This window comes from Lepisma saccharinum, chromosome 11 (assembly GCF_977018435.1).
Source record: "Lepisma saccharinum chromosome 11, izLepSacc3.1, whole genome shotgun sequence".
Classification (NCBI taxonomy): Eukaryota; Metazoa; Arthropoda; class Insecta; order Zygentoma; family Lepismatidae; genus Lepisma; species Lepisma saccharinum.
Genome location: NC_139239.1, coordinates 22,137,436 through 22,209,524, shown reverse-complemented (window position 1 = coordinate 22,209,524; position 72,089 = coordinate 22,137,436).

The following is a 72,089-nucleotide window of genomic DNA, read 5'->3' as shown; positions in this document are numbered from 1 at the left end:
CAGGTTTACAGACTTCAGCCATGTGGCTGTACTAGTGTGCATATAACACTCGAAAATTTCACATCCCATACGATACATTGTGCGCTGTCGTGGCGTGGCCACTATCTTTATCTACCATGAACGCTAGCGCAACGCATCTGAAGTCTGTAAACCTGCACTCACTCCAAACTTACATCCTTTCTGCATATATTACAACAAACTGCTCAGAGATACGTACATTAAGTACACAACGGTTTACTTTTCTGACATCTCAAACGGATCACGCGATATTATGGTAACACACTGCTGTATGTTTCTTTTTCCCCAAGTAAAGATGTTCTTCAGACACTAAGATATAGTTGACATATTTTTAAACGTGCTATACTTTTTTAAAAAAAAATTAGAAATGCAAATTACGAATCTTTAATATAACATTTTTTAATGAGGTTTTCTTTTGTTTCCTCATTTCAAAATTTGTAGCATATCACAAATCATGGCAAAAGAAGAAAATAATGAAGGACGCGCATAAAATGTCGGTGCTTGGTAGTGCTGGAGACACCAAACCACAATCCTGTCTGCGGCGCCAAAATATCTAGCTAAGGCGCTGATTGGATGTATTGACTTAGAATAGAATAGAATAGAATTTATTTCAAGTATGAGCCTTTACAGCTGTTCTGCATTACATATACGAGGATAAAAAAATTTAGTGCAATTTTCCTACACCCTGCCTCCTCTCAGTCTACTTCCACATTCATACTGCTTGGGGGTTCACAACACCGTCTTTCATTTCCATTCTTCCACTATAGTTGCACTTGTTGCATGGATTCGAGGAGGGGAAGGTAGAGGGCAGTAGTGTGTCTAGGATTCTTGAAAGGGAAGGGTTACGTATACTTTTTTTGGTGGTTAGTTAGGGCTACTATATTTTGAAATGCTAAAAAGAGGACATTTTCTTCGAAAGCCACACACACCATCAATTTATTCTAGCTGTTGTGATGCTTAACAGTATGAAACGCGAAAGAACCTTCTGCAGCAATTGCTTTATCTTCATGTTCACTGCCAGGTTTCGTGAAAAACTGAGTCAGTTTTGTAGATGAAGCTTCACCTCTGACTGTTCTTTTCTGCTTCTCGCACTCCACGTGTGCTTGCAAGTCTAGCCCTTCTTTCTTTGCCACAGACACATATGTACCGGGTTTACAAACCATACACTCGCCTTCAAAATCATCTCTACCACGTCTAAAACATGAATTCTTTTCTGGTAACTCATTAGTAAACTTGCACTTTCTTTTAGGCATATTACACTGATGAACAAATTTAAACTTTTTTTTGCTCCTTTGAACGAAAATAGGTGATTATTTATAATTCGACCCCGCTGAATCCAAATCTGAAAGTAGAAATGCTGTATCACCTATAGTTTTCCCTGGATTTTCATATTTTGTTTTTAATAAAAATTTAATTCCCTTTGTAATGATACATCGAAATTTGAAATTATTTTTGTTTGTTTCCTCATGAAATGAGATTATAATATTGAAGTGAATAACTATGAAATATAAAAAAATTAAAAAGTATATATAGGACCGATTTTGACTGTTCAATTAAGAAATTTCATGCAAAAAAAAAGGAAAAACACACATTTTTACTCACATTTTCAAAATTTCTTTCTTGAACTCTACCGTTTGTAACTGCTACCAGAAACCTCTTCCTTGAGGTTCCAACAGTAGTCTGCTAACATGTTCTGTACCGATTTTCCTGCATATCGTTTCTCCATGACAGAAATATCCTGGTGAAATCTCTGGCTGCATTCGTCACTAACCGCGCCCAAGTTAGGGGGGAAAAAGTCCAAATCCGAATGTAAAAAGTGAATTTTCAAGGACATATTGCACCCCATGCGCTGATAACACTTCAACAAGTTCTTAACAAGTTGCTTGTAGTTGTCAGATTTGACATTTCCAAGAAAATTACAGCATACTTGTCTGAAAGCTAACCACGCGCATTTCTCTTTTTCTGTTAGCAATTCCACAAAGTTGTCATCATGAATGATCTCACGGATTTGCGACCCAATAAATATGCCTTCTTTTAACTTACTATCACTGAGTTTAAGAAATGTTTTTCTCAAGTACCCAAAACCCTCACCGTGTTTATCCAAAGCCTTAACAAAAAATTTTCATCAGCCCTAACTTTATATGCAACGGTGGTAACAAAATCTTGTCTTTCTCAAGTAGAGGATGATTCCTAATACTCTTCTCTCCAGGAATTAAGTTTTTCCGTATGGGCCAATCCACAATGTTGTAATGTTTATATTTTGCCCGGCTGTCCCATTCGCAAAGAAAGCAACAAAATTTTGTAAACCCAGACTGCATGCTTAACAGTATACCAATCATTTTGAAGTCTCCGCATATCTGCCAACCATATTTTTCATAATTTATCACTTTTAATATTGTATCCATATTTTCATATGTTTCCTTCTTGGTGGAAGAACAGGCAAGGGGTACTGATGGGTATATATTCCCATTATGCAACAATACTACTTTTAAACTATTCTTAGATGAATCTAGAAATAGTCTCCACTCGTTTGGGTTGTGACTCCTTCCAAGTTCTTGAAGAAGGCCTTCTACATCATTGCAGTAAGTTAACTCATTACTAACAGAAAAAAAATGTGTCAGTGATTGTTGGCGTTTCCGATATGACACCTTAACACCATCTTGTAATAAATTCCACCCTCGGAGACGAGAACCTAATAATTCCGCTTGAACTTTAGAAAGGTTGAGGTCTCTGATTAGATCGTTTAGTTCGGATTGGGAAATAAAGTGAGGTATATTTGGATCAGGAAAATTTGGATCGGTGTTTGAATATGAGGGTCCAGGAGCGTCATCTGGAGAAGCACTGCTTGGTTCTGTTTCATCCATTTTCAATTCTTCAGGAGGCTTAGGAATTGGTATAAAATCATGACTCATAGATTTTTTGGCTGAAGGAACATCAGGATAAAATATAGAATGTTTTGATTTTGAACTATATCCCACTATGTTTGTTAAACAGAAGTAACAATCCGTAGTATGATCTTTCTGTTCTGTCCATATTACAGGTTTTCCGAAGGGGATTGATTTGTGAGTGCCATTAAGCCAACCACGTAAAGTTCGCAAACAATTACAACAAATTTTACCTGGTGCCCAGCTTTTTCCCTCGTCTACTTTACTTCCAAAATACAACTCGTGTGTTTTTTCACTATATGAGCGATAGTATTTCTCTGTGACTTCGGAGTAAATTCCCCGCAAACATAACAAAACAAGTTCGGGTTATTCACACATTTGCGTGACATGGCGAACTTATTAATTGAGTCATAATATATTTCTTTAAAAAAAACAATTATGAATGCTCTGATCGTTTTGTTAAAATACAACTTACACTTCACTTCACTATACACAATATTACATTCACAATTTCACGAACATACACAAACATAAAATACGGCTACTCGCGAAGTTATCGGAAAGGAAGTTAAGACTCGACTAACCCACAAAAGAACAATTTTTAACAGAGAAACAGGAAATTACTCTACTGCCAGATGTTTTCTGCACGAAATATTAAGTGCCAGTCATAAACACACAAGGTCGCTAAAAAGTTCTTATCCATTTGCTAGGAACCAAACGTTAAGCCGTATGCGGCGCAGGGTGCGGAGACCTGAAACCATAAAACTATAAAATGTGGGTTTTCTGCAAAAACTTTAGGTGATACAGGAAAACGGATGCGATATTCGTTATCAGCACATCTGAATAGATAAAGATCACTTTGTTTTATTTAAAGGAGTATTTCATTGTTTATCAGTGTTAGTAGCTTATACCGTGTTCGCAAACTCTAACTTCCACTTCGAAACACGAACAAACTAATGACGCGGAAATCACATCGACCGGAACTTGAAACTGTATCAACAAACGACTAACGCTTAGCGCATCGTCCAGTACTGCCAACATCAGACATTTAATGATTCGAAAAGTTGTAACTTCGTGATCTCTGACCTATGATTGGATAAAAGTAAAAACCCGGACATTTTAACAGAAAGTAAAAACCCGCCCGGACGCAAATTTCAGGGTCCGAAAAGAGGACATGTCCGGGATAACCAGGGCGTATGGTAGTCCTAGCTTAGTCCTCATTTTGCCTTCTATTACTGCCTTTGGCGTTCTCCTAAGAGACCCCTACCAACGCCCTCCCTTAGGCACTCCACTGGTAGCGGGCGACACAGAAGTTGAATACCGAATTGACAGGCAACAAAAGATAAAAAGAAAAAGGGCCCCTACAATCTGTAAAATAGTATTTACTATGCATGCACGACCAACTAACTAGCACAATGCACTCAGAGAAGTGAGGGAGATAGAGAGAGAAAACAGACGGAAAAAGAACTTCCTAGTCACACGAAAAGTTGGACTTATGTCTGAAGGTTTGTTTCCAAATGGCAAGTGTCAATTGTCACCTATTATTTCGGTTAGAAAGCTCCCTACACAGAGAAGAAAGTTTGTTCGGAATAAAGAAAAAGACAATTTTTGGTAATCAAGTGTTTATTTAAATGAGCGACAAGTCATTCATCAGTACAACATAATTTTAGTCATATCAACCATTTGTTTAAGTTATCGAAAAGTGGTCAAAATTTCCATATTTAGTAACGGCAACCAATTTTTTTTGTTTACGGTTACCGAAAACCTTAACCAAATTGTTATAATTCAAAATTTCTGTGTAATTGTTCGTAGATAGAGTTGGAGTGAACCGCATCAGCTTCAACCACCACCATGGTTCTTGAACTAACAATGAGGGGAGAAGGAGTGCATTGTGAAGGAATCGAACCGTCGCTCCTCCCCCTGCACGATAGACTCCTTATCCAGCGCATTTTACGAAATTGTCATTTCTTAAGGTTTAGGCACATACAAAGTCAAAAGTTTTATTTACGTATACTTTATGCTCAAATAGACCTAATCATGACTGGACCTACCACTGGCGAAAGCAAGGCGAGCTGATGGGGCTATAGCCCCCCAAAAGTTTGAAGATTTTTTTTTTTTTTTCAAATGAATGCAGTCGATAATTTAGGCAAAACAAAAGTGGTAGTGCAAATTCCCCTTAAAATGACACCTAATTACCAGTTCAATCTTCGAACAACTTTTAAAATTGTAAAACTGGTAATGACGAAATATTTACAGTGTTTCCCACCAGGGGTGCCCATTCCCACCAAGGCCTATGACGCACCCCCCCCCCCCCCCCAAAAAAAAGGTAGAATATTCGCCCATCCCCCTTTGAGCCGAATTATTTACTCAAATTATTATGGTCAGATAAAATTTGCGGAACAATATAATACCGACATGTATGTTTATTTTAGGCAATCTAGGCTTACTTTCATGTTTGTTAACATAAAACAAAACAGCTCAGGTTCACTGCCATTGTTAGTACTGAACCTTATTCTTAGCAGTTTGTCTGCTTGACTAACCTTGTATTAATGCGAACAGCACGCTCCCTCCCCCCCAACCAAACCGATTCTAAAGGCATAAGAGGTGGTGTTTCATTTCAACCCTATCGCCGCAAACACCCACAGGTAGGTAGAAAAACTGTACAAATAAGCATAACTAAAATTCAATAACAAGTCAATCAAACGAAACGATTCTCCCCCCATTTTTGCGTGAAGATATATAGAATTGGTATACAATTCCCCCTCCCCCCCCCAAAAAAACCCTGTGGGTACCCGAACTACCTACTTTGCAACGTGCGTCCATCTGAAATCTGCCTCAGATCGCCTGGACACCATCGATGAGGTCCGGTATGTTGAAAGTATCTTCATAAAGGTCCTTTACTGAGAAGGAGAAAATATTTGATGGCTCTTGGCCTTGCGTGAGATAAAAATTGCTTCCCTCTACCCACTGACCCGCATGACAACATAGCGACCTACGTCTCTTACAAAACGCGGTGATCTTCTTTGAAATATTACCAGGAAAAAATTCCAGTTCCGCGTGTTACCTGCCTGCATTTTTAGCCAAAGCAGGATTTTCAAGGACGACATCTGCAAACATCGCAAATAAACCGCATCTCGGTTGTGAATAATGAATACATTCCGGGATGTTTCTCTACTAATAAGATTCTTTCCCTGGTTATGTTGAAAAATTTGCATAAACGTGCTTCGTTAGCTTCCTTAGTCTTTCTCAGTAATTAATACTTTTTAAGTTACACATGGCGCGTCTGAATCATCGCACATATGGCTGATTTTCGATTTTTACTATCTATTGTTTCTTCTAGTACACGTGTTGATAAAGGATAATAGTAGTAACATTTACATATGATAATTATTACTAAAAATCAGTCACATGAGCCATATGTGCGATGATTCTGTATTTCCGGGATTACAGGGGTGCAAAATGGCAAGTTTGGCCATTTTTTCAACATCTTGTTAACTTTAAATTGCAATATTTAGACATCAGAGCACCTATAGAAGTGATTCAAACGGCATTGAAAAGGTCTTGAAGGGTCTTTCACACGAGATATTACAGCCTATGCTATGGTAAAGAAACAACTGAAGGTGGTGTAATGAAAATTTTGGTAGCCATTTTCTCAAAAACGATCTTTAATTTTTTTTCTTTCAAATAATATATGTGATACATACACTAGTACTGAATAACTGTACAAAATTTTAAAATGGGACGCCAATGGGATCCGGAGTTATGTTAGATTTAGGTTAGGTTAGGTTATGCATGATAACGTATGTTGATGGACAAATTACTGTAATTCAAATGTGAAAGTATAACAGAAATGAAAATTAAATGTAAACGCCATATTGATGCAATTAACGTTCATGAAACTGATATTTGCATTCCCATTTCTTAAGAGTCAAAAGTCCGTTCCCATAGGCAAATCCATCATTAGTCATATTGTGAAAAATGGAAAGAGGGAAAGTTGTTGGAAAAAGCTGAGTTTCAATGTAGTGTTTGAATTTTCAACTTAGCCTGCACCGTTCAGAATGTACACTGGTACGATACAAGCCTCATTGGTAGCCGAAAATGTCACTTACTAGCCACGGAATACTATTTAAAGTTAACAAGATGTAGAGATAATTGCCAAACTCGCATATTTTGCACCCATGTAATTCCGGAAATACAAAAGATATGGATCTGCAACTTTGCATATTTTCCTACCTCAGGTGGCCCTTTCAGTATGAAAGTAAACTGTCTTTGCCCTCCTAGTTTAGGAACCCAATCACCGCCACTGATAATATATATAAGAAGATCTTGAAAAATGCTGCAAAAACTTTTAGAAATGTGGTTATGGGAACAAATGGAGCGTGACAACTGGACCTGCAAAGTAAAAAATGAAACTGCGCTGGAAAGACTGTAACAGAACTGTAACTGGAAGTGATTGGTTGTGATATTGTTAAGAAGGAAATGCCTGGTGCAAGAACTCGGAGGAGAATTGAATTGTTGTTTTAAGTCCACTTTATGCACAGAAGGCTAATCGGGACTGGACCTACAGTTTAAAGTGGAATCGGAACCACTATGTGCCTCCACCGGGTATCGAACCTGGAACTCGGAGAAGAAGATATCAGTAATAGATTAGATTAAATTAAATCCTTCACCAGTACGAAATGAAAGGCAAAAGGTCGATTAACCTGGATGTTGCATGGAAAAATCTACCCATGAGCAGAGAACAACGAATGAATATACACGCGACACTTACATATGTGTGTGTGTGTGTGTGTGTGTGTGTGTGCATGCTTCCTTTTACACATAACTAACTAACTAACTAACTCTCTAACCTTCTTAACCCGAAGGTTCATGGCTGCAGCAACACAGGCCTTCCATCTGTCCCTATCTTGAGCAAGATCTATATACTCTTTTCCATCCCTACCGATTTCCTTTAGGTCTATCTCAACATTATCCCTCCATCTTCGTCTTGTCTTCCTACTGGTCTCTTGCCATCAGGTTTCCAAACAAGAATCCTGTAAACAACTCTTCTTTCCTCTCCCATTCGTGCCACATGGACTGCCCACCTAAGTCTTATTGATATAATCATTCTGATAATATCTGGACATGAATACAATTATGTACTTCTAAAGTATGCAACCTTTTCCACTCACCTGTCTCTTCATCCCTTTTAGGCCCAAATATTTTCCTAAGGATCTTATTTTCCAATAGTCTCTACATGCATCATGCCATTTATTAATCAACGTTAAAGGAATAACATGACAGGAAGAATTAACGCTAATGGTTTTTACAGTCAGTGGCAAGAAAGATGGGCACTTAGATCCCGGTATACTGGTTCCTCTGCAATGCGTTGTGTTGCCAAACTCTACGCCAATGACCCAACTTCAACACCAAGTTTTCAATTGCAAGTTCTGCTACAGCCGTAGAAATAGGCAACACGCATAACACATTGCAGTGGAGCCAGTATTTCAGGATCTAGATGTCTTATTTTTATTGATGGTGACTATACCGATTTTTGGTTCATATTTACTTTTGTTCCTTCGTTGTTTTTAACCTGCTTCTCGGTCATTCTGCCTCAAAATAACTATTCAGGCGTGATACATGAAACGTATGACAACCAGTGTGGTATTTGAAAGATTTCCAGTTGAAGATGGAGGTCATTCCAGAAACAGTTCTAGAAGCTTCGGGATAATATATAATCCCCTCCAAAGGACCAAAAATTAACAACCAGATGGAGGGATGCAAAACCCTTAGGCGGGTCATTCACTTCATCCCTCCTTTCAACTACCACCCTAATTATATAACCATATGACAGAGTAACATTTACTGAAACAATCCATCCGCCCTTTTCCTTGAATATGTTAATGTGTGCACAGTGTCATAAATTTCTTAAACTAATTACCAAATCTAATTTGCCTGCTTTACTGGTCGTTGTTTACCTCATCAAGGATGTATTCGGATTATCATAATCAGCGAGTAATATATCCTGGTTCCGGGATAGTGACCTTGGCCATCTCATTGCAAGAGCAAAAGTGATTTAAATGGGTTTCGTGAATCTCGTTGGGCAAGAAGGATAGGTTGAGAAGGAATTCACACGTAGGATGGAACCCACCAAGAGATTCGCTTTGTAAACCACAAACATAACTTGCTGCTTGACAAGAATAGCAACAACTTACATCACGAATGTGAATAGGGCTTTCTCAATGGTGTAGTGGTAAGGCTGTTGCCTTTGTAATGTAATATAGAGCGTTATTTTTATTCAGTGATGTGAGTCTACGCGTAAACAAAGTAGACTGTGTAATAAATGTAGAGAATGCAGATTATGCAAACGACATGGCGACGAGCGTAAGCTTAGCAAATTACGTTGCACAAAAGAAGTAGAATTATCCCGATTTCAATTGTTGAAGAAGTGTGAAAAGTACCTTGCAATCAATTTTACAATTGCAAACATGTTTTTACTAAATGCCAAACAGAATGTATATAATATTCTTGTGATTAACGAAAAATGTACTACTTTTGTCTCACGATTACATGTTTATTGATTGATTGATTGATTGATTTAGTTTATTTTACTTCGCGTTTTGTGCGTCTTGGCTAATTTGCGAAGATTGGGATGAGTGATGAAATGATGAAATTGATGAATGGAAAATCACAAATAACCAAGCCAGAGCGGGATTCGAACCCGGGACCTTTTGCGTCACAGCACGATGTCCTAACCACTCGGCCACAGGGTCCGGCTACATGTTTATTGTTTAAATTTTAATTTTTCCCAACAGATGATGCTTGAAAGAGAATGATAAGTGTTTTTGTTGCAAATAGGATTATTTTCATCTAGAACTAAAACAATGCGATTAAAAAAATAGTACTTTTTCAATGCAGTGTCATAAAATAATTTTAGTGTATTTTACAAAATACAAACTACAAGCCAACGTAGTCTACATGTAGAAAACGCATGTAGACGTACCTAGGTAGATAGTCTATGGTATATCATTGCTTTTATTGCGTATCTTTCAGTTCAAGGTAATAATTATGTAGATAGTCCAGATCTCCCAGAAAATTCCAAAATATCCGGTTTTACCGTATGTCGAAGGGGCAAGGGCCAAACATTCCTTGTATTCTATCCTATGTGTAAAAATGTTTGGTCCTTTCTTTGTACAGTCACGGACACTGCTGGGTTGTAATGATTCCATTGAAAGTCAATGCATTCGTTACAACCCAGAACTGTCCGTGACTGTACATTGATGACTTCCTTGGCTGAGAGGTTAGCACAGTGCGCTACGATGTCTGGGGTCCCGGGGGCCTGTACATGAGTATTCTTTGTGAATGCCCCTTCATCAATTTTATTACTTCACGATTAGCCAAAAGTGAAAAAAAGCGAAGGAAAATAAACCATCATTCTTTCCACATTGACTTTGTCCCTTCGATGATTCTTAACATACCGAGGAATGTTAAGACGAACTGATGAAATGGACGACGGGAAGAACGCGATAAATCTATGTCTTACCCAGGATTCGAACAAGCTTTGATTGACCAGTGGTTAATGACCACTCCGCCACCGGCAAAAAAAATAATGTAGTCTATGTAGGCCGTGTGGAAAACCTGTTAGTTCTTCGCATGACATTTGTAGGGATCTTGCGCGTATGAATATAGTGCATGTGATAAAGCCTACACAATGTCGCAAGGGCCTCCCCGATGGCGTAGTGGTAACGTCGTCGCCTTGTAATCAAGAGGTCCCGGGTTGGATACCCGATGGAGGCACATGGTACAGTGGTTCGGATCCCACTTTAAACTGTTGGCCCAGCCCCCATTAGTTTTTCTGTACATAAAGTGGACTTAAAACAACAATTCAATTATGTCTCAATGTCGCTGCTGTATTGACGTTGTGGGATCTTATGAACTGCACAGCTACGACCAATGTCGCTGCTGTATTGACGTTGTGCGATCTTATGAACTGCACAGCTACGACCAATGTCGCTGCTGTATTGACGTTGTGGGTCCTTATGAACTGCATAGCTACGACCAATGTTGCTGCTGTATTGACGTTGTGGGACCTTATGAACTGCATAGCTACGACCAATGTCGCTGCTGTATTGACGTTGTGGGACCTTATGAACTGCATAGCTACGACCAATGTTGCTGCTGTATTGACGTTGTGGGACCTTATGAACTGCATAGCTACGACCAATGTTGCTGCTGTATTGACGTTGTGGGACCTTATGAACTGCATAGCTACGACCAATGTTGCTGCTGTATTGACGTTGTGGGACCTTATGAACTGCACAGCTACGACCAATACATTCATTTTCAAGATATCACCCAGAGACAGGGTTGTTAAAGGTGCAGACACCCATAAATTCTAATGGATTCTACTGAGTTCCGCATCAGAACTGGAACCTTTTTGTCGCACAATTTAAATTTGGTGCAAAATGCGTAATGATTCATTTAAATACGGAACTTGGATCCTAATTAAATTGATCCGGAGAAAAGGTTCCTGGACCGTATTTAAATTTATCCGAAAAAAAAAGGTTCCTGTACCGTATTTAACTTGATCCTGAGAAAAAGATTCCTGGGAGTGGTTAGCACATCGCGCTGCGTCGCCAAGGGTCCCGGATTCGAATCCTGTTCGGGCTTGCTTGTTTGTTAATTTCCATTCATCAATTTCGTCCTCATCTTCGCAAATTAGCCAAGAGGCACAAAACGCGAAGTAAAATAAACTAAATCAATCAAATCAAATCAAAAAGGTTCATGGATCGTATTTAAATTCATCCGAAAAAAAGGTTCATCTACCGTATTTAAATTCATCAGCAACAGCGTTCCTGGATCGTATTTAAACTCATCAGCAAAAAAGGTTCTTAGACCGTATATAAATTCATCCAGAAAAAAGATTCCTGGACCGAATTGAAATACACATTATACATATAAAAAGGTTCTTTACTTTCTAGAACCCATTTACTCTTGCCGATTTTCTCACCGGAATTAAATTAATTTAAAACTCATGGACCTAACACACAAGAAGGATCCATCTTTCAGAAGTCACGTGGTTTTGTTTACATTAACATCGTTCTTGCAGTGGATGGAGAATATTTCTAAAGCCAGACGGACAATCCACGTGCTCATAAATAAGGGGACATTCCTTAGCATTGTGTATCAAGCAATATATTTCACCTCGGCAAGTATTACACCGTGTGTGTGCCTGCAGAAAGTCCTTGGAAAGCAATTAAGCCTCGCTTCCGGGTTTCTTCGGGTAGACGTACGTAGGCCTCATCGCAAACGGCCTCGCCAGCGTCTGCTCGTCAGCCACTCGATTCTTCAGAGAAAGTTAGAAAGCTCTCGACAGGTTGGCCGAGAGGCAGGGCGGGATAGGAAGGGGGGAGGGCTCCTAAAGAAGCGTACATATGTGTCGGACGTAAGTCATGAGCAAAAGTATGCGTGAAGTGGCCTTTCTCCTAGACTGCTCAAATAGAAATGCATTCCGTAATCGAAACTTGTAATACCTTCGCACAAGGGCGGGGAAAAGGTAGCAAAAAAAAAGTACAGAGAATGGTACAAGAAAAGCGATGTTAATAGTTTCTGCAAACATTATATGTAATACTTAAGAGCGTGTTAAACGATATGTAACAATGCATAATACCGTTATGAAATCTTTATTTTTTGTATTTAGCCTTGCTTTTTTGTCTCTTCTGTTCGTGAAGTACGTATGGAGATGACGTCACACCGCGTACTTATACCGGCGAAGGGTGGAAGGTCTTTTTTTGTTTTGTTTTTCGTACTTTTTCGTTACTTTTCATATTTTTTAGGCTAGTATCAACATTGAGGATAAATGATGACTGCAGAAACCGATGAAGGTACATACACACAGCACCCCCCCCCCCCCCCCCCGCATGCGACCGTGAATCCACGTCGTTTTGTCCAATTACTTATCAGCACAATATTACCAAATTTGCCACCTGTCTGCTATTTTGGGCGAAACAGAAATTCGTGCTCTGCCTAATCAAGTTCAAAGGGAAATATTTGCAATGACAGAAATTTGCTATTCCGTTCATATGTTCCGTATGTATGTGTGTGAATAGAGCTAATTCATTTATTAAAAATGAAATTTTATTTTATTTTATTGCAAAGCAGTGCTCGAAGTGAGGGGAATGTGGGGGATAGTATCCCCCAGCAAGCAAAGTTTTCGCAAAGCACCCCACCCCCCAGATGGCTCATCGTCATCATTTTAAACCATAGGAGAATCCCTCAGCTAACCCCAAGGCTCGTCCAAATATCCCACCAGCTAACATTTTCAACTTCAGGCGCTCCAACGATCCAACAGGTGCCAGTGCCAATACAGACTCACAATCGCTACTAAAGGATTGACTCCGTAATTGATGCAAACAAAACCAGTGACTTATCTATAAATAATCACGTAGATATCAGCTTGAGTGGCTGATGAATCCACAAAGTTGGTTTAGGTATTATTTTTCTCCGTTATCAAACCAAAGTCTCCAAGTAGACCGGGATTGTCGGACATAAAGACAATCTCTTGTCTCTATTCTACAGAGATCTGTCTTGTTATCGTGCTCGTCTAGACAAGTCTGATTTTGATTCAGTTGGAGTTTTAAGTCCACTTTATGCACAGTAAGGCTAATCGGGACTGGACCTACAATTTAAAGAGAGATCCGAACCACTATGTGCCTCAACCGAGTATCGAACCCGGGCCCCCTTGATTACGAGGCGATGATGTTACCACTGCGCCATCGGGGAGGCCACAAGTCTGATTTTGTTGGTCTTACAAGGTCCTCTTGCTCTGTCTCGTCTCGGTACCGTACATGGTTCGAGTCCTGTCTAATGTCTAATCATTATTCATCCACTTCGTCGCGATTAGCTGAAAGTGGCAGGAGAGCGAAGAATGGTTAAGCTACGTGACACAAACTAAATGTACAGTCACCGGTAATAAAATGGGACACCTAAATCCTGAAATTCTCGTCTAGATGGAGTAATGTGTGTTATTGCCATTGAAATATTGCCGTAGAGTTGGACAACATTCATGGCAGGATGAGAGTATTTAAGTATTTTTTGCTGGTGACTGTACGTACAGTCAGCGGCATTTAAAATCTGACACCTACATCCTGAAATACTCGCTTCCCTGTAAGGCGTTGTGCGTATTGCCTAACTCTACGGATATAAGTGGATTTCAATAGCAAATTTTCAATGACAACGTCTACCACCGCCGTAGAGTTAGGCAACACACATAACGGGATGCGAGTATTTCAAACCTAGGTGTCACATTTTTATTGCCCGTTACTGTACATTCAGAGATGAATGAAAATGATCTTAGAACCATGAAGAGAGACTGGATATTGTTTGAGTAAGATCGCATGACACCGTTGTACCATCTATCCTTGCACCACAAGTTCATGAGCAAAGATAAAAGGCAATGGACTTAACCTTCTTCAACATGTTTTGGCACACGCAACCCATTATTAAACCAACCCATTCTATCTTCTTCAATGTGCTGGTCACATCAACGCGGGGATTTTATTTCAGAACAAGTCTTACAGGGACCACTTCACGAGTGGTAAAAGGAGCGGGAAAAAAGTTGTCCCGCTACCGGAAGTAGAAATCTGCCTTTTCCGGTTCTTGGACGGTGTCATTTGACGAAAGCCTCTCGTGCGCTCCATCATTCATCTCGCTGGTTTTCCCAAGGAATGGCTCGCTCGGCATTTCTTTGTACTCGTTACTCTGCGCGTGTGAAGTTGAGAATCACGTAAACGGAAAAGTGACCACTGGGTATTGGCGAGCACAGCCTAAACGGTCCTCTAAAATGCAGGGAACATTTCACTGCTTTCACTGCATTTCTCCCGCTTGCGTTTTACTGCAATCTCCGCTGACTAGCCTCCACAGGAATGCCACCAAGTTCTCTTGATCTCCAGCCGACCTGCGTGACGGAGTTGTTAGCACAGCGCGCTAAGGATAAAAACACAGTGAAGCACAGGCCTCATCGCACATCGCCAGAAACTCACGGGGACAAGTTTCCGGTAATTCAAAACCATGGAGTTAAATGGGGGAAAACATAGTGGAGCCCCGCTCATCGCGAAAGGTTCCCAGGAACAAACACGGTTTGATCTTGGGTCCCTTGTTTCAAGTGGAAGGCTCTGTGATTGGTCCACTCAAGGTCACTTCTCCCTTTCCTGGAAGACACCCTCCTGTTTCCCCACTTTTTTTTGACAGAGTTGTCGTTTGCAAGCTTGTGCGATGGCGGTCAATGTGCCTGTCCGACAGCCAGTTCATTCATTATATCCTGACATTTTTATGACTTGACCGGACTCCGTGCAATGAGCAAGGGTCTCTGTGCCTCACCGTGATTTTACTCTTAGACGCCAAGAGTCCCGGATACGATCAATTCATCACTCATCCTCATCTTCGCCATTAACCAAAAGTGGTAGAACATTGAAGTTAAAGAAAACCAAATCAATCAATCAGTCCTAATCTCTATTTCGGTTATACCACGTCGATTTACTACCTCTTGGATTAATCGCGACGATGATATTAGACGATCAGCTGTTGAAATGGATGACGGAAAACACAACAATATGAAAATGTCTTCAGCAGGGTTCGATCCCGGTACTTCTCCATTCGCAATCAGTTACACTGACTAATTTTAATATATTCAAATTGTAGGTCTCATGTCGTTTTCATTCACGTTTCGTTTAGACGGAAAAGTTTCGATCTTACCTCGCTTGAGACCCGGGTTCGATTCCAAGGGTGGTAGATTTCAGGTGGGACCCTTCATGGAGCGGTTCTGGGGTTCATCCATCTAAGAGATGGGCACCTGAGGGCTAAAGGTAACGGAGCAAGGTGTTGATCACATCACCTCCACAAATGGCCGAGGTTGTGAATGTGTGGGATCCTACTTCCAACTGCATGTTGGGTTTTCGTAGCGAGATGGTCACCGTAATACCCTACGAAGCCAGAGCTTCTGCGTTCGAACCATGGAAAAAGCATAGCTCAATCATTGTGTTTGTCACATCATCGTCTATTTGAACCGTTTCTCATCGTAGCGATTAACGCAAGCGGTAAGAAAGCGACAGATAATAAGTGAAATAGAAAGAAATCAAACTAGAAGCATACGTTTCTGCACGAATGCAATATCCCACCTATAACTTATATGTACAAAGAGAAAGAAAAATGAATTTGAAGAGAGAAAGAGAAGAGGGAGGAAGAGTTGAAGATAAAACGAGTAGGAGAAAGGAAGATACAATGTTTTCGAAGGACATGATAAACATGAAAGGTTAAGCAAGAAAAAATATATTCAAAAACATGAGTAATGAAGGCGAATATATAGATGGAAGATCCAAGTAGAAGAAAAGAAAGAGTGGGAAAGGAACAAAAATAAAGTAAGAAATGTAAGAATAAGTAAAATATTATTCCTTATTCTAGAGGAGGATTAAGTATGTAATGGTCGGATTGACCATTACAGGTTTCTTTTATATTGTAATAATTAATTGCCAGCTACAAGGTGTAGGGTTAAGTAATATGTTTCCATGAGTGTACTTTTATGTTATTATTGCATGTAAGTGTGTGTGTGCTTATTGGATTGTGCTTTACTTGATATTAGATTCCCCTGTTTTTTATCTCCCCGGTTGGGGGAGCTAGCTGTCTTACCAAAGACCGTTGGAAGTGGAATTTTTCCAACGCTACGGGGTCCACGTCCACGGACGTTTACCCCGACTATAAAAAAGGCCAGTGGGCTTTAGCAACAAAACAGTGTTTCCCCATTGATCGACGGGGAGGAACGTCTCCTCAAGTTTAGTCCACTTATGGTGGCTAGACTGGATATAATAATGTAGCATTTGGTGTAAGCCAACCCCTGTTGCTGTCCCAAGTCCCCTTTTAGAAAAAAGCCTTGAATATTTGGATATTTCCGTGTTGAATATTTGATGCCCAAAAGAAAGAGTGAAGGCGTAAGGAAACGCATTTGTAATGAACGGAATATCATTTCAGCTGAGGGTAGGCCCGCAGAGATAGTTATGCTAACTCTGTGGTAAAGGAAATGCCGATGGTGTAAGCCATAGGTGCGCAATTATGTTGAATTAAGTAAATTGGTTGATTATGTAAATACATACATAGAAGCAGTATGTAAATATGTATATACATAACAACGTATAATAAACCAATATATCCTACTAGAAATGTTATGATTTCAAGAAATACGGTACTGTCCATTTTAAACCAGTTGTATATTCACTTGCTGTACATGTGTAAACGAACCAGGGACTAAAAAATATAAATTGTTATGTGAAACCCCCCTTTCGTAATTCCGGCGCAAATATAATCTGCTCGCTTGGCACCCAGGGTGAGGTGAGAGATTTGAAGGATTAAGGCAGGAAGTAATCCAGAGGGTCGGATGAAACAAGGGGCTGGGGGGCCGACACTTTCACAAGTAACTACAAAGTAACAGTAATCCATTTACTTTTTTAAGTTAACTTCTCAAAGACTGGAAAATAATTGAATGGTTCTGGTTTATTTTACTTCGCATTTATGTCACTTTTAGTTAATCGTGGATATTATATGAAATTGAACACAAAGAACACCCAGGCCGGGATTTGAACCAGGGGCTCCTGACATCGTACCGCGCTGTGCTACCCACTCCGTCACTGAAGCCGGCTCAACGCAGAAGGGGTGACCAACATGTACCTAATGATGTCAATTAATACTCCCCAATTTGGAGTGCCACTTCTCCGTAACTATTCATCCTCTCTGTCTCGTCGACAAGTGAAAGCAGATCCCCGTGAAGCTACCGTCTCCGTTTGACACAGGCGTGGAGCGTTCCTTTGTCCCCTCCTCGGCAAAGAACTTGATTGCGTCAAGAGCGGTTTCAAATTCAGTCCGGGCTCCACCGCTGGAAGGGAAAGTGACATTTTCACCGAGAATCTTAGCTAATTGTTGGGAGGAAACCTCGACCACTTGTGGGGCATACTTGTGTTCAACACTTAACGGTTCCTCTTTGCCCTTATACACGCCAGGAAAATAAGGCATTTATCAGCTCTATGCCAGATGATGCTGCACTGAAGATCAGTATAATAGGGGGAAAGTGCCACGAAAGATGACATCCAAGTTAAAGATATAATTTTATTTTTTTCTACTTGTTTTATTTTTGCAAATATTTATTATGTCGCCTTGTTTCATATGAAGGGTCATTTTTTTTTCGAAATTTTGGAATTTTGAGAGTTAGCCCCCTCCCCCCGCCACATATACGCTGAATTTGCATAAATTTCATATAGTTTAAATCTGGTTCATTCCGCGTACAACGGTATATCACTCATCTCTCTAGCGCAATTAGCCTCCTCTGCACGTACCATCCTCTCATTCTCAGTGTCTCTCAGTCCTTCTCTTGTTCTTCCCTGTTCTCTCTCTCTCTCTCTCTCTCTCTCTTTGTGTATATTTTTGCATATTTCTGGAGGGAACCGAACCAAGGCTCTCACATTTAATAATAATAATAATAATAATAATAATGAAGTTTATAATTAATAGATGCAAAGATTAATATGAGATGTCCATTAATAATGATATTACTAAATAGGTAAATAAAGGTAAAGTGCTCCCCTGTGCTTAGCACCACGCCATGAAGGCGTATAGGGGGTGTGGGGGTAACGCCCCACACTTTCTTGATCCGGTCGTGAGTGGGGTTGATGTGATCATTATCACGCCCCTGACCGCCTTTACTTCCCAGGGTTTCCCCCAGGTACCCATGTCATTCGACGCTGGGTGGGCGCCGGAGCCGCTTCCAACGTTAGAAAAGTTCCCGGACGGGGATAGAACCCGGGACCTTTAACATGGTAGTCAGACGCGTTACCGACTGAGCCACCGCGGCCACTATATATTATTAAATAGGTCAATTAATAATTATTATTATCGTTTTATTACATGAACAGGTAAAAATGTGATATAACCGCATGTATTCATTATCTAGCTTATATGTATATAAGGTCACTAAAATTTGTAAATACACAGTTGTCCAACTAAATAAATTAATGTCACTTTCTTATAAAAATGAATTTATTGAATATCAAAAACTTTATTAGGTCAAGCTGATAGAAAGTAAATTCCCTGATTATTATTTTATGCGTGTTATTATTAGCAGTGGTATGCATAAACTTTTACAATGCACTGTCAACGCAACGTTTTATAATCCTTATCTTTATGAAAGATCTGCGAAAGAAATCAACTTCATATCATACAACAGCAAACAAGTAATTTGCTTATTTAATTTTGGACTTGCGAAGTCTTGTGGGGGGGGGGGGGTGCGAGGGGTTCCCACTCCTTAATTCCATCTAATTCTCTTCCTCTTGCTCTGTTCCGTTGTCTCTCTTTCCGTCTGTGACTTATTCTTTCTCCTTTATTCCTCTGTGTCTTTTTCTATCTCTCTTACTGGCTCGCTGTTTAATATTTCGCTTTCTGTCTTTTTTATTTCCTCTCGTGAGTTCATCTATTTTTCTTTTTCTGACAGCCACTATTAATCCCCGCTCTCTCGGTTTCTTCATTTTCTTTTTCTCTCTAAGTTTGTCTGTCTCTTACTTTTCTTTCTGCCTGCCTCTTACTCTCTCTCTCTCTCTCTGTCTATTTTTAATTTCTCTCTCAGTTTTCTCTTTCTCTATTCCTCTCACTTTCGCTTCGTTCATTTCTCTCCCTCTCTCTTCTTCGTTTCTCTATTTCCTCTTCTTTTACGTCTTCTTTCACACTTTCCTTTCGTTCATTTTTCCTCCCCCACTCTGTTCCATTCATTTTCTCTCTTTCTCTCATTTTCGTTTTATTCATAACTCTTTCTTTCCTCTTTGTTTCTATATTTCTCTTATCTTGTTTCTTCTGTTTTTCTCTCTCTTGCTTCTTCTATGCTTTTCTCCCTTTCTCTTATTCTTCAATCTCCCTCATTCTACCTGATTTTCAATCTCTTTTTCTGTACACGAATCTGTGTTTATATCTGTGGGTGCGTGCGAGAGTGTCATGTTGTATGTTTTCACTACTTCCAAGCAGCTTATGTAGTTTCTTTTCTACCAGCTTCCTCTCTTCGCCTGCGTGCGTTTCCGCTTTCTGATGACACCACGAGGATTACGCACAAACAGAGCCACACCGTACGATGTTTCGCAGGTCCGTTGCGGAGTTACGTGCGAACGTTCCTCGTGGCCCATTTTCATACTGGGTCGACGGAAATTACTAGCATATTCTCCCAGGCATTTTCTCATGACTTTCATGAAGGTGGAAGGAAGAAGTGTTTTTTTTTCCTTCGTTCTGATGTAATTCTTGTTTTCTCATGCCGAGGGGACATATACGTTGTCGCGAGTGTCATACTGCAGTCGCGCTTCCTTCCTATTCTACTCTTACCGCATGCTCAGTCGAGGGAGGATCAGTAAGTTCGAGGACTGGATATAAAGTGAAGTAAGAAAAACTTCAGGGTTCGACAGAGGCGGTACCTCCAAGTGCTTGCCTACTCCAAGTTTTTGCAGGTCGCATCCCATTCAGCACCCCAAATTTCATTCCCAATAATAATAATAATAATAACCAAACAATGAGTAAAACACGAAGCAAGTTTATTGTGCTACACTTTGCAATGACGTTTTCTGCTTTTCAAGTGTGGTGTAAGTTCATCCTGAGAAGCGTCGATGTTACGACCTACGTGGCTGAGCTATTAGCACAGCACGCTACCATAGCAGGGGGCTATGAGTCGAAGACCGTCCTGGGCAAGGTTGTTCTTTGTAACCTTCATCAATATCATCCTCATCTATGCAGTTAGTCAAACGTGTCAGAAAGTAGAAATAAAGTAAACCAAAGTCAATCAATCAATTAGCGTCTTATTCGTAGGCAAGGCATTGCGACACATCACTGTCGCCAGTGCTAAAAGCCTTACATGGATTTCGGCCCCTGATACATCTTCAGATCACAAAAACGGATCACCGAACGCCGCTATTCTTTGTTGCAAACTGAAAAAATAGAGTTAATTTAATGTCAGGACAGCGACAAGATAAGTGGCTGTGCAAACTTCAAACCTATGCAGAAGCGTAGTTAGAGATCGGTTAGTTCATTGAACTCTCCAGCCTAATTATTGCCTACTTTTGTGGGAGCAGGAAAAGGTCTATTATCCATTTTGCCTTGACTAATCTCACTTAATAGGTTGCTAGGTGCCGTGGCTTGCCGCGAGTTGATAGCTTCCTGGAGCTGAGGCCTTGCTCGAGGCAAACGTTTATTATCCAAACCTATGCAGAAGTTAGTGACAGAAAGCAGGCTGAGTAATAAAAATGACAATGAAAACTACCGGAAAAACAACTGTAACTGAATTTCGCATAATTATTGATACACCACCGTATTACTTATTATTAAGACGATAATAAGAATATTATCACCTTTCCATCTTCTAAGCACTGTCACGTTCCAGTTCCGACGACACAATGAAAAATGCAAGGAAGAAATGTTTCCCGAGAGCGACGATAGATGGCAGCACGCTATATAAAGAAGAGCAGAGTTCGTTGTAGAAACTAGGAGCAAAGAAGAGTGATTATATGTATTATAGTAAATGCAAAATACATAAAGGAAGAGTATAAAAATTATAGAAGGAGTAAATAAAATGTTGTATATAGCCAATTAAGATAATTAAGAATATGCTCGTATATGAAACAATTAGGAAAGTTAATAAATTAGCAAATGAATTCAGAAATTGTATCTCTCTCCTTTTTGATCCTAGTGATCAAAATTTGATTTAATACCTCTGACAAGGAGAACATTGTCAGTTTTTGTATTTGTCCGTCCCTCGGTGGCGCTGTGTTCAATTAGACGCCCCGAAGCACTTACGGTTGCGCTTCTTATTAGACGCACTGGGCCATAGGCAGCGCTTGCTGTTAGCGATCCTGGGCTATTCCCCTTTTCGTCGTTACATAGGAGGTGGCGCTATTGTCAGTTTAGTCGACCCTACTCTTTCTATAAGTATAGCTTGCGTCGTTTGCCAAAGAAGCGGGGAAAGCGAGAGCATATATGTAATAAATAAGGTTACGCTTTAGAAGGAAAGACAATAAATTAGAAGGAAGAAAAGAAGAGGAAGCCTTTTCCCTAATCAAAGATAGAAAAGAAGAAGAAGCCTTTTTCCAAAATAGAAGGAAGAAAAGAAGAAGAAGCCTTTTCCCAAATCAAAGATAGAAAAGAAGAAGCCTTTTCCCAAATCAAAGAGAGAAAAGAAGAAGAAGACTTTTCCCAAAATAGAAGAAAGAAAAGAAGAAGAAGCATTTTCACAAATCAAAGATAGCAAGGAAGAAGAAGCCTTTTCCCAGAAATTAAGAGAAGAAAGGAGAAGAAGATTTCCTTTCAATTATTCATATATGTATAAGAAGAATATAACCGACGTAAATTTGGAATCAGCATATATATATATATATATATATATATATATATATATATATATATATATATTTCAATGTATATACAAGCGTCGCTATATATTTTCTCTGTATCGTGTATAGTTTTCAGAATATAGATCCGCATTTAACTATATCCTCTTGGCTATAAAACGCTTTCTTATTTGGAATTCTCGAATAAAGAACCTATCCCCTGAGATTAAGATATTTCTGTAGCCGTGGTAAATAACATCTAAGTACGTACCCCAAGGGCGTAGCATAGTGGCGCCCATAACGTGGAGCTTTACCTTAACTTACCCACGAAAGAGATGTAGCACCACCCACAAATTATATATAGCTTCCACAACTTTACTTAGCTATATTATCAGCCAACAACTCAGACGCCATCACCATTAGAATTTTACTCTCCGCGACTGTTGGATCACTTGGAGGATTAAACCAAATCTCTACGAAAAATTATGGCCTTCTCATCTATTAATCATCTATCCTGATTTCTAAATAACAATAATAGCTAGAGAACAATATACATCTTCATTAACTCATCTACCACACTTCACTTCTCAATAAACATTCGCACAGTGGTTCGGATCCCACTTTAAACTGTAGGTTCAGTCCCGATTAGCCTTACTGTGCATAAAGTGGACTTAAAAGACCAAATCAACCAACTTCTCAATAAACAAAACTACATCGCGCTACGACGTCAGGGTCCCCGAGTTCGAATCCAGGCCTGGATGTTTGTGAGTGTCCATTCATCAATTTCAACATGTCATCACTCATCCCCATCTTCGCAAATTAACCAAAAGTGGCACAAAAAGCGAAGTAATATAAAGCAAATCAATCAATCAATAAACAAAACTTACCTCAACTACATACCTTAGCTGTTCATGACCAGGAGATACTTGGAGCTATGGAGCATATTTAATTTTTTACATAGTTTTTTTTTTTCGGAATTTTTGCAACCCCATTTCTTCTAGCCTTCGTCAACACCCTGGGATGGCACGACGCCCCCCTGAGGGTCAGCGGTCACAGGTTAAAATCTAAATTTCCTAAGAGTGGGCTCGGTCTCAACTTACCTTTATGTAAATAAGGAATACAGAAAGTAGAAGCATTGTAGTGTGAATTCTAATTCTGTGTTGTAATAGAACAGGATTCTTGTCTTTACAGGAGAACATTCGCTCTAAGCAAGTATAGAGGCAGGCTTAAAAGGAAGCAAATCACACAGCACACGTCTTCCAGCGGTTGTTATCTTCTCCTTCGTAGGATGAGCCCATCGTGACGAGAAAGCAAGCGGTAAGTACAGTAGTTCTGATAAATTGCAGGCTAACGACTGGAACAGCAGCTAATAAAATCATCTCTCATTTTTATCCTTTCTATTTTACCCTTCTACTGTCTTACTGACTGTCACTGTTATCTTCATTTTGAGTGCTGGTTTATTTTCAGGAGGTTAAGGGAGGGTGTGCCCCACCGTGAATAGTCCTAGGCCATCGAAATAAACTACAAGATACATTTTCAGAATTATTTATACAGGACCAATAATCGCTCCTACAGAGATAAAAAGAAAGAAATAATGAGACAAGAATGAAGAAAATGATGGAGAATGGGAAGAAGAAACATAAAAACACACTAGAGATGAACAATTTTTTTTAAATGTTATTTTAAGTATATTTTATGCACAGATATGCTAATCGGGACTGGAATACAGTTTAATGTTGTATTGGAACCACTGTGGAATGTGTCTCCAACTGGTATTGAACCCGGGACCGCTTCATTACAAGGCGACGATATAACCACTACGCCATAGAGAGGCCAGATGAACAAAAACGGAGACAGTATAAGAAAGAGAGAGATTGATGAAAAGCTAGAAAGAAAAAATACACAAATAGTAGAAGAAGGAGAGAGAAAGAGAATAGTAAAAGAAAGAGAAACATGAAAGGAAAGAGAGTGAGAAATGTGTAGATGGTTAAAGAAAGAGAGAAGTGTGGAAAAAAAAGAGAGAAAGATAGATATGTGGAAAGAAAAGAGAAAGAAAGAAACGTGAAAGGAAATAGAGGAAGATAGAGACGTTGGATGAAAAGAGAAAGAGAGAAACGTGGAAAGAAAAAGAGAGGAAGATAGAGACGTTGAAAGATACAGTAAGAAAGATAGAAACGCGGAAAGAAAGGGAGAGAGAGATAGAAATGTGCAAAGAGATAGAAGCGACGCCAGAAATGTTTGTAAGGGGGGTCTAGCCGTTGATATAAAATTGTATAGTAGAAATGATACTAATAATCAAATAATTATTATCAACTGTTATCTCTATTATCAATTTATCATTATATATCCTTAGAGAGACTTTTCTACTCGAGCCACTAGATGAGTGAATACCCATCCTTTTAGATGTCATAGTTAGTATACTGAAGTCTATTTTGAAAACTTTTACACATCTCCTTCAAGGGAAAATTTAAAGTTATAAGCAAATTTAGTCATAAAGATTACGTTGTGTGAACCTTCGCATACAAATCTTATTTTTTCTCGTTTTAAAAAATGACAAATTTTAGCAGCATTTATTCTTTGGATTAAGTTATAGAATATGAAAAAAAAATGGATGTGGCTTGGTTCCTGCATTTTACAATCAATTTTCGAGCTCACTTGTCTTCTTTGGTTATTCTTTTGCAATGTTATTTAAATTAACTTTTATTTCAAAATAGTAACCCAGCGTCGAATAACATGGGTACCTGGGGGAAACCCTGGGGGGTAAAGGCGGTCAGGGGCGTGATGCTGATCACATCACCCCCACTCACGACCGGATCAAGAAAGTGTGGGGCGTTACCCTCATACCCCCTATACGCCTTCATGGCGTGGTGCTAAGCACAGGGGAACAAAAAAAAAAGTTTAAGGAAAGTGAACAGAACAATGCCAATTTTCATGAGCCGTCGACTGACCTTTCCGGGAGTCAAGACATCCACGGACATAAGATAAGCAACGTTACAGTACAGAAGACAGTCACATCTGTACCATTGACATTGAAGTGTGGTCACTGCCGAAGACCTACATACTTGCAAATCACCAAGAAACACATACGTATGAGCGTGTGTGTTTATCATGTCACGGGCTTCGAGCACCTTGACACACACTCGAGAAGCGAACTTTCTTCTGCCTCCACATGAAGGAAGATCCTGAAGAGAAATATGTGGAGACAATAGCTTCCTGTGTTGTATACGTTGTATACCTCCAAAAAACTGGCCCTTTAACACGTAGCGAGAAAGTTTCAATTAACTCGTAGTAAAGTGCCAGAGAGGAACAATGTGCGTACGTTCTGTACAATTGGGAGAACATCTGCAGTAATGTCGCCAGCATAAAAGTCAAGTGAAGGGCAGGAACTGCCGAGATGGCGGTGACAATTTTCTTCAGCAAGCCACCGCCTCCCCCTTTCGGAATAATACGAGTAAAATAACGTTAACTGTCATAGCAAAACGATAACAATTTTGTCTTGGGTGCCTTGACTGTTACAAATATCTTTCGTTTAAAATAATTCCTTGACGCTTTCTTGGCGTCGAGTGGTAAACAGATTCTCTCGAGAGAACCAGGTGAGTTCTGAAAAGGTAGAAGAGATTGGTTGATTTATTGATTGATTTGGTATATTTTACTTCGCTTTTTGTCACTTTTGGGTAAGCCTGAAGATGGGGATGAGTGATGATATGATGAAATAGATGAAGGGCCCCTCTCATAGAACACCCACACCCAGGGTAGAAGAATGTTAACTTCGCTCTCATCTTGCAGGTAGAAAAGAGCTAACGTCGCTCTTATCTTCAGTGTAGAAGAAAACTAACTTAGCTCTCATCTTCAAGTCTTCAAGAGAGGAGAGAGCTAACAATCGCTTTCATAGTCAGGGTAGAAGAAAGCTAACGTCGCTCTTATCTTCAGTGTAGAGGAAAACTAACTTAGCTCTCATCTTCAAGTCTTCAAGGGAGGAGAGAGCTAACAATCGCTTTCATAGTCAGGGTAGGAGAGAGCTAACGTCGCTCTTATTTTCAGTGTAGAAGAAAACTAACTTAGCTCTCATCTTCAAGTCTTCAAGGGAGGAGAGAGCTAACGTCGCTCTTATCTTCAGTGTAGAAGAAAACTAACTTAGCTCTCATCTTCAAGTCTTCAAGGGAGGAGAGAGCTAACAATCGCTTTCATAGTCAGGGTAGGAGAGAGCTAAAGTCGCTCTCATCTTAATGGTAGAAGAGAGCTAAAGTCACTCTCGTCTTCAGAGATGGAGAGAGCCAACTTCACTCCCATCTTCAGGGCGGAAGAGAGCTGACATTGCTCTCTTCTTCACAGTAGAAGAGAGCTAACGTTGTTCTCATCTTCATGGTAGAAGAGAGCTAACGTCACTGTCATCTTCAGAGTAGAAGACAGCGAACCTCACTCACTCATCTCCAGGGTAGAAGAGAGCTTAAATCACTCTCATCTTCAGAAGTTGAAGTGAAGATGAGAGTGGCTCCAGCTCTCAAAAACTCGGAAGCATATCCAGAACTGACCTGGCTACAGTGAGGCCATGATATCCCGAGGGAATATCTTTTGTGTATAGTTCGAATTGTGTATTTGGCATTATTTACTTCTGTTTCCGTTTAAATTTGTTTAGAAGTCCACTATATGCATTGAAAGGCTAATCGGGACTGAACGTACAGTTCAAGTTGGATCTGAACCAATACATGGCTCCATCCTGTATCGAAACCAGGACTCCTTGATTGTAAGGCGACGGGGTTACAAACTTCTGAGTTCTATTGGACAATTTACAATACATTACAATCCAGTATACTGAAAATAATTGTTACTTATTTATAGTCTACGCAAAAAAATAACTTATACTGGGTGAGTCTTTTAAAAGAGGCCCCGTGGAAAATGCGCTCCTTGCATGTAGGCAACCTTGGTACACCGAAGAGAAGAGCGGGTTAGAGAACAGTCCAGGATATCGGTGCCAAGCATATTCGACAACATGACATAACATGACATATCCTGGACTGTTCTCTGCCCCGCTCTTCTCTTCGGTGTACCAGGGTTGCCTACCAGCAAGGGGCACATTTTCCACGGGGCCTCTTTTAAAAGACTCACCCAGTATTATTGCAATAAGGATGCGTGTACTTCAAAATATGAAATGACACCATGATTTTACAATTGACACTGAACAGTTCGATCCCTCCTCTATCCTCACCACGTCCATACTTGTAACTAAAGGGTTCCTAGGTTCGATCCCCGGTGGAACGTCAGTTCTTCGGATTCTTCGGATGAAACTGTACACTCTGCTCTTGCAGTCGTCGCCTCCCCTTCCTCTAACACGACAGAGAGAGAGAGAAAAAGTGGAATAGGAGAAAATAGAGAGAAAGAAGCATCGAAAGAAAGAGCGATAGAGATAGGACGAAGTATAGAAAGAAGGAAACAAAAAGAAAGAGAAAATGGGAAAAGTGATGAAAATAAACAAAAAGGGAAAATGAGAACTGATGAAAATAAACAGAAAGAGAAAATGGGAAAACTGATGAAAATAAACAAAGAGAAAATGGAAAAACTGATGACAATTAGTGTTGCCCACGGGACGAGACGGGACAGGCTTTTAAAAATTCGAGACGAGACGAGATTGGCCATGTGTCATAAGACAAACGAATATTTTCGAGACGAGACAGCATTTCCACGAGACTCCACGAGACGAGACAGGCCAAAGTCTCGTCTCGTGGGCAACACTAATGACAATAAACAGAAAGATAAAATGGGAAAACTGATGAAAATAAACAGAAAGAGAGAGAAAGAAAGAGAAAGAGGAGGAAAGAAGAGAAAGAAGCTTAAAGAAATAGATAGATAAATAGGAGAAAAGAGAGACAGAGAGAAAAACAAAAAAATAAGAAAACTGACGGAAGAAACAGGAAGAAAGAGAGAGAGATAAACACAGAAAGAGGGAGAAACAGAAGGAAAGAGATAAAAGGCATATACAGGGGGAGAGAGAGAGAAAGAGAGAGAGAGAGGAAGGAACTAGTGGATGCAAGACGGACCAGACAAAAATGTGCACGGAAGCAAACAACAGTGGCAGAAGAAATCAAACAGTACAAATCCCGTTGTCACGGTATGCGTTTCTTAGCAAGGAAGTGACATAGCAAAGAGGATCCACGCTAGTGTGGCTCATTACCTTGCATTTTTGCGTGTCCATGCCACTTTTGCTTTTTTCTAAATCTTTTCTTAACTTCTGTGCGTGATGATGCAAATAAAAAACACACCGGCGACAATGCAGTAGGCGGTGGCGAAATCCCGTAAGCAACTGATACGCGAGACGGACTCGTGTACCGTTACGGAAACGTAAGGCGGAAATTGCCGACGGTTGCCGATTCTGCTACAGCATGCCGAGCAGCAGTCGAAGGCGGGCTGGCGCGAGGGAAAGTGTTTATCTCGCCAGGTAGGCAGGCACGCGTCCTACTGCGGTGATCTTTCAGTCAGTTTGTTGTTGACTTCGGTGCCGATTTCTGCTTTTGGGAAAAATTTTCGTGCGACAAGTGTTGTGTTTTCTGCCATGACCTGATATGGTGTATGATGCTCCTTTGGGTGCCGGGAACCTATTGTGGAAAACTGTAAGTACCAGAATTGTTTACGTTTTATTTTACACCTGTTTCGTAGGCTTCGTGAACCAGGAAAAGTTTTTGTTTACATAGCAGGAAAATAGAAATCCAAAGGTGTTTTTACCTGGTCTATTTCATGCTGTAAAGAACTGTAACTAATGAACAAAATACTAACGTTGAAATGGAATTTGACTTTCCTACAATAAATTGGCGTAACACGGAGGGCACTCGCCCCCAAATGTTCAGTTGTATAAAAATTGGATGTTTTTGAAAAACTAAATATGCTGACCAAGGCAGTAATTTATTTTATTAAAAACATAAACTAAAACGTAACGTTTCAACCTTCTAGCTAGGTCTTCATCAGACCAAAATAAATTACTGCCTTGGTCAGCATATTTAGTTTTTCATAATCATGGAAACAAGGCTTAATGGTGTTATAATTGGATGTTTTTGTTCAATTTCCTTGGACGTGAGGTTCATGTTCTCCATCCCCTCCATGTTAGGTTGATGCTACAGGTAGTCTTTTTCTAATTGAGGGGAGGAAATCCATTGAAGGAAATTTTTAGAGAATGATTAGGCCCAAGTTCCTTTTGTTTTATTGCGAATTCATCATGCTAAGAATGCAATTTTTACATGGTTCGATTTCGATTCCCGTTTATTAACACATACTGCTGAGTTTTAGCGATTACTTAAGATTTTGTTCAATATATGCTTTCGTGGTTAGGTTAAGCAGGTCAGGTTTGGTTCTCTTAGCATTAAAATAAATTCCCTAAATGCATTCTACTAAGGTTCCGATTTACTTCTACATTCATTCTCACTAGTCTACGATACTTAGGCTACTGTCGCTGGTCAACGGAGAATACCAATTGTGCATGGGAAGCGGGCATCCTTGCGTAAGGTAATTTTTAAAGCTTTTTTTTTTTTCAACATAAATAATTTTTTTCGAATCCAAACAGTGCTCATTACTTTAAGGAAGGTTCAAATTTCGTGTGACAATGATTGCCACAATGCTACGATAATTAGTTTTCCCGCTAGGAGAATTTGAAAAAATCATAAAACAATCGGAACCATTACCAATAATTATGAATATAGTGTTCTCGCATAATTGTGTTGGTGCTGTTACCTTGTAATCCAGGGGTTCCGAGCTCGATTCCCAGTGAAATCTCTCTACGCTTTAGACTGTAGGCACAGTTCGGATTATCCTATCCGAGGATAAAGTGGACCTAAAACAACAGGGTTGTATGACAAAGGACCTCCCCCCTACTATTAAAGCTAACAATAATTCTTCAAGTACTATTCCCCGTCTATTGATGAATCAATTCACCCTCTGGGATGCCTGAAAGCAGTGCCAGATTTTGGTCCCTTCTGCAAAATATTTACAAATCCCCCCGCCCTCCTCTATTTATATACGTATATGTATATTTGAGCGTGTGTGCTGGACAGAAAAGACACGTGGTGCGAAAGAAAATGTCAAAGCATTTGCTGTCGTATTTGTGTGTGTGTGTGTGTGGCCCCAAAAGTAAATAATAATTGTTCCTTCCACGGGTTTTTGGTCCCTTCCTACGCCATGTTGGACTTCTACAAAGACCCTACGGAGTGGTTATCACAGCGCCCTACGACGCCTGGGGTCCCGGGTTCGAATCCCGAAATATGTCTTTGTGAGTGTCCCTTCATCAATTTCATCATATCACTCATCCTCATCTTCGCGATTAACCAAAAGTGGCAGAAAAGCGAAGTAAAATAATCAACAAACAACAACAATAAACAATTCTACTAAGAACCCGTTTTACCTCTTTGACTCCTACGTACGTACAGTTTCAACTATCTGCCCCGCACCACAGAACTGGAGAAGAAAAGCTGGTAGTTAGAAAGAAATTAATGCTTAGCTTGTGGTATGGAGCTTTAAACAGAAGTTATTAACCGAAAAAGTTCTGGTTTATAGCCAATCTAGAATCCTATTACCTTTCAATATACTTGCGCTTCTTTCTTTGCTCTGCAGTGCTGTATAACTGACTACGTTTCTTGCTTTACGTCCGCATATTTAAGTAAACGAACCCTATTTTATATGCACGCAAGGGCCCCCTAAGTGATTGCTCATTCTCCTCTCTCGTTTGCAGTTTCTCTCTCTCATATATCCTCAACGTATGTATTGTGGTAGACAGCTAAAATCAGAGCAACTGCCACCTGCAATAGTACAGTGTGATATTAATAACCAACACGGAAAAGCTCCCATAATATGAAGTATTTTCTATGTGTATTGGTGAAAGAAAGTTATACAATGACGCACAAAATATTGCCCAGTGCTGGAATTCAACATAGGTCCTTCCATAGTAGCTTTATTCGAAAACAATTAATCCAAATGAGACTACAAATCGGATACTCATTCTATGTAACCTACACCACTCGGATTAAGAAAAGATTAATTTAATTCAATCCAGGGTAAAAGATCAGACGCACTGTGGTCGTAATTTTAATGTCGATGCTGTCGGGTCAAGAGCGGTTAGCAATTGCAGTTTTACGTTTGTTTCCACATACTTGAACTTTGTTTCAAGTCTACTTCAGTGTTCGAAATGAGGAGGTTTGCGGTGGGGGGGGGGAGTATCCCCCAGATGGCAAAATTTTCGCCAATCATCCCCCTAGTTGCTCGATCAAACATCATCCCCACCTAACGTTTTTCACTTCAAACACTGGTCTACTTGGTGCACAGATAAGCTAATCAGGACTAGACCTAAAGTTCAGAGTGAGATCCGAACCACTGCGTGCTTCCATCGTGTATCTAACCCGCGATCCCTAATTACTATGCCTTCGAAGAGGTCCTGATGCCCTCATACCAACGCTATGGTAAATATGTTCTTCCTTCTAGCTTCGTACTACAGAAAATTCACATGTGGGATCTGAGGTAATACGTAGAAACTAATTGCAACGTTCACTTCTAGATATTTATGTGCGATGTGGATATTTTTTGAGTATGTCCCGTGAGAATGTTTTGAACAGACGAAAAAAGAAACCATACGAAATTGGTAATCGTTGGCCTCTCGACAATGTGGATACCTTCCTCCTGCTGGGTTTGGTATCTAGTTCTTGGACCAATTATGAAAAGATTCAACAAGACGTATTTCTCCTCGCTGAAATACATAGAAAAAACAATATTACACACTTCTTTACTGGTAGAAGAGACGAAAGAGTATTGCCCTTGGCTGAGATTTAATATCAGGATCTTAGATGAGAGCCTCCTGTGCTAAGTCATACGCCATGACATTCTACACCTTGTAGTTAGGTTGTTTTCTTCCACGAGAAAATCTCAATCTGAGAATCTCAAATCTTTTCATAATATTATCTTGAGAAATGAACAAAGGTAATGTGTGTGGCAACAAGAGTTGAACGTATTCCAAGTAAACAGCCTCTCCGTTGGCATAATCATTATGTCGTCGCCTTGTAAGCAAGGGATCCCGGGTTTGATGTTCGGTGGAAGCACATTGTGGTCCAGTCCCGATCAGTCTATCGGAACATAAAGTGAAGCTCAATGCAAAACTAATCGTGAGCAGGCACTCTTTCCCAAGTACTTAGAAATACATCTCGTTTTATATTATTTTTTGTGTGTGCGTGAGAGGGAGAAGGTTGCGGGTGAGTGTTGAATGTTTTAGTATGCATTACTATTCTCTACTATTAATGTTATTATTTTCACTTTATCCCTCTCTATCCTAATAGATTTTTCGATCTTGCACTTTACGCTTTATAGCTGCGTAGCATCCACTTAATCTAATATTCTCTATCATTTGATATATTATTAAGAAAGTAGGATTTGCAGTAATAACGCAAGGTGCGAATAGATTTATTAGGTTTTTCCCCACTTGATATGTATTAAAAGTTTGAGAATTTGCTCATAGATGAACATATACTCCGTTGAGCTGAGTGGTGTAGTGGAAGCGCAGTCGTCCTGTAATCAAAGGGTCCCCGGGTCGATCGCTGGTGGTTCGGATCAATCTTTAAACTGTACGTCCAGTCCCGATTAGTCCTATCTGAGCATAAATGAAATCAAAATACCTTTGACAAACTTTTTTGACTCTTGCACTTTCGAAAATAATTTGCACACTTTTAGTACATTTTTTATGGAAAAAGCAATCAACAGTAGCTCCTGAAGTATACCAATAATGTTCCTTTTCAAAGTGAATGATTACAATCTTGAAGATTAACTCGAGATAAGATCCAACTCTATATCTCAGTGGAGATGTCTGCGAATCTAATCCAGAATTTCTATATGGAGTGGAAAAACGCAGCAAAACACTTTTATCCCTAAATTGCAAAAAAAAAAAAAAAAAAAGTGCTAGAACCCATAATTCAACATACCATTTCAAACTGCATATTATTATCAGGAATATGTGAGCGTGTGTGTGCGTGTGTGTAGTTCCTTTGTTGTTGCGTGCTCGTGTCTATAGGTCACAGATTACACTTCTATTCTTATATTTAATTTTGTCTGAATTTATTATTCCTTTGTAATTTTTTCTTTTTCAATATTTCAATATAAACTACTAAATTCCATATTCAAAAATTGTGTAAATATGGTACGTAAGGTGGACGAAATAAATAAACCGTTTCAGCATTCTATTGTTGAAATTGTTTGCATAGCTCTAATTTTAAAATTGAGGAGTAGAACATTGTTGAAACTGAAAATACTATTAAACAAAGATGGCACGGCAGAACACATATTATTAATTGATGAAGTGGCTTAATATTTGCATTACCTAGCTCAATTTTAAGCAGTACAAATACGCAGTATGTTATTTTATAGTATTTGTAATGTTTGTAGTTTTGTATTTGAGTTATTTAATGTAGTTTTTCTTCTACTATTGGCTAATCGCGACGATATATGGTAATGGTGTTTCCTGAAATGTGAAGAGTGACGTTTTAATTTGTTCACAACTTTTGTTTTCTTTCGATGCTTGGCGACTTCATTATTTTGAAATATTTGAATAATGTAAATTATAGACGGTTGCCCAAAAATTGCTGTTTGCCTATTTGGACAACGGAATTGTTTTAATTTGCCTCGTTCTAATCTGAAGGGTTGCCGTGTGTCTGGGCTTTCATAGTTGATGATTTCTCTGCTCAAGTTAAAGTAAAAGTTATCGAAAGTTAGTTCTACAAACACTAAGGGTGTCTTTTAATCTAATAGTTATGTTGAAGCTCTAGATTTGTACAGACAAGTGATTTTTTAGTATTGAGCAATAAAGGAAATTGTATAGCTTTTACAATTCTAGCAGGGGCCTGAAATGGGTCTGACAACTGCTCAGGGTGCCAACAATAAAGACCACCATACACCGAAAAACCGGACACAAAAATACAATAACAACATCTGTATAAATAGACGAGAAAGAAAATACATGTGTTACGTGTTCGTGTCAAGGTGAAAAGAGTTTTTGACCTTTGGTGTAATGGTTCCAAGCATTAAGTACTATTAAATTTATGAATGTTCATATTTCAATATGTTTTCTGTATCTTAACATTACTGTATATAATGTAACAGTACTATATAAGAGAGAGCCGTGATGATGCCGTCGGTAAGGCGTCTGACTGTCGGGTTAGATTCCCAGGGTGCGTAATTTCAAATGGGAATTTTTCCAGCAATGGCTTTGCATGAAGCTGCCTGGAGTTCACCCAGCCTCTTATAAATGTGCACCTGTGGGCAACCCTGGGATATAAAGGCTGTCGGAGAGTGCTGGTGATCACATCATCTCCACAAACGATCGGGTTTGTGTATGTGTGTGTGGGCCCTACATCCACCCCCCCCCCCATGTTAATTCATGGCATATGAAGGGGCAGTTGCACCCCGCCACTTTTTGCCAATTTTTCCCGCACTATGGCCTCTTAATGCTTGTCTACCAATATTCCTTGCCCCCCTCCCAGTTTTGACACCCAGTCACCGTTACTGTGCAGGGGGGTGGGCTTAGCTTTTCCTAAATATATGAGCCTTGAAACCTATCGAAAATCTAAGCGCCATACATTAAGCATAAATATTCATATATTTCTTATAAAAATTTGAGTAAAATCCTTTTTAAAACTATGAATAGAACTTGGCATCTTTGTATATAATTTCGGACATAATAATTTTAAAATGATTTGTGGTAATTTCATAGAGAAAGTTCTGTCTAATTCGGTTATGTCACGTTAGTTTATTTGGTAATCGTGACGATGAGGATGAATTCATGACAGACACAATGGTACTTCCATTCATTAACCAGGGTTTGAACCATGGATCTCTGGCTTCGTAGCACATTATGCTGGCTACTCCGCAAGAAAGAGTAGCGTACTATAGTGAACAATGCTTAATAAGGGTGATGATGGGGTTCGAAGCGCTGACCACGTGTCTCCCAATAAGAAAGGCGGGTGCTGGCTCTCAAGGGCCTATTACGTCAAGGAGTTTAATTTCTAAAGAGTTTATAGGCTATGTGTGGGAGAGAGTACAAGAAATATCAGCTATTTTCGCAACACCAAGTTAACAAAGAATCAAGTCTACAGTCACTGGAACGAGAGCACCAGGTACACAGCCCTCATGTATATTTGTTAAACTTCATGTATACGCCGTGATTGACGTCAAAAAACATGCACTGTTTGTTCTGTAAATAAGTGCCTTATTTTTCCCTCACACATGGCTACCCTCGTATGCACTCATGTGTGTGCGTATGCACAAAAGCACGATTATTCGTCTGCCAACTTCAGTTTCCTATGCTGATTACTCATTTTCAAGGCTGGATCGGAGTGAAAGTGAAGGAGGAATTTCCAGAATTTGTTCAACGACCGGAAAAACAAGGTTTGGTGGAAAATACTTAGCTGCTGCAAACTCAAACTGGATGCGAAAAATGGCTGACTACGAAATACAGGGTGTCCAATAAAGATTTTACTAAAAACAGAATATTTTTCTTTATCTGTTACTAAGTAACCTCGTATTCAGGGCGCGCGAATTAGCCAAGAGATAGAACCCTTGCTTTGATTGGTTGTAAATTCTGTGTAGTGTAGTAAGAAAATTCTTGGCAATTGTGTAGTTGTGACGCAGTGTTGCATGTATACAGGATAAACATGCAATTATGTCGAGGGCTCGTAGTATTGAAACGAACCCTCACCATCAACTTGCACAAATATATTGACTGCAGTAACACATTAAAGTGCATAAACTGCTAATGATTCATCTAAATACACAGGAAAATGCCTAAAAGGGTATTTCTCTCAGTTTCAGTTCCGTTCCGAATGCATCAGTTGAGAAAATCAGACACGATTTTTAAAGAAACAAAAATTACACGTTTGTCACTTGATGGAGGAAAATGCATCAATTTTATTTCATTTCGAGTTATGTGTGCTTAACGAACAAAACGTTAGTTATAGATACGTTTCTACACACAGAAATTTAAATGCATCATATCGATTGATGCACCAGAATGCATCGATTGATGCACTAAAGTGTGTTTTATGACTTCTTCAAAGAATCAGATTCACATTTGATGCATTTCGGTGCATTTTTGTATGTAGTAAAAGAAACACCGAAGTGCATCATTTGATTCAAGTGAGGATTTATTTCAGTCGAGATGCACTTCAATGCATGAGTTGATGTTCCTTGATACACCTTCCTGCATCGTTTTTGATGATGCACTTAAACATTTGGTCTTTATGTAGCTCAGACGAAACGTTTAAGTGCATTTTCAAAAAAGATGCATTCTGGCGCATCAAAATGCATCAAGGTGCATCAAAACGCATCAACTGATACATAGAAGTGCATCTCGACTGAAATAAATCCACACTTGAATCAAACGATGCACTTTGGTGTTTCTTTCACGACATACAAAAATGCACCCAAATGCATCAAGTGTGAATCTGATTCTTTGAAGAAGCCATAAAACGCACTTTAATGCATCAATCGATATGATGCATTTAGTTCTCCGAGTGTACTCTTGATGTCCTCGACACGCTGTGGAAGTTTGTGTCGGTGTCGTATAGACACACCCTGTGCATTATACTTGGTTGGTTGATTTGGTTTATTTTACTTGGTTAATCGCGAAGATGAGAATTAGGAGTGATGATGTATTGAAATTGATGAAGAGACGCTCACAAAGAACATCAATGCCCAGGCCGGGACTCGAACCCATGACTCCTGGAATCGTAGCGCGCTGTACTGGAGCTGTCCTGTTAGCGGACAGTTCATGGAGCGAACAGGGCATGGAGCGGACACAACTTGATTCACATGTTATGTAGTGAACTAATCAGTTAGAAAATCTAAACCTCCCGCCCCCACGCGCTGCTGGCAGGCAGCAACCAGTTCATGGAGCGGACACATGTTCATCGACCTCCCCCGCCGCTGGAAATTGTGTTACTAGGGTGGATGGATTTGTATTTACGTCCGCTTTGTGCCAAACAAAACTTGTACATAATCCTTACAATGAAGTGCGAAAAGGTCTATACTTAGTGCCACCCGGGACTACGTGCCTTCTTCACATTCGGGCACCTCATTATTTCAGAAAAGCGAGTACTGCGCACATACGGACAGAAAGTCTGATGTCCTCATTTTCTTTGTACAGGGAGCTCAGATCAACTTCCTGTACCTACCGCCAGAGGCGGACATGTGGGAGAAACATCCATGTAACTTCACCGCCGGAAACACCTCCCCCAAAGCTGCAATAGCAGACGCTTCGAAGTCTATGATCACATTCTGAGGGTTCCACTATTCCGCCACGAAGGTTGGCTGTGCATTATACTGTGTGTGTGTATATACACACACACACACACACACATGAATTGCGGCCTCCCCGATAACGTAGTGGTAACGTCACCCCCTTGTAATCAAGGGCCCTCGAACTAGATACCAGCGGATGCACATAAAATCATCAGATTGTGTAGAATTTCCTGTGAAGGAGACGTTCTGCATGAACGGGCCCAACTTGTTTTCTTTTCTAACTACAACTAATGAAATAAATTTCCTTCGACATGAAATTTTCTCTTCAGGAAAAGCACACTTCCTTTTACTCAATTTAGAGAGGAAGTGAGCGTTTGTTGAATTAAACTGGAGCATTTGAATAAAGTAAATGAGTTGGATCTCCCGCTGTGCACGAGCGTGCATAATGGCAACCTGCTCGAATGATTCTATGTTGTCCGATTTCTCTATAAACAGCCCAATCAGCGGCGTACGCAGTGGAGCGCTGGTAGGGTACAGCCCCTCTATAAATTTGAAGAAAAAACAGAATTTATACACGAAAGCAATCAAGAAATTCGGAAAAAACAAAAATAACCCCCGATTACGAGTTTTGTTTTTAAACACCTTTTAGAACAGTTAAAATTGTAATGACGAAATATTTTATATTACCTATACGCAACTATGTGAAATACACTTTCACAATTTCAGCCAAATCTAAAATAAAATCGTGGGTACACCATCGAGACTAATGGGCGTCTGAAGGTTCGAGTGTTTGCGACCCCTCTTGGAAATTGCCATCGTTCGTTTCAAGTTACAAAAATGAAAAAAAAAAAATATCTTTCATAGTTATTACTGAACAGAATAACCATAGTAAAAAAGAAATGCCTTATATCGAAAAAATGAGTGCAAAATACAGGAACCTAATTATGTTTTCATATGCTACCAATGAAGTAAATGATTCGGCCTCCGTGGCTGAGGAGTCGGGACACGCTGCGAAGTCCGAGGTCCCAGATTTGTACCCTGGCCATGAGGTGGTTGCATCATTGTATTTGTATCAATTTCATCTGTTCACCATTCATCTTCATCGTCGCGATTGCCGAAAAGGTAGCAAAACGACGTAAAATAGCCAAAATATAAATATAAATTTAATACAAAGAATAAATTAAATGACTCCACAGTTTCCAAAATTTCAAAAATAAGATTTTAATGTGAGAGGTCACTCAACATAAACTGTCGCTGTTACTAAAATGTCCCCTGTTCTTCCCGATGACGTAGTTCTAACGTCGTCGCCTTGTAATCAAGCGGGTTCGGTACCTAATGGAGGCACATAATGGTTCGGATTACACTTTAAACTGTAGGTCCAGTCCCAATTAGCCTATCTGTGCATAAAGTTGACTTAAAACAAAATTCAAACTGAAATGTCCTCCTAACCTTCAAGAATGTTTCTTGATTAAAATGCGTAAAATTTAATAACAAAATATAATAACTTTTCATTTCTATACACTAATTGTATGAAATGTTAAAAAAAATTAAAAACGGTTGTGCTAGATAATCACTCATCTGGCGAATCTAGTAGAAAAGATTCCCCAAGTTTTGCACGTGCATAGAACTATATTTCGGAATGAATCCGAACTAAGTAATACTACTAATAATAATAATGTTTATAATTAATAGGTTAATAAGATGAATATGCATATTAATAATAATAGTTTTTTCTAAAGTTAGGTGAATTAATAACAATAATTATTATTATTGCATGAACAAGTAAAAAGATGGTACAAGAATAAATATATAACAGCACTTATTATCTAGCTTATATCTAGTTAAGATCACAAAATGTGTGCCTAAAAATAACCATTCTATGAAACAAATCAATGGGTATTTTTAATTAATTTATTGCACACCAAAATGGTTATGTCCTACTGATGAAAGGTAAATTCCCTGGTCATTATTTTTAATGCGTAGCATACATAAATTTTTACAGACACGGTCAATATAAAGCTGTATATACATATGCACAATATAATTATTTCCTGTATACCTAGGTACGTTTTGTGGAAATTAATCGACTTGTACAACAGCAAACAAGTATTCTGCTTATTTCATTTTTAACTTAGTCAAGTCTTTCGGAGGTGGGTCTTGGCCCCCTGGACTCCCTCTATAATTACGTTTTTGCGCCAAGGATATAATAATAGTGATGGCTAGGGAAAGTATTTTAAGGTGCAGCGACTTTCCAAAAGTATAGCTGTTTTCATACTGATATGTATTTTAGGACATGAAATCAAGTAAAATGAACACACTTCGTTGCACCTTTTCGTGAGATTTGCACATTCATCCTCCTTTTACCCCCTCCTTGATGCTTCAGCAACTTTTTCCTTCCTTCTTGAGCAGCTACATAAAATCCTAGTCTCATTTTGTAGAGCAGAACGAGAGCTATAAAGTGGTATAATATAGGGGAAAGCACAGATATAGGGGAAAGTCTTAAAGTACCGGACATCCGACAGTACCGGACAACGCTAGTTCTCGCTTCGGATGTATAGAGCAGCAGTTGCCAAGTACCAGTGCCACGTGTATGTATCAGTGTTCAACATTTTGGGCACGCAAGTCTGCGCGGAGTGTCGTGGATAAGAGGAGCGGTTGAAGCAGTTCGTAGGAAAAGTGTGTGTCGAGAGTTATTTTCACGGTGATATTCTTCCAGTTACAGATAAGCAGGAGATATTGTTTTATAGGTAACTGTGCATATAGGCATCTAGTTCGTAAAAGCTGATAAGGAATTCACGATAGCATCTGCACGCAATGTAAAATTGGACGAGCTGCTATCATGTGGCGATCGTACAGTACCGGACAACGAAGAGTCTTCCAGTACCGGACAAAAATAATTTCAAAACCAATCACACAGAAAGATATTGCTGGGCTTGTTAATACCGCCTTGTCTTCCATCTGTAGAATGGAACTTGCAAAGTCAGATATCTGCTGTACAGGTCTTTTTACTAGACAAACACCCAGAGCTAATTGTTGATTTGAATTTTCTCCCCTTCGAGAATTTTACAGAGCCTAATGCGGACTATGTTTCTGCAACGCCAGAGCCGAATGATCTGCCAGTTGCCACATGAACACACTCAGCACAGAGCAATAGCAACTTCACAGCCTCTGAACCAGGTCCTCGTTCACTGATCTGTGAAGAAGAAAATGAAAACCCAGAAGAAACTAAATGAACGAGACATTCATGACGTTGGAAAGTTGAAAGGAGGAAACGCATCACGCACTTCTACAAAGGAGAATGAAGACTACCTAGATACATGCCACATATGAAGAAGACAAAACATCTGGACGTCAGTTCTGATCAGAAAGAAACAACAGAATGCATCATTTGTGGTGAGATATTCAATGAAGAATGGGTGCAGTGCCTCTCGTGTAATGCTTGGGCGCACGTCCAATGTGCACACGAGGAAAGCATCTTGTACTTTACTTGTGAACATTGCTAGAACATGCTAAACTGTAGACTAGTGACTTGCCACTGCATTTAGGTTGTCGGTGGTATTTACTTTATATTTTCGACAAATCTATACGCTAACACACTGCCTGTCCGGTACTGGAAGACGATTTTCGCTTTTCTGTTTGCAATTTTATTTGTACTTTCGTTTCCATTTTCCGCAATGATTCCCTGTTCTTAGTAAAGAATATCTTGAAGTACTACATTCTTGTTTTCAAATTATATCTCGCGTACTCATTTTCTAATTATTGCCAACAACCTTAGAGTGTCCGCTACTGTAAGTCTTTCGCCTAATCATTGCAGCCCCAATAGATCTCAAGATAATGTAGCAAAACCCGCGAGAGAAAACACAAACTTCAACAAAACCTACTGCGCAGAAGCACAGTTCTCTATGCGGTCCGCGCGCTTTATATACAGAAGGTGCAAAAAAAAGAGAGCATGCAACTTTTTTTTGCACCTTTTTGAAAACATTTTCAGAACATTTTTTTCCCTTTCCCGACCATAATTTTGCACCTTAAAATCCTTTCCCTAGTGATGACAATAATAAAGCTGGAAAAAATTGATTTCTTTTTATTAGTTTTTACAATTATGTATTATTAATTCTACTATTCAAGTTTTATCAACGGCCTGAAAATTTCTTTCGAGACCAATGCTCTCTCTTGCATAAGTTTACCCTACAGTCCAGCAGAATTAACTTGAGAGAAATGGCCGCTCTGTGAGTGATGCAACTGCGCTCGAATTGGCTAGAGCGAGGGACTTCCCGCTGTAACGGCCAATGGAAACTCTACAAACTCTACTCTAGAGTTTCCATTGGCCCGTTGCAGCGGGAAGTCCCTCGCTCTAGCCAATTCGAGCGCAGTTGCATCACTCACAGAGCGGCCATTTCTCTCAAGTTAATTCTGCTGGACTGTAGATTGTTAGAATACTTTGGTCTGTTGCGGGGGGGGGGGATACTGGGGGATAATTCATACCTTTTCACAGAAATAATTGTATGGAGTAAGATATTATTTCATCCCAACAGTTATACCGTGGACGAGATTCAGTGGAACCAACAAGCGACTGGCTAATCCATTTTAAAAAACATCATAAAGATTAAGAAACTTCACGATTTGTAAGAGAGGCATCTCTCACCGTTGTGAGAAAGCGAGAAGAGCATTTCCTGTGAAACTTTCGTGGAAGTAAGATTCTCTTGCTCCAAGGATCTGTAGGAATGTGTGCAATTGTTGTCGAACGGGTCTGTTGCTTTGTTGAATGTTTTGTTAGCATGGAGTTTTTTTTTCTCTAGAGCTTCGTTTTCATCAAAAGTTCTTGCCAGCCCCCATGGTGGAGTGGTTAGCATATCGCGCTACGACGCCAGGGGTCACGGGTTCGAATCCTGGCCTGAGCATGGATGTTTGTGAGTGTCCACTCATCAATTTCATCATATCATCACTCATCCCCTTCTTCGCAAACTTGCGAAAAGTGGCACAAGAAGTGAAGTAAAATAAAGGAAATGCTGAGAAATGAACTCCATACTTGTTGACAACCACGCCAGCTACAGGAAATATCTGTAACGTAATTTTTGTGGCTTTTCGATCAGAAATTTCGAACTTGCAGACTTTAAAAGATATGCTCTAAACTTTGACTAGTGAAATGACGTTATAATACCCTCAATTTTCGCTTCCATTTATCGTAAAATAAGTTACCATGACTGTTTTTTAGAGTATTAACGGTATTGCATTGCTAATCTAATTAATGCAATTGACCCATTCACTTATATTTATTTTGCATACAACTGCAATTTATAATCATTATTTATCTTTATGGAAGATAAAATATTAATATTTTTTTTCTTTCTCATGTGTGTCAGTGCTGCTGTTCAAGCACGATTACGTAATCTTCCTTTGTAATGAGCTTTATTAGGTGCAGTCAGTTGTCGGAAAGAACATTATTGGTGCTAATAATCGACCCTCAGGGGTGGTGTATCACCCCTGTTACCTTCCACGAGTGGATAAATTTTGTTCTACTCTTATGCAAAATGGCATTCAAGGAGGTAACTGTGGCCTTTGTAATGAAGGGGTCCCGGGTTCGATACTCGGTGGAGCCACATAGTGGTTCGGATCCCACTTTGAACTGTAGGTCCCGTCCCGGTTAGCCTTGCTGTGCATAAAGTGGACTTAAAACACCAATTCAATTCAAGAAGGTGGCAGACTATGAATTCGCTACTTTTGTGTGTCAAATTTTGACAGAATAGGATGACTTCGATGATGATGACTACGGAGAATATGAAATTGAGGACCACGTACAATAACCCCTGTTACCAACGAAAGGTGTCAAATTTATGTTACCAGACGAGGGTTACCAAGCAGTAACCGATCAATCTTTCCTCCTCATTCTGGCCAGAGCATGGAGAGAGGTTTCGAGACAAATGCACCAGCGCTCACAATAGAAAGGAATGTAGTAAATGTACACATTTCTCAAGTGTCACACAAGAAAGGCATACTTTCCGCTAAAAGAGCATTTATTTATCTTGCTTTTTTTGTTTGCTGTGGACGGCTTCGTTGACAGGGGGCACCCCTCCCCCTTCACCGGTGTCCCCTCTGGCTCCGTAACTGTCCTAGCCAAGAGTCGAGCATTGCGTGCTCTTAAATAACTTTTTTCATACTTTTCTTTAAAATTACACAATTGACGTCATTGTGCTGAATCTAAATTGATACATAAAGCTTGCACTACATTTCTAAAGATTGCAACGTACCTGCTTTTTTACTATTTTTTAGGGATGGGACCGATTATTCGGTACTCTATCGGTATCGGCCGATATAGGCATATCGGTGTATCGGTTTATCGGTAAAATTACCGATTATTTTACCGATCTGATATATCGATTATTTTCTGATAATTTAGTGCAAAATTCTGCCATTTTGTTGTAATTTTTATGGATAATATACATGCCCTACTTCCTAAAAAAGTAAATGTCTAAATATGCAATTTCTCTTGCACTGCAGTCACCTTGAAACACACATTTATTAAAGAGGTCAGTGAACCTTTCAGGTTCTTCAAGGACTATTTCTAATTTTATATCGGATCGGTAGAATATCGGTTATCGGTATCGGTAAATTTTATATCTGTACTTTATCGGTATCGGCCAAATTTTCATATCGGCCCATCCCTACTATTTTTATTAGAAATGCATTTGAGTTTTGGTTTTTAAGTCTACCTAATGCATAGATAAGCTAATAGAGACGTAGTGTTTAAAGTAGGATCCGAACCACTATGTGCTCCACGCATTTATCGAACCAGAGACCCCTTGATTGCAAGGCGACGACGTTACCACTACACCATCGAAGAAGACTTTGAATAAAAAGCATAATAATTACTTTATTAGCATACACTGCTCAAACGCGCTGCATTCAAAGTAAAACATTTTCCAGGTTGCAATCTGCAACAGGTCTAAGACACGCAGACGCGATGAGTAATGGTTAGAAAATGAGTCGGCCTGTTCTGCAGAGTCACCGTACACGAAAGTTGCGGTCTGTCGACTTCTGGTATCACTTCTGGATAAGTGGGGAGAAATTCCTGACAAGAGACCTGCAAATCTGGGCAGCTTTTACGTTTTTACGACCACAAAACAAAGATCACGCAGGGCAGGCTACGTTTGTTCAGATGCCACCGCACCGGGATGTTAAACGGAGGTTCATTTGCGATTACTCGTTAGTAATTAGAGACTGTTGTTTGGTTTGGAGCCGACAAAAGCTATTGATCAACTGGTTCACATAGGCTACTGCACCCCTTACTTGTCGACTTTCGTACGTTACATGGAGTGCCAGCGCGTATTGTATAACCCATTTAGATGCTCTAAATAGTCTAAATTGTTTACATTAACCGTGTTAGGTACAGGAAAGAGCCAAACGTTGTTAGTGTAGTTTCAATTAGTATTATCATTAAGCAATTGCCGTGGTACACACAGAAAAGAGAATGCATGAAATTTATTTTATACATTGAAATGCATCAACCGTGTTTAAGTTTCTTGATTGGCCGAGTTTTTTGATCCGATATACTTGAATGCAAAAGAAAATAAAGTACTGAGATGAGCAAACGCAGAGAGAAAGATATGAAGACAGAGGTAATACAAAGAAGAAGGGGAACAGGAGATAATTTCAGGGAGAAAAAAATAGAGACACTGAGTGGGCAGAAACGTGGGAGATAAACAGGAAGATAGAAGCAAACATAGAATGAAAGACATGGTGACAAAGAAGGGGGGAGAGAGATAATTAGATACGAAGGCAGAGGGAAAGGTGCACACCTATACAACGAAGGAGAGAGACAAGAAAAGTGATGTGGACAGCGAAGGAGAACGAATGATCACTAGGGAACGCAACTTTATGTACTAAAAAATTCTGAAATATTTATTTGTTTATGTGTCATAAATGTTGAAAATATGTGATAACAACAGGGAAATATTTGACAAAAATAAAAATAAAAATTGGTAAAAACAAAATATTACATGCATTTTAAACACCTGAAATCAGTTTCTAAATGTTTTCCTCTTAGCGAGCTATTTTTTTTGGAAGAATTGAAGTGGATCACCATAGTTCATTGTAAATCTGTGACGATTATATCTAAAAAGGATCTTATATTGTGAGAAAGATTGCTCCACGTCACAAGAAACAATTCTTGCATATTTGAAGCACGAAATGCCACTAACGCTGAAGTTTTCTAAAACACCTTCCAAAACACGTGCAATTTTGCACAAACTTTGAAAACCTTGGTTTTTCCCAAAAATGTCTGTGCTTTTAGACATTAGCACGTGTGCGTTAGATCCAGTGGGATATTTTCCCCAATAGGATCTTAGGCGAGGCGCCAGAAGTCTGCCAGCGAGCGTGTTCAAAGACAAAACAAACCTAAGACTCTCGATATGAAAGAGGTGCGGAGAATAAACATTTTTCCTTTGAGGATTTCGAGGTAGCTGAAGTCAATGAGCGATTTTATGTATTTAAAATTAAAATTCGCAAAATATGTATTTATATACAGAAAACTGGAAAATATGTGTTTTTATGTAAAATAAAATTTGCTGTGTTGACATATAAGGCTATGGTCAGAATTTTGGCAAAAACGAGGGTCTTCTATCTTATTGCAGAAAAAACATTTATTTACCTAAACTTCCGTTCCTAATGATCACTTCAGGTTTGGTTTCTTGCATGAAGCGAGATTCAGGTGACCAAAAACTGATGCAGGAAACGAAGATGATATCCTTGACACAGGCAACTTGCGAGCACTCTTTCTCCTAGTATCGACAATCGTTTGAGTTCTGGACTGCATTCTTCGGATGCTTCATTGTGAGCGAAGACAAGTTTTTCCATTGACGGAGGTTAGTTGGGCAGTGACGTTTGTTGTCCTATACCCATCAGAGAATTCCCAGGTGATATAACATGTAAAACGTTAGTGTGTCACGCACAAAATTCAGTGACAGGGCCTCCCCCATGGCGCAGTGGTAGCGTCATTGCCTTGTAATCGAGGGGTCTCGGGTTCGATACCCGGTGGAGACACAAGTGGTTCGGATCCCACTTTAAACTGTAGGTCCAGTCCCGATTAGCCTTACTGTGCATAAAGTGGACTTAAAACAGCAACTCAAACCAAATCAAACCAAACAAAAATCAGTGAAATACTTGGGGTGACCTTCCACGTAGTACACCCAATTGTCAACCTCACTTCGGCGTAGTACACCCTGGACTGCATTTTGCAGACGAACGAGGCTCTGGCGACTCGCCCTGTGGCCAGTATAATTCTGTGTGTTGTCCTGTGCTTTGTGCTTATGTGTGCTGAGTAATTCTTAACAGCCTCAGCTTTTAGCCGGTCAGAATATTTTAATATTTTAGTTACGACACTACAGTTATGTTATATTTGTTCTGGTAAGGGGCTGGACCCCGTATAAAGTGACTGGTGCAAAATAGCCTACGTGCTGACGCACCCAAAATTTTAAATTCAAATCAATAAGTGAAATACTTTTCTTACTTTTTCTTTTGGTAATCACATCGTAAAATTAAAAAAAGTGACTGAGGAAGGTGATGAACCACTGTGTATGTGCCTTCACCGGGCGCTTTGCAATATGTTTTTATATGCATATGCGTATTTTAGTTTAGTTTCTGTCAAGTTTTCACTTTTTTTCGAAAATATCTGGTGGATACTTAAGTACTTGGTTCTATTCATATAATTTCAATGTGTTTTTCATTTAAATGAAATTCTGTTAAAAACATACTTCTGTTTAAGGCACTCTAAGCGTTGAGTAGCTTTTTTTTTAGTTAATTACGTTTAAAACCATGTGCCTTGGGAAAATGTGTTTAATTTATTCTAAGGAGAAATGTTGGTAGTATTGTATTATAAGTGGAAATTTCTAAATCTTTTAGTTCCTTCAGTTCAATCAAGGACTGTTGAATAGTCACCACCCCTTGTTATTACGTATTACTAAAGACACAAAAAGGGCATTGAAGAATGCTGTTTGATTCAGAAGAACTGGATTACTGCCGAACATCCCTGTTTATTTTATATTCGAAGCGAGTCTTGAATATGGCGTTGCAGGCCAAGTCACACCCACATAAGTCTATTCATTGTTCAGGTGCATGCGCAGAAGGCTGCAGGACATTTAACTGCGCATCAATATGCGCAGTAGGCAACGTTGGTCAGCTGACTAGCCTCAACATTGAAGCCAGAGATTTCTTTAACTTCAGCGAGCTCTATCGAAACAAAATAACCAAGAGGATTGTTGCTTGTTCGGCGGTGAAAAGGCAGAACCAAAAGGAAAAAAAAGTTACACACGTGTCTTCAATTTTCCTCCACTCTGATCTCGTGGAAACGAAGAAATAATTGGCCTAAATATTTGGCGGATCTTCTCCAAGATACCAATCAGGGAAAGGGAACTCGACATCGTAGGACTTTCCACGTTGTACCAAAGAGCGTGAACAACAAGCAAAATGGAGGGAGGAGAAGGAAAACATGACAGACACACAATTCTCAGTCTTGTGAGTCAGGAAAAGGGACTTTACAAGAATCATTACTGCTGGCCACTGAGTCACTTCCAATCTGTTGAAGTTCAAGGTTACCTTTTTAATACACGTAAAAAAGATAGTCGATTGTTTCTCATGGTTGATCGCCAATCGAGGTCTTTGTGGTTTTCCCAGTGTCTGTTCCGTGATGATTCGTAAGCTTCAACGGTGCAATACAGGGTGTTAGTAAATCATTAACACTAGAGCTGAGCCGATACCGATTCCGATGAAAATTATGCAAACTTCAAAGTTGTGTAAAAAAAATGTTATTCTTGAATATTTTAAATCAAAACTGTTGGTAAATTGATACATGTAACTCGAGTGACATACTGACACACTAATTGAATTTTAAACGACTTTTAATTATTACAGTTCTGGGTTCGAATCCCGGCCCTTCTTCAATTTCACCATATCATCACTCAGCCTCATATTTGCGATTAGCCAAAAGTGGCTGTAGAGCGAAGGGCAATAAACTAAATCAATTTTATTTATTTAAATTTTCAAGCATCGGTATCGATGAGAATCCGTAAGACTGCAGTGGCGGCGATTGGGTTCCAAAACTAGGGGGGTCAAGGACAGTTTACTTTCGCTTGGTAGGTTTGGTATATTGCGCGATCAAAAATTGCAAAAAGTGGGGGGTAGCTGCCCCTCTCGCCCCCACTAATCGCCGCCACTGCGTAAGAGTATCGGTATCTGCGTGGGTATGGGTTCAAAGTAGTATCGCTTCAGCCCTATTTAATACACTTTTAACTTGTTACATCAAGGTAAATACGTCATTGCCTTGTAATCAAGGGGTCCTGGGTTCGATACTCGGTGGAGGCACAAGTGGTTTGGATCCCACTTTAAACTGTAGGTCCAGTCCCGATTAGCCTTACTGTGCATAAAGTGGACTTAAAACAGCAACTCAAACCAAATCAAGGTAAATATTATAGCGCTCTGCTGTTGTAACTACTGGCATTTGAAAGTCAAACTCTTGTGTTTTACACAAAGTTTTATGCGAACCCGTCTACTACACGGTCGTTTTCGCATCTCTTCTGACTTTTCGACACACAACGATGGCCACTACTTTTCTTCTTACAAATGCAGTTCTGGTTTTCAACCACCACTTTATTAAACGAGGAGGTGCATCGTTGTGAAGCCCTCTTATGAAGCCCTGCTGAATGCTTGTAGGGTTCGCTCACTTGTAGATAATCTGTCGATTCAGCATGCCTAAAATGCTTCCAGACAGTTCCTTGCTGCGCATATTGAGTGGCCTCCTGCGCATGAGTGGGTGGAGGTTATTTTGCAACACCTGAGTTGAGGCTCGCTTCCATTGTATGCGCAAGATATGAATAGCGATCTTCCGAAAACATTGCAGCTGTGTCTACGTGAACTCGTCTTCATTTCGTTCACGCAATGGTTCCGGTCTGTGGAAGACGTCATATCTGAAGGTGTGTTTGGAGACATACTGTACCACTGATTTTGAAATTTCTGAGAATGTAATTTCTGTTGATCTGGGTAAAATGCCTTGTTTCTCTCGTATTTATTTCCCTAATGGGTGAGATCACTCGTAATTTGGACGCGAGTAATGTTTGTTTGTTTGAGTTGTTGTTTTAAGTCCACTTTATGCACAGTAAGGCTAATCGGGACTGGACCTACAGTTTAAAGTGGGATCCGAACCACTTGTGCCTCCATCGGGTATCGAACCCGGGACCCCTTGATTACAAGGCGACGACGCTACCACTGCGCCATGGGGGAGGCCTAATGTCACTGTTAAACAACAGGTGACGCTCCGTAAAAAGGAACACTTCAAACCTTCACTCTAAGTGAAGTTTTCACTGGGTAGTCACACTTGTGCAAAATATTGCCTGTAGCAATAACAAGTAGTTGTAAGTTGCATATTTGTTTTAAAAATAAATAACACTTCACCTTGAATTGATAATATTTCTGCTAGATGCTACAGTCAAATATATATCAACTGCACTATTTATTGTACGAGTTGTTGCAATATAACAGATCACGTCACATCGGCCTGATTCTGGACCTCACAGTTGTTACTAGGGATCACTAAGACGCCAAAGCAGATCTTAAACTCCTTGCGACAGTTACAGGAGTAACTGGAACAGAAGATATCCAAACACGCCATTACTTCAATGAAATAATCACACATTTAGGAGCCAGGTCATACGGCGACACTCCACTGCAACAAATGCCAATATATCTGAAAGCTGAATATAACATTCAATGATTTGGGCCTGTATTATATAAATGTTCAATGCTTGTAATGTTTGTCTTACTGACATGTTCACTGTAAAATTAAATACGAGAGGCATTACCTTGAAGTAAATATAACTTCATGCACTCACTCATTTTATTCTGATAAAGTCAGACATTGTTTTTTCGAACCCTGTATTTAGGCAGTTTCAGTGGTGATTCTAAATTATAATTTTTAAATAATTATATTTGACTTCTTAGTAGATTTATCAATAGTAGTTCAGTGTGAAGTCTGATGTTTAATGCCGCACGACAGAACACCCATGTGTAACTCTTCTCTCTTCACTAGCAGAATAACCAATCAGATAGTGAATCTGAAGCTCCTCCCCGAAATAAACCTCTGGCTACTGTCCTGTGTGTCATAATCACCATTCCAATACATGTAACGTAATAAGTTATTGCAGGGAGTCTTTGGAACACATATTTCGCTTTATCGAGCTACTTCACATCAACGAGACGTGGCTTTGGAAAGAAGAGGGCAAATCTGAACTGTCACCTCGATCTGAATGTAAAAATACTTCGATAGCGTGCACGTTTTGTCAAGTGCAGGAAGACACCTGGCTCTGAGCCCATCAGGCAGTCTTTCGTTGAGTGTCACGTTCACTTATGCACGCTTCAAGTCAGTCTCTCGCTCACTCCTCCCTCCGAGTATGCGATAATGGCCGTGAAATAACATTCATGCGATGTTGCAACTTTCACTTGCACATTAATGGGAGTCAGTTGCTGTGAAGGTTTGCCTTTCCGCTCAAGTTTCCGATTTCTGCTTTACAGTCAGCGGATTGAGTGCAATCAGCCGCAAAGGGAACGTTATGCAAATTGGCCATCGATATTCTCGTTATTTTTTTCCTTCTTGCTTTTTCGTTCTAAGGTTACTTTTATTTTGTCATTTATTTCTATTACATATATTAATTGCTATTTTTATTGATGACGTCGTTCCCTAAACCGATATACGTCAAGAATTGGGTTCCGTGAACCGTTGCGCGAGATGAGGATGGCCTTGATACTGAATATATTTTTGATGAATGACTTTTATTCTGAAGATGCCAGTGGTAAATGTGTAGCGTGTGCAATCCTTGGGTTCATGTTCAATGTCCTGGTGCAGAAGACGACCTGTACGTCTGTGTTTTCTCTAAATGACTTGCCACTGAGGGCTAAATAGTCCGAAGAAATTAATTTTCTTTGTGTATTCTCTAATAGAGGCCATTATAATATTTGTTTGTGTTGCTTTGTAACTTAATTCCTTATTTAAACAGGTACGTCGGTTTGGGAACCCGTTTCCTCAGATGGCATAATTGTACCTATCGTGAAAAAACTATTTTGTGAAACCAAATGTTGTTGTAATAAATCTTGTTACGAAGCTAATACTTGGTATGGAATTGATGTATTCCACTTCGGAACATTTCCTTCTCTACTCCGAGTTAAGAGTAAAAAACAAGATGGTATGTCTGTTTTAGTGACATTCCTCTACTTGTACAGGGGCAGGGTTGTCCTCTGTTTACTGTACTGTGTAATTTACACAGCGTGTTTAACCTATTGTGCGAATTAAACTCTTGTTTCCCGGATACCATCTTATATATTGCTGGATCTAGGTATTCGAACACGGAAAATGCGTATACTTGTCCTATCTTTTTATGGGGAGATAAATACAAATCATTATTAACAATAAATAGAAGACATTAAAATATTATAAAAGTGAACACTTTTTCCTCACACACATGGCCTTCTCGATCGCTATTCCGTTGTTGGCTCTACAGAGTTTTGATATGTCATGAATTGTTATTATGTTCCTCATCGTGGCCGGGCGTCAAGCTTTGGGCTCGGGCTACGGGACGCTGGTTTGAGTATCTTAGGGAGAAGTGTAACAACTTTTATCTTGATATTTCGGACAGGATGGCCACCTGCCATCGTGAGGAAACTGGGGAGCCATGAATTGGTCGCGGAACTCGGTCACGGAAAACCTACAACAGCTGGTGGTTCGTCTTGCTGACCACACGTCACCCCGTAACTGGTTAGATGGTCGTTCACCTCTGCCAAGCCATGTGGGAGTGAGGCCGGCAGTCCGTGGGTAGGCCCTGGCCCTCACGAGCTGTTGCGCCACGTGTTGAAACAACAATAATAATAACAACAACTATTATTATTATTATTATTATTATATGGAATAAAATTTGTTTGTTTTTATTAGTTGATAATAGTTATTATTCTATAATAATAATTATAACCTTGGTAATAATAAAAATTATTATTTCTATTTATCAAGTTTTATCAATGGCCTGGACCCCCCCCCCCAACAAATCTTCTAACGACGCCCGTGGTGGTCGCCTCATTCACACTGGAGGGGAAGCGAAAGGCAATGACATATATGGGGAGTAGGTATTTTAGTTTTCCCTCTAAGGGCTTGAACAGTTCATTGGCAGTATTTGCTTGCCTTTGCAAAGGATTTTTGCAGCAATAGAGTCAGTCACCATATTAGCGCCATGCATAGATTTTGCAGCAACAGCCCACTAACTGGCGGACCTATAAGGAAGTGATCAGGAGCTCATCTTCCTACTTTTGGCCTATTACAAATCACCGCACCTTTATATTAAGCGGAGTGAAGTGTTGGGTTTCAAGAAGGGCTTCCAGCAAGTCATCTCGGGCAGAAAGGCGTAATCCATCAATCAGTGTCCACACCTGTCGTTCAGCTTTCTCCGTCTGCATCCAGGCAACACCCAGATTTAGCGCTGCAATAACAAAGTGAGATGCAACGTAATATCCTTTCGCATCGGCCATAATTGTGCGCGATCGCTTTGCAGAGTTCCTCCCTTCTGTTTCGTAACGTCACATTGCATGAGTTTTTGCGAATTGCCCTGTAGGAGGGGACAAGAATAGGCGTTTTCTCTTAGCTGAATGGGAGCCAGATCGGTGTGCAATATTTTAGGCACGACTGATTCGGTGGAGAAATGTACCTTCTCGACAGGATGACATGTCAAGTGTCTTGAGCCAACATCAGTAGCGGTGTGGGTATCGTAATTCCATACCTGTCCCCATCCACAACTGGAATGGGTGGGGGGAGGATGCCTACTAATTATTCTACAACGCCAGGGGTCCCGTGTTCGAATCCTGGCCTGGGCATGGACGTTTGTGAGTGTGTATTCATAAATTTCATCATATCATCCCCATCTTCGCAAATTAGCCAAAAGTGGCACAAAAAGCGAGGTAAAATGAAGCAAATTAAATCAAATTCCTGTTCCTCTCTCAATTTTTCTATATTCTTTCATCTAGATTTTTCCCTTTCTTCCTATGTCTTAGAATTCTTGCTATCCCTCCCTCTCTCTTATAATTTCTATTTGTACCATTCACTTTCCTTTTCTCGTCTGTTCACTCCTTTTTATTCTCTATTTTCTTTCTGTCCCGTTACCTTTGTTTCTCTTCTCGATTCTCTCTCTAGTTACTTTTATTTCTATTCCCGGTTACTTTAATTTTCCTTTTATCTCTTTCTTTATTTCTCTCTCCCTCCCTCTTTCTCTTTCTCTGTCGTTGCTTTTATTTATCTTTCATTTCTCTCTTTCTATTTCTTTTATTTCTTTCTCCTCCAGTATATTTGATTTCTCTTTCTCTCTCTCGTTTCATACAATTCTCTATCTATCGTTCTCTGCTCCCTTTCTCCACCTTTTCCTCTGCTTAATCCTATTATAATCCTAGATATCTTAGCAAAATTTAGGTGTAGTAGAAAGGATGCCCAAGGACTGTAGGTGTTGCGTTGCTCAAGAAGTTGATTTCGTCAAATTGTAGAAGATGTCAGCAGTGTTTCCAAAACAACAAAAGAGGGACCATTGTTTAATATATCAGTAAATTTATACATATTGCGACATTGCGTGCCTTACTGTCAGCGTACCACTAGTGGCACGCGTGCCGTTGGTTGTCCGCCCCTGTTCTGGACAAAAGAAACACAGAATGGGAACAGTATGTAGCTAAATCATGATGTATTGCATTGCTTTACACAAATTAAACGGAGCCACCATACTTGCAGCCTCAATAACCACTCTTCACAGACTACTCCCTAACCTACGTCAGGCACTACGGTCTTGCAGTCTCATGGCGGCCATCTTGGCTCCAAGTATAACACTGATTGAACAACAACCCTTCCTTGTTAGATTTTGTAACTCGCAATACTAAATAACCAGACAAATCGTTTCGGCATGGTAATGTAGAGAATACATGTGGAGGAGTTCTCGTTTCATGACACACGTGAAGCAAGACGCATGATTTCACATTACTCACGTCTCCCGAACGTCCCCTCCAGCCAACACACCAAGCTGCATTGAAATTTCCTTCGCTGTTTTCACAACCACAGCCGGTATTGTCACGCTATGGGCATATCACGTGCGTTGTGTTAAAACGAAAGCAGATGAGGAGCCACGTAACCCGACCGGTATTTAATTTCAATACGTTTCATTGGTCTGTCAGTCGGCCAGTTTGAACAGCCTTAGGTCATTGTACAATGAGCGTTACATAAGCTTGTGAAGGAATTTTAAACGTTTTGTTAATGTTGATCATTTCTTGGTTCCTTGCACGAACAATCTCGAGAAATTGCTCAATTCCTTTATTTAACAAGGCACGATGCATTGGCGTAGCTACCAAGGGATCTAGTGTCCACTCCTCCGTGAGAAATCAACACAAAATAATTGTTTTTATGTAATTGCAAATTACACACGAATTTTGAGGTATATTACATATTTTCCGTTAAGGGTACATATATTTTTTTTCCCATAAAATGCAGGATTTCCGCAGTTTCTCTACTATTCATTGAGTAATGCAGATATATAGTATGTGTGAGACAAGTTCAGATGGTTTATTAAAGAAATAACAATTTTTATCTGATTCTCATTCAATTTTATTACTATAGGCATTACCAACGGGAGCAAGGGTCACTTGCCGACCCCCATCCGGAAAACGACTGGTGAAAATTTTAATTCGGTTCATTGTGCTTTTACGTTCGAAATTAAAATAAATGTTATTCCTTTTTCAAATAATTCAAAAAATAAAAATTTGCCAGAGTTTCGAAGTTTGCATTTCTTGCCCTCCTTTGGAAAGTGTCTGCACCCTAGAAGAAAATTTGCTTTGCCGTGCTTTGGGAAAAAGTTCTGATTTGCCCTCTCTATTAAAAAAAAGGTTGGGTACGTCCATGTCGGTGACATGAATCTTAATGCCATTTGGCATGTTACAATTTCACTATTTCAAATAAATTCTTGAAATATAAAAATTGATAAATTAATTGTAACTTAATATAATTACTAAATTATCGTTACGAGGTCTATGAAAATATTTTGTTGCACATTCATGCTACATTGCTACATTGACTTGGTCCCGCTCAGGAACCGCAGTAAGCCAAGCCTATATTAGCCAAACGGCACTTATTCGTAGATTCTCTTGGTGATAGCGTATTAGAGCCATTAGATGTCTATCATTCGGAACTATACTAGGTTGAGGATGGATGGACTTGGCCCCGCCGAAAATGAGGCGAAGAACGCGACGCAGTTCTAAAGACGAAGAAAATTAATTAGTCTGAACCTCGAGACTGCATACCAGTATCTGTAGGGTTTTGTTCTGTCGAGCGTCAGTCATTTGACTTTGTCTCAGTATAGTGTTTTATGTCTTGTCAGGTTTTCTAATCTGTTCAGCGTCTGATTGTTAAATGTTGTAAAAATCTACACAGATATCTCTCGCTTTGATTCTCGTACTCCGATGATTTTGTCATAATATCATAATCTTTCAAAGTAATAGCTACATTTAAAAATATTTGAATATACAACAGATAAATTCCACAAATAATTTAATCGTATCTACATTCACTTCATTTTTAATCGCCTCCCCTATGGCACAGTGGTAACGTCGTAGCCTTGTAATCAAGGGGTATCGGGTTCGATGTGGAGGCACATAGTTTTTCGGATCCCACTTTAAACTGTAGGTCCAGTCCCGATTAGCCTTACTGTGCATAAAGTGGACTTAAAACACCAACTCAATCAATCACTCAACTTCATTTTTAACAAATTTCTGTACGAGAGAAATATTGTTAACAGATTTCCATTAGTGAAATACATGCAGTCTTTCAACTATTATGATAACATCGTCAGAAAATAGCATTTTAGTAGAGTTGAGCCGATACCCATGGATACCGATGCTTGAAAATTGTAACAATTTAACGTTCTGTAAAAATAATAATTAATATTTATGCGTCAGTATTCCACTCCAATTATGAGCATTAATTTATCAGAGTTTTCCTTTCATAAAAATATACTCGTACAGTTACGGAATCACAATCACGCCGCGAAAGTATTGGCCGATATCGGTAAATCAAATCCAACCGATATTCATCCCTGAATTTTAGTATTATCCACATTTCCTGAACGCTTAAATGTTACGCAAATAATATACAAGGGCGTGTAACCTTTGGACACATCGTTCGGTGTCCTCGTCGCAATAAGAGTGCAAATTTTAACGATTTCCATGAAGCTCATATGGTCAACCCAAGGGCTTGTGTGCAGACTGTTGTGGTTACCTTCGTATTTCCTCTTGCAATTGCATTGTCCGCGTGCGCTTGCAGAGAGGGACGCGGTTCGGTTTGCGGGCAAGGAATTTCCCAAGAAGTGTTGGGTGTCGCCCAATGGCAAGATGCCAGGGCAGGCTCTAACGGGAAGGTGGGGTGATGTTATCTGAACACGTGATCGCGTATGTACGTATAAGAACTTGCAATTATCTTGTATTGAAGGCAATTCGCATTCCAGGCAACGATCAGGTAAAGGTAAGCGGGGCGAACCGTTTATTCAGCTAGGAAGTGACAAAAAGAAAATATGTGCAATGGGTCGATAAGAAAGTATTGCATTCAAAAAAAAAAAAATAATATACAGGGTAATTATAAATGATTCATCGGGTTTGAAAGGGCTGCTTTAAAAATATATAACACATACAATAAAGAATAATATATGAAAATAAACAGAAACTGTACAATTTTCAAACATACTTTCACAAATGTTCAATGTGGCTTCCTTTTGTCACACGACACACATCTATGCAATAGTCTAGTTTACCCCACACGCGCTCTAGCATATCCCTACTAATAGTCGTAAATGCAGCTGTAATGCGATCCTGCAGCTCGACCAAAGTTGTCGGTAGTGGTGGCACATACACTGTGACTTTCACATGCCCCCAAAGGAAAAAATCACAAACCGTTAGGTCGGGAGATCTAGGAGGCCATGGGAAAAGCGCTAAGTCATCTTCAGCACATCGCCCAATCCAGGCATTTACACAAACTACTAGTTTCCTTAAACTGTTGATGCCACCACAGAATGCTTTGGTGACCTGGCGGTGCAGTTCTAAACTGTCTCCGGAATGCATGCTGTACGGTAACAACGAAAAAACACTTCTCATATTTCAAAAACAGAATGCTTTCTGCTCCATATATGTAATTTTGGAAACTAGATTTGTACTGCCATCTGTCGGGAGGGGCCAAGGATACAAATATGATAAATTAAACTTTCAGATGTGTTCTTTCGTTTGATGATTAGCACACACATATTATATTAATAGTTTTGAAAATATTTATTTTCAAAACCCGATGAATCATTTATAATTACCCTGTATAGTATTCAAAACTGTAGCATACAGAATTATTAAATTCATCTCATGTTACAAATATCAGGCCACCAATGACGTATGCAGAGGGGGGGGGATTATGGACTTCCCAAGTCCAAAATTAAAGCAAAATACTTGTTTAATGTTGTATTATGTAAAGTTGCTTTATTTCCGCAGAACTTACATGAAGGCAAGGAGTAGATTGTGATTATACAGCTTGAGAATGTCTGTATGATTGAGACCAAATTATACAGTCCGTTAATCAATGCCAACAGCACATGCGCTAAATGGACTAGTTAGTGGCAAAAAAGGAGTGATGGTTGCAGGTGGAACGCACATAGATTTACTACAACTGACAGAACACTGATGCTTCAAGTGTAGTAATGTGACCACACTATAAATCGAGCAAGCAACGAAACGCATGCAGAAATAATGATCTGAAACCTAGAGGATATTTTCGGATAGATTTCTACTACTTCCCCTCTCACGTTTGGAATCGTCCACTCGAGCTAGGTACGTCACACGCTGTCGAACAGTATATATGAACTTTGATCTTTCTTAAAACCTAAGACGTAAATTAGCAAATGCAGTATCTTTATGTTGGAGAAAGTCCCACGAGCAACGTAATGCGTACATTTAACGATAACGTAAATCTACAGAAGACGAATGCACTAAAGTCTGCAAGAATAGAACTTCCTCCTTTGGTCTTAATGATGGGGCGTGAGAAAGTTTGATGGCTGTTTTGCGCAAATACAACGCCCTTTCGGCGTACTCAACAACAATAATGAAAAAAACAAAAGAAATCCAGATGCGAACAACCTATGCTTTCTCTCCAGAATCAAGGTGCAGGTAATAGCTGCATTTCGCCTCTTAGCATACACGTATTGACATCTAACGTTGCAAATTAAAATCTATATATTGTCGGGGTCTGTAGCTAAGCTTCGAGAAATAATAGGATTTCTGGAAGTACTAGGTTTCACTGCTTCGCTACCCGGGTAGAGGTTATTGATTTGGTTTATTTTACTTCGCTTTTATGCCACTTTGGGTAAGTGCGAAGATGATGAGTGATGATGTGATGAAATTGATGAAGGGATAGCCGGACCCCATGGCTGAGTGGTTAGCACATCGCGCTGCGACGCTAGGGATCCCGGGTTCGAATCCCGCTCGGGCATGGTTGTTTGTAAATGTCCATTCATCAATTTCATCATTTCATCCCCATCTTCGCAAATTAGTAAAGAGGCACAAAACGCGAAGTAAAATAAAACAATTAATCAATCAAAATAATGAAGGGATACTCACAAAGAACATCCATGCCCAGGCCGGGATTCGAACCCGGGACGCCTTGCGCCTTTAACCCAGTAGTGTGCTAAACACTCCGCCACGAAGGTATAGATAAACTAACTTACCGCGGTGGCTCAGTCGGTAACGCGTCTGACTACCATGCTAAAGGTCCCGGGTTCGATCCCCGGCCGGTTCAAATCCGGGAACTTTTCTAACGATGGAAACGGCCCCGGCGCCCACCCAGCGTCGAATAACCTGGGTACCTGGGGGAAACCCTGGGGGGTAAAGGCCGTCAGGGGCGTGATGCTGATCACATCACCCCGCTCACGACCGGATAAAGAAAGTGTGGGGCGTTACCCCCACACCTCCTATACGCCTTCATGGCGTGGTGCTATGCACAGGGGAGCACTTTACCTTTTTTTTACCTTTTTACCGCAAAAAGAAGTAGTTTATAGGCCAAAGGATTATCTTGGTACAGTTCACGCCAAGAAATGATCTGTCGTCTGCGGATCGCTGTTGCCAAATTTATATTTCGTGCAAACATGGCGACTGAATGTGCTTTTGCACGAGTCCTACTAAGGGGCAAGAAAACAATATCAATGAGTATTTAAGCTCTTAGAGGCTAAATTATTTTCTTATCGAAATCTGAAATACCAGCTCCCTGAGCGTCCCCTGCCCTTCGCTGTGCATGTTCCCTCGCAAACGGAGCGGCGAGCTCTTGCTGTCAGAGAGCAACGCACTCCTCTTATAGTGGTATAGGAAGCACTCACGTGATAGCTAATCCAGCAGACGACAGACCACCAAGTGGCGGGAGCGATACCAGCTTAAATCTTGATAAAAATTGACTCGAGAAATGATAATCTAAGACGGGCAATTTCGCTGGCATCTAACTACAGTAGAAAAAATGACCATGACTTTTTTTTAAAATAAATTATTAACGGTTAGAGTAAGAGGCATAATTCTGTTGCCTTCCATTCTGGCTGCGAATCCAGACGCCAGTCTAGGAAAGGGAGGTTCACTCATGGGTGTCTTGAGAAAAAGTCATTCCTTACACACACCAAAGAGAGAGAGAGAGAGAGAGTGAACATAAGGTAGTTCTCTAGAGAGCAAGTCCAGGGGTCTCGGGTTCGAATCCTGGCCTGGGCATGGATGTGTTGAGTGTCCATTCTTCAATTTCATCATATCATCACTCATCCCCATCTTCGCAAATTAGCCAAAAGTGGCACAAGAAGCGAAGTAAAATAAAGCAAATCAATCAACCAATCAATCTAGAGAGCAAGTGAGATGCAGACATATACACTACACACACAGAGAGAGAAGGATAGGGGGATAGGGATACATTGATTGAATGATTTGGTTCATTTTACTTCGCTTTTATGCCACTTTCGGCAAATTGCGAAGATGAGAATGAAAGATGATATGAATTTGATGAAGGGACAGTTTGTAAAAAAAACACCCATGCCCAGGCCGGGATTCGAACCCGGGACGCGTGGCGTCGCAGCGCGCTGTGCTAACCACTCCGCAATGGAGGTAGGCTGGGTATGGATACATAACGTAGAGACGAGAAAACACATAACATAACAGGCACACACATAGAGACATACAAGCACATGTGGAAATAAAAGAATATAACGAGAAATACAGAAAGAAGAATAGAAAAGAGCAGAGAGAGAGAGAGAGAGAGAGAGAACAAGAGCAGTAATAGGGAAGGGGGAGAGAAAAGAGATACAAAGAAGACGGAGAGATATAGCGAGAATTAGAGACAGCGAAACATGCATAGCCTACCGAGGGAGCAACAGAGATACAGGCATAAAGAAAGAGAGAAGTGGCTCGTGTCGCGCGGGAGACAATTTTTCTCACGTTTATTACGTGTACTGTACGTGACACGCCTCCAACAATTTCTTCCGCCTCCGAAATAGAAGAAAAGCCGTTCTCGAGGCTGGTCTCCGTCTGCGAGCAACCGCTTCAAACCGTCGTAAACTTCGACGTGTTCTTCCAAACTTCCTATCCTTTTTCTGGTTGACGCACTTGCACAAGCGAAGGCAAGTCAAAGGAAAAACGAAAGCTTTAACAGATTCCTATCTTTCTGGTTGGAACTGTACATTTTTTCGCTCTTTCAAGAAGTCGACATTTATTTTTTTCAGTTGTAGCAGTCGGTCGTCGTAACCGGTCCCAGGTTTTTTTTTTTTAGGAAGACAGGGATATCTACAGTCCAGCAGAATTAACTTGAGAGAAATGGTCGCTCGGTGAGTGATGCAAATGCGCTCGAATTGGCTAGAGCGGGGACTTCCTGCTGCAACGGGCCAACGGAATCTCTACAAACTCTACGCTAGAGTTTCCGTTGGCCCGTTACAGCGGGAAGTCCCTCGCTCTAGCCAATTCGAGCGCATTTGCATCACTCACCGAGCGGCCATTTCTCTCAAGTTAATTCTGCTGGACTGTAGCTTACATTGACATCGCCAGAAACAAAAGTCATAATATCAATAATAATAATAATTATTATTATTATTATTTATTATTGTTGTTATGGTTGATGTGTGTAATATTATGTGTAACCTGATATTTATTATGAAATTTCTAGTACAGGAGAAACCGTTTTAAACCGAAAGATATAATTGTAAAACAGCAGACTAATGTTTAAAAAAGGTGTCAAATATTAAACAGAGCTCCGTTTCACAATAGCGTTACTTATGTATAGGGGTCGGAAGTTGACAAACTATCTTTTTTTCTGAGTCTTGAAAACAATGCTAAACTTCCCTTCAGTTAGAACCAGAAAACATTATTTTTATTTCGAATTTTTCGACCTCTCGGATTGGATTGGATTGAGTTGGTGTTTTAAGTCCACTTTATGCACAGTAAGGCTAATCGGTACTGGACCTACAGTTTAAAGTGGGATCCGTACCACTATGCGCCTCCACCGGGTATCAAACTCGAGACCCCTTGATTACAAGGCAACGACGCTACCACTGCACCTTCGGGGAGGCCCTCGGCCTTTCTTGACTTTTATGTAACTTTTTCGGCATTTTTTGTCGTTTTTATTGCATTTTTTTAATTTTTGAGGCTTATTTTTCCACTTCTTGTTTCGTGAATTTTAAATGCATTTCCTAGCGTAACTTACATATTTACATACTACATCCTTGACATGGTCGTTTTTACAACTTCGTTATTAATCGAAAATACGGTGGATGGGAAATTACAATATTAGTTCAACTGAAATATATGGCAATGCATTAAATAATTTATTATGGTATATTTATTATTCCTCCAGCAAACTTAAAATACAGGGTGTCCGAATTGAAGCGCCCTAATTTCAAATACTTATATTAAACATAATATACAGGCAAGGACAGTGTGGTAGGTGGTATATGGTAGCTTATCTGTGAAAATTTTAAAAAGGTAATGAATAGTAAGGGTTCGTTTATTTTGTATTGTTCCAGCGGGTGAAAAGTGAAAATGACAACCAATGCTGAAAAAGCGCAAACTGTGTGGTACGCCGAATTGGGATGCATGAAGCTTAAGACGCTTGTGAAGCACATCGTGAACTGTGGATTTTGAGAGAGCGATCTCACGTGACGCCGTACGAACGGATTTCTTGGGACTTCGTGCAAATGCATCTGCAATGCGCTGAACGTTTTCCTCTGATGTTCGTGATCGGCCACCACCATGCCTCTTAGCGACAGATCCTGTCTGTAGAAACGCTGCTTTCCACGCCTTGATTCTCTTGGCATCTGAAGTGTCTCTGTGATACTCTGCACGACCCGTCGTTGAACTCCAATAATGGATCCCAATTCTGCGTACCACCACGCAGTTTGCGCTTTTTCAGCAGTGGTTGTCATTTTCACTTTTCACCCCCTGGAACGTTACAAAATAAACGAATCCTTACTATTCATTACCTATTTAAAATTTCCACAGCGAAGCTACCATATACCACCTACCACACTGTCCTTGCCTGTATATTATGTTTAATATAAGCATTTGAAATTATGACGTTTCAATTCGGACACCCGGTACTTTGTGTGAAGCGTACTTTGAGCTTCCCTTGATGGCCTCTATTATCGTTAGTCACAATGATGTATGAGAAACACAATCGTATTTTTAGATTCTGACCGACTACTGTATCGTGGAAGGTTCACTTTGCAAGAAGATGAATGACTATACAGAAAGACCTTGAGGTGTATTTTACGCAACCTTGATGTAAATATAAAGAAAACTACTTTAGCACTTAATTGCTTTTATCCATTTGCTTCGGTAACTTATACAAAAAAAAAAAAACGGATTTTATGTTTTATCGAATTCAACTACTCTCTTGTAATTTATGAAAAATCCAGCTCTCATTATCCGAGCAAAAAATAATTTTAGGTAATTTTTCAAGAATTTTAAGGTCATTGTAAAGTCAGAGCTAGTGTTGCCCACGAGACGAGACTTTGGCCTGTCTCGTCTCGTGGAAATGCTGTCTCGTCTCGAAAATATTCGTTTGTCTTATGACACATGGTCAATATCGTCTCGTCTCGAATTTTTAAAAGCCTGTCCCGTCTCGTCCCGTGGGCAACACTAGTCAGAGCCCTACTGATGTATATTTGTTTTGTAGGTTTGTGGTAATAGACGAATAAGAGCTGAAGATATACAGTAAACCCTCGTTAACACGAATCCCAAGGGACAGAAAAATCAAGAGTTCGTGTTAAAAAAAAGTCCTGGGACTCAAATTTTATTGTTGCACAACAGTTCTTTCTACACATTAACCATTTACAATACGTATTATGTATTTAAGTATTGTAGATAATGTAGATTTGGCAATTCCATACTGTTCAGCATTTGTCGTTTTGTTCAATGCACCACGGTCTACTTCCTCTAGGATTCTCAGTTTTGTTTGCAGATCCATACCTGTCTGCTTCCTCTTGGCCATGACTCCCATCTTACTGCTTGCAACTTGTTTCTCGTACTGGCTACGTTTTTTAAAGAATAGAAAAACACATCTGAACGCACAACTGGATTTGTTGGTTAAATACGTAAGTACCGTGCGTCCATTTCGATCTTCAGCCGAGAGATCGGGAGAAGCGTGGCGGGCGGCGCTGACGGTGATGCCGACATTTGCGGCCTGTAATGCCCGCTTATTCTTATGGACATATGCAGACATTTATATAAATATTGCAAAACTAGCACTAACCTGTGTTATAAGAGTTGTTCAAACTGATATCCACTAAGTGCCAAGTGTGTAGACTTTCGGGGAGAATACGTTGAATAGCCTGAAACTTTCGTGCCTGTAGCTAAAGTCCTTCTGGGTCAGGCCGAGAACTTATCAGCCCTCCTCGTAACGTGAACCTTGCAGCTGGCATTCCAATCCTCTCACTGACACAGCACACATACACACTGCAATAACACAAACAAGTAACGGCAAGTAACCAAGAATAACACTTTTGCGCACAGTACGAAATTAACACGCTCTTGGTTTACATCTGCTCGCCACTATATTCACAGCTCTGTCGCGAAGGAACAAAAAACTCGAGCTCGGAGATTTCGGATTGCAAGGAAGCTCACGAACACCATTGACTTTTAACGGTTTCGTCTACAGCGTAATCTTGATACAGTGTTGCACATTCGAAACCTCCAAACGATCCCCATCGGCACAAAACTCTTTCAAGGATATGAACTTAAGCAGGACGTTACTGGTTAAAACTATGATTAAAATGTTTTATTATCTGTAGCTCTTAACATCGTTTCTAAAGCGTATTTTTTTGTGTATATAAGGGCAGAACTTGGATGAATTACAGATGATAAATTATAACACAGGTTAGTGCTCGTTTTGCAATATTTATATCATTGTCTGCATATGTCCATAAAAATAAGCGGGCATTACAGGCCGCAAATGTCGGCATCTCCGCCAGCGCCGCCCGCCACGCTTCTCCCGATCTCTCGGCTGAAGATCGAAATGGACGCACGGTATAAGCTCATTCTTGACGCGATGATCGCGATTATCGAGCAATTGCACCCAAATTTTAATCGTGATGTTACTCGTACTGGCTATGTTTTAACGAATAGAAAATTACCCCCTACTCGTTCCCAACTTCCCAACACCCGTGGATATGTAGTGGACTTCCCATGCCCGGCTTACAGTGCTCGCTCAACATGTACTCAAGAAAGTATTAGAGTGTGTTCAAAGTTGGGCTATTACATAGAGATAAAGAAGCCAGTCCGCTTGAAGATAATACAATCGAAGTCATATATTAAAACATTCGTGCCTAGACTACACTTGTAGAAGTTACCGTAGAGTGTAGAATTTATTCTCCCTTTAAAATTTAACAGTCTGGCTGTTTACAAAAGGCAGGATCGTATGCTGTGGCTAGAACAGTGTTCATCAACCGCCGGACCGCGAGAGTTTCTCCTGAAGTTTTCGACTTGCGGCCCAAGCTGGCAACCACCTGTAAAAAGGACCTTTCGTTCGGAGTTCACCAGCGATAAGAGGAAATTATTTCTCGCCAGTGCTGGTGAGATATCAAGGGCCGCTGAGAGGGGACTGTCACCCGTGCACCCTCCAAATTTCGATTTTGCACACATGTGACATATGTGAACATGTGTTTTGTTTGGAGTGCTGATATAGGACTACAAGGAGACACTAACTTTACTAGAAAATTAATTTGCATATGTTCGCTCACTATCTTGCGTCGATTTGTCATGATTCAGGAAGAACCGTGGGCGTTTGGTTATCTCCCACGAGCTTACATTTCTATCTGGTGAAGCATAGTTTGTGGGAAGAGAATTGCGCAGCTAGTTCGCTGAAAAAGGTTTATCTTTTTTTTCTTATTCTTTGTTTCTTTCCAGTGACGTTACCGAAGAATTTTCTTCGGGTGGGCTGAAGAGTGGGCGGATTTTTTTTTAGGGATTTACTTTGATGGTCATGATACATCCTCTACGTTCCTCTCTTACTGTTTCTTTCTTTCTTTTTTTTATCTTTTTCCATCTTTTATTTATTTTCTTTCATTCTTTCTATATATTCTCTTTATTCCGTTGGCTCGGTGGTCTATCTCGCCAACGAAGGCAGGCCTCTCCGATGGAGCAGTGGTAACGTCGCCTTGGGTCACGGCTTCGATACCCGGTTGTGGAGGGAGACACATAGTGGTTCGGATCCCATTTTAAACTGTAGGTCCAGTCACGATTAGCCTTTCTGTGCATAAAATGGACTTGAAAACAAATTCAAGGACGGTTCGGAGTTCTTGAGACCTTGGGTATGGATGTTCTTGGTGACCGCCCCTTCATCAATTTAATCTAATCACTCATCCTTACTCAATTGAAATAGTCTTATTGTCAGTTTGCAAAGAATTAGATCTAAAAATGGTCTTCCTCGCTTCGCTCGTAAATAAATATTCATATTACAATAAATCTAATATGTCCGTAGCTCAGGCTGTGTTTTGGATTCCATGTAAAATTGTATGGCCAGAACCCAACTGGTATAATGTGAATCAGTAGGTCTTCATGCTATTCCTAAATGTTCCGTGAACTTTGGTCTGCCTACCTATAATCTACGTAAAGAATTTAGCTCAACTGCGGATCCGGAGGATATACTACCTTTCGTGCGTCATAGTTTCCGGGGCTGCTTGGCCCTCAAGGAGATGAAGAAACAATTGAGTTGAGAAGAATAGGCTATACAATAATGAAGTCCATTCCCTAATAGTATTAGAAAAGTTAAATCAGGAAATCATCGGTTTAGGGGAAAGATGTAATGTTAGTTTACAGGGTCCTTGTTGGGTAACCTGATTGTAACAGACTTATGGGAATGTCAAGACTAAGGTTGAAGCACAATTTTGATATGTACAGGATATTAACAGGTAACGATTGAATTGAGCTTGCCTATGATGACAATAGATGGGAGGTTTGTGTTTATACGACACAAAGTTCCGGTACTTGGGAATGCCAGAAAGTTTATTAGTAAGTTGTAAATGGTTTAATTGAGAACTTTTCTTGCCATGGTGAATTATTGCTGCTTTTAAGTTGTCAGCCGAGTTTGAAGAAGAAATCGCTATTACTAACAAGCTCACGGTGAAGATATTCTTAAAAAAAAATTAACCTGCTAGAATTCTTTGACCCATTCTCACCCAACAGGACGTTAGGTGCCGGGGCTTGCCCCGAGTTTATACCTTCCTGGAGATGAGGCCTGCTGGAAAAGGTTTATTAAATTGTATTTGTATTTCTTTTTCTCATGGTTTTCACCTCGTACTGCTGAAAGTCTTGTGCACCTCGACATTCCGTAACAATTACGACATTTCCTCAGAGGAGCCATTATATTGCCATCTTTTTCCAATTTCCTTTCGCCCTGTGGCTCGGTCCTCCTCCGAACGACAGCCAGGAGAGTGTCGCTGTTGCAAAATGACCCATTGTACAGAGATCATTAAGTCTAATGACGCCCTAAGAACGCCATTATGTCTTTGCCGAGCGAGACAGATCCCGGTCACCTGGTCCTTGGAGCGTGAAGAACTTTATTGTACGGGCCTTCCGAACCAAACTGGTTCGCTCTGTGTTTTTGTTTGGAACCAAACGGACCTGGTGATTGATTTTTTCTCTCCAGCTTCCCCTCCTGGCCTACTTTGGCGTGAATGGTGCGCGTGATGTAACCTGGCGAGCTGTGATGTTCGTCTGCAATGGTTTATAACATTGCAATGCGATAAATAATTCATTGGATGTATCTTCACTGAGCGGTCACGCAGTCCTCTATCATTGCCGCCTGTTGAGTTGTAGAAGTAACGTAACGTAACTCTTTACTTTTTCGGTAGTTGAGTTAATAACGTGTTACTTTTTCGGTACTTACGTTAATAGTGTGTAACGTTTTCGGTACTTGAATTGATAATGTGCTACTTTTTCGGTACTTGCGTCAATAACGTGTTATTTTTTCGGTAGGTACTTACTAGCGTGTTACCTTTTCGGTACTTGAATTGGTAATGTGCTACTTTTTCGGTACTTGAGTTAATATCATGTTACTTTTTCGGTACTTAAACTAATAACGTGTTACTTTTTCAGTATTTGCGTTAGTAACCTGTTACCGAGATAACCTACGTTATCTTGATAAATTCAGAACTAGAGAATGTATTTGTCAGAACGAAACATGCTTTACACTTGTGCATGTAAAGTTTCACTCTGAAAACATGTACTACAGACAACAGATGCGATACGTAAATGAAAAACTGACAATACCTTACTTTTGTAAGTAAAAGTAGCGGTAACTGTTAATTTTTTTAAAAAAAATTAATATAATCAACTGTGGTCTTCAGTTTTGTTCTGCGAATTCATTATATGACTGTGAGTCCAGACGGGTTAGAGTTAGAGTTAGGTGCTGCCATCTGTTGTTGCGCGTGTACTAGAACTGTAGGAAAGATAAATGCAGATTGCTTATTATTAGTATATGTAGAATAAAACAATAACATAATGCGAAAAATATGCATTAATTTCCGTACACAAATATCTGCACAACCATTCAATATTCCTCTGTTGACCACTGATTTTTCACTTTTTGCAAGTTGTTATTGCACTTTGCAACACACATATCGGTCATTCTCTAGTTCTCCAGTACTTTGCTCATAGCAGGATTTAGGTTTTTCCGATATTTTAAAATGTGTCAAAGCAACGCCTCTTTTATTAGGATTTTCATAACTTTTCTGCATACTCAAACTCTCTCTATGAGCACTGTAAATAGGCTATGTCCTCTTTTGTAACTAGTCAGGGGCGGAGACCCCCCCGAAGCGAGTGCCGAAGTTGCCGCTCGCTCTGAACCCAATGCCTTTAGCCCCAAAGGCGAGACCATTAACCCCTACAACGGGAGAGACTTCTTTAAAAAGTCTGCTAGGATGGCTTGAGTTGAACCTGTTAACGGAACCAAAGGAAGAAAAGCAACAATGAAAGTAAATAGGAAAAAATAATGAGAATTTGTCTTCAGCCTGTTTCCTTTTTACATGCATGATGATTAGCATTGTTGGTGTCCGTACACGCAAACAACAATGAAAACGCACGCCAGGTTACGTTCCCACGCATGGGTCTCACGCAGCCGGACGTTGTGCGGAATCAGTGGTTCCTTACAGGGCATTTGCGACAGTCATTGCACTTTCTGCTTTTCAGCATTTAAAGAAACCTGACCAATTATGTAGCTTGTTACCCGTTCTTGATAGATCTCTACAATACAATGGCTCTGGAGAAAGAGGATTTCACGTGCGTGTACGTTGGAAACAGATTTCGTGTACAACTCTTTCGCAGTGCATCATGGGAAGCAATTGTACTCAGAGGTTCACGTACTGGACATATTCGTTGCCATCATTATTCGTCGAATTGCCTCCCTCAGTGTGAATCAAGCCATTTTCCTCTGGGGGAACATCAAATTTCACGGGAGGGATGCCATATACATCAAACTATAATTACCAAAAAAACAATGGTAATATTTTTAAATTGCTATGATTAATTAAATATCATTTTATGAATGAGCATGCAATGTAGCATAACATACAGTATATAATACTATAGCATGCAATAATTTACATTTACATGAAACTAAGTCGTCTAGGCTTTCTACAACATATCTGTGGATGGCATCATCAATGAAACTTTCTGTGGGTTCCTCGTTCCCTTCAGTTAACATCTTCAGACAAGTTTGAAGCGTAAGCCGTTGACAAAATTAACGTTCATTATTTTGACTTTCAATTACGTGGGTGAATCAAATATAAACGAGAATTTATTTCTTACTTGCAGGGAAAGTGTGGTGGAGTCCTGTGGTCTTGAGGTGATGATAGTGGGTGTATCTGGAGTCTGTTCCTTCCCTGGAGTCCTTGTCAACTTTTAACATCAGTCAGTAGCATGATGAGTGAGCAGGAGATACACCCGTCCATTGCGCAACACATCATTATCAAATTTCTTGCAAACGAAGGGGTAAAACCAAGTGAAATTTTGACCAGATTTCGAGCACAGTTTGGTGAGTCCATCCTTTCAAAGACCCGTGTGTAGGAATGGCACAACATGTTTTTGGGAGGACGGGAAACTGTGGAAAATAAAAGACATCAACGGCAGCCAAGGAAAAGCATCACTCAAGAAACCATTCAGGCTGTTCAGGACTTGATTGAAGGTGACCGTTGCTTGGCAGTCAGTGAAATTTCATCTGCAGTGGGCATAAGTTATGGTAGTGCTCACATGATCATTCATGAAAACTTGGGCTACAGAAAAATCGCTTGGAGGTGGGTCCCACGCCTCCTCACTGAGGAGCAGAAAAAGGTTCGACTGGAAATCTCTCAAAGGCTCCTGGATCGTTATGAGAGAGAAGGGGATGAATTTTTGCACCGTCTTGTCACCTGTGATGAAACTTGGGTCCACCACTATACACCAGTCAAAACAGGCCAGCAAGGAGTGGCGGAAAAAGAAGAGGCTGGGCCAGTCAAGGCCAAAAGCCACGCTTCAGCTGGGAAGATTCTTGCCACAGTTTTTTGGGATTTCAGAGGTGTCATTTTTATTGATTATCTTCATGAAAGAAGAACAGTAAATGCTGCTTACTATTGTCAACTCCTGGAAAGTGTTAAGGCTGCTTATCGGACCAAACGACGTGGTACACCCATCAGAAGTGTTCTGCTGCTTCAAGGCAACGCCAGACCTCACACAGCTGGTGCAACACGTGACAAACTGGACCAAATTCATTGGACACCACACTTGAACATCCTCCATACAGTACAGACTTATCCCCTTGTGATTATCACTTGTTTGGACCTCTAAGAGAAACACTCGGAGGTAAGCGTTTTCAGGATGACGCAGAAGTGGAAGAGTTGGTGTGTAACTGGCTGCACACACGACCGAGAACTTTCTGGGACAAAGGGATTGCCAAACTCCCTATCCGCTGGCAAAAGTGCATTTCAGTTCAAGGGAGCTATGTAGAAAAGTAATTACTTTGTTTTGTATTTGTATTTTGTTTCAATAAATTGTGAAAAATAAATTCCCGTTTATATTTGATTCACCCTAGTATAAAGAGGACTGAATCAGTGCTTATTACTACAAGAAAAACAACAGAAAACTACGTTCTACGTTAAATTAAAGTGAATGAAATTAAGCCAAAATGAACATGTTTGCAAAATGCTTTAGCTATTGTCCGAATGCTCTGCCAGGTTACTGAAATTTGCGGGAGGGACTTTGTAATTTCCCGGGAGGGAGGGGGAGTCCCACCGGGACACCCTCTGAATTCATTACTGGCTTAGTGGTAATGTTGTAGACTTGTAATGGTAAAGAGGTGGTCCCTTGGGTTCCATCCTCTGTGGAGGCACATTTCACAATGGTTCGGATCTCACTTTTAACTGTAGGTCCAGTCCCGATAAGCCTATATATAACGTGAACTCAAGCAAAACAGGAAAACGTGACAAGTTCGATTCTATTGAGATTTAAAACTGGTAAAAAAAGGTACGAAATGTTCGTTTCTCACCCCACCAAGACCTACATTTCGCTAACGACTTCCTCTGTTACGGGTGAACAGGTCTTTTAATCACAAAAACCTTACGCGCAAGAAATATTGACTACCCTTACCGAAACCAGTTTAATAAGATGCAAGCCTTTAGATATATGATCCTTTCGTTAGAGGCTTTATAACTACAGGCGAGAGTCTTAACGGAATGGTTTCCTGCGCGTCTGCCCCATTTCTCCCCCCAATGCCTTCGTTATATTTACAGTTGCTCTTCTTACAGGAAGGCAGTGCTTATTACATTTGCCCTGACCGATATGTAACTACCTTAGTTTCATTGTGGTGCTATCCAATCTCGGTGGCGTATTGGTTAGCGTAATGCGCTGAGAAGCCAGGAATCATAAATTTGTCTGAATCATTGTGTTTGTCCATCGTCTATTTCTTCAGTTCATATGTCATCCTTATCGTCGCGATTAACGCAAGAAATAG